The 64,161-nt window shown below is 42.0% G+C and overlaps 4 protein-coding genes and 2 long non-coding RNA genes across 9 annotated transcripts in view; 3 read left to right on the top strand and 3 right to left on the bottom strand.

The window, feature by feature from the left end:
• Positions 1-4,413: 4,413 nt before the first annotated feature.
• On the top strand, positions 4,414-7,393 carry LOC109416811 (nose resistant to fluoxetine protein 6). Its single transcript, XM_019690878.3, has 6 exons — positions 4,414-4,953; positions 5,018-5,210; positions 5,273-5,443; positions 5,505-5,793; positions 5,848-6,934; positions 6,996-7,393. The coding sequence occupies exons 1-6, from the start codon at positions 4,800-4,802 to the stop codon at positions 7,016-7,018; spliced, it is 1,917 nt and encodes a 638-aa protein (XP_019546423.3). The 5' UTR covers positions 4,414-4,799; the 3' UTR covers positions 7,019-7,393.
• Positions 7,394-15,576: 8,183 nt separating this feature from the next.
• LOC134284880 (uncharacterized) lies at positions 15,577-16,646 on the bottom strand. The gene is made up of 2 exons (XR_009995994.1): positions 16,368-16,646; positions 15,577-16,299 (listed from the first exon to the last, which is right to left on the bottom strand). It is a non-coding gene; the product is annotated as an uncharacterized LOC134284880 (long non-coding RNA).
• Positions 16,647-17,371: 725 nt separating this feature from the next.
• Positions 17,372-19,478, top strand: LOC109428569 (nuclear envelope integral membrane protein). Its single transcript, XM_019704343.3, has 3 exons — positions 17,372-17,559; positions 17,616-18,226; positions 18,328-19,478. Exons 1-3 carry the CDS (start codon positions 17,478-17,480, stop codon positions 19,135-19,137), a joined length of 1,503 nt encoding a protein of 500 aa, XP_019559888.3. The 5' UTR covers positions 17,372-17,477; the 3' UTR covers positions 19,138-19,478.
• Positions 19,479-26,802: 7,324 nt separating this feature from the next.
• LOC134284879 (uncharacterized) lies at positions 26,803-31,907 on the bottom strand. Of its 4 annotated transcripts, none has more exons than XR_009995993.1 (3): positions 30,455-31,907; positions 30,122-30,257; positions 26,803-27,197 (listed from the first exon to the last, which is right to left on the bottom strand). XR_009995993.1 is itself a non-coding variant. In XM_062844366.1 (3 exons), exons 2-3 carry the CDS (start codon positions 31,017-31,019, stop codon positions 27,121-27,123), a joined length of 975 nt encoding a protein of 324 aa, XP_062700350.1. In that variant the 5' UTR covers positions 31,020-31,023; positions 31,093-31,907; the 3' UTR covers positions 26,803-27,120. The 4 variants fall into 4 exon arrangements, 3 of the variants coding, with proteins under 3 accessions (XP_062700350.1, XP_062700351.1, XP_062700349.1); XM_062844366.1 differs by having other exon boundaries at positions 30,122-31,023; positions 31,093-31,907; XM_062844367.1 differs by having other exon boundaries at positions 30,122-31,330; positions 31,393-31,907.
• A 619-nt stretch (positions 31,908-32,526) lies between these two features.
• Positions 32,527-34,273, bottom strand: LOC134284717 (uncharacterized). The gene is made up of 4 exons (XR_009995903.1): positions 33,838-34,273; positions 33,691-33,776; positions 33,566-33,632; positions 32,527-33,488 (listed from the first exon to the last, which is right to left on the bottom strand). It is a non-coding gene; the product is annotated as an uncharacterized LOC134284717 (long non-coding RNA).
• A 1,303-nt stretch (positions 34,274-35,576) lies between these two features.
• LOC109416786 (death-associated protein kinase related) overlaps positions 35,577-64,161 on the top strand; it is a gene marked incomplete in the record, with an annotated part of 584,944 nt that continues 556,359 nt past the window's right edge. The window contains 1 exon segment of the mRNA XM_062844370.1: positions 35,577-37,541. Coding sequence (XP_062700354.1) covers positions 37,411-37,541 — 131 coding nt within the window.

The raw sequence follows: 64,161 nt of genomic DNA, 5'->3' as shown, positions 1-64,161 counted from the left end.
ACGGTGTAGAAAAAAGCAAAAAGTTTGCCGGCCACATAACGGTTAATAATGTACATTCCCGAATAAAAAACTACCATTAATTGCATGGTAAATATTATTAACAAATGATAGGTTTCATTGTTCACAATAAAACACACAGTATATATATTGTTATTGTGGATTTACCGGCTAACTGTATTCTACTGGTTACTTAAGTAGCCGTTACAAAGTAGCCGTTTTCATATAAAAATCAACTTGATTGTCAAAAATTGAATATCGCTGAGTAGCTAGAGGCAACGAGGAATAGCGCATGCAATAAAAATGTTAAAAATCATTGTTAAGTTACTATTTTTATAAAACGACTACTTTGGAGGCCATACTGAAGCGACGGGTAGAATACAAGTAGCCGGTAAATCCACAATACTTTTCACAATTGAAATTAAGTTCATATCATAGTTCGTACAATAAATGAACATTAGTTTTATTAGTGATTAATTTATTCGACTGTTTTTCAATAGTTCTTTAATAATTTTAAGTACTATTAGTAAAAATAATTTAGGTTGTTTTTATACAGTTGGAAAAGTGCCTGCTTTATTTCTCAATTACACGTATACACAATTCGTAACAAATAAATAACAATAAATGCTATTTTTGCTTGAATCATGTTGTTCTATTGTGTATAATCAAATACAAAGTCATTCCGCATATTTTTTCTAGCTTTCGTTTTAAATTTGAGTACAGTGCAACATGTTTATGTTTCGGTTATCGAATGTTATTCACTAACTGCAACGACTTCAAATCGTGTTGGCAGAGGCAACTCTCAGTTAAAAACTGTGGAAGTACTTATAGAACACCAGCTGAGAAGCAGGCTTCATTCAAGTGAGGACACTATGCCAAGAAAAAGATGAACAATGATTTTTTCTATTGTTTTCTAATAAATTAAAGGAATCTAGTAAATAGTAAACTACCATTGATAACAAAACAAATACAATTAGTTTAATGGAGTCTATTGAACCGATGTTAAAATAAAATACAGTCATATTTGTTGTTATGTGAAGTTTTCGCTTATGAAAAACCATAGAATTCATATTTCTCGGTAACATTTTTGTCCAGCATTTACAGTTGCTAATGGCCATCATAATTGGGTTGTTTAGTGAATAAAATATTGTTATTTTCTATAGCCCAATCGAAAGAGCTCATTCTTCTGAGTATACCGTGATTTTATTGCGTTGCAATATTTTTGTTTTGATGGTTAAAGAAACTGAACAAATTTGATTTCCGTGGTTAGAATGACATAAAATGACAGTTCGACCCGAACAAATAATTTTCCCCATTCAAACTTCAAATGCATTTTAAAAATAGTTACCGGACTTAAAAAATTATGAAATTTTGGATTTCAACTAATTTTTGGGCGGAAATTCCGATTATGAAAAAATCCGGATACCCCTAAACAACCCAATTGTGAACGATTTATGGTATGGTTCATATGACCTGAAGTCTGACCTGTGATTTCCGGCAGTTATTCGAAAAGATTGACGATAGATCTTATCTATACCTGTCAAGCAACACATATCAGACAGACATTAGAGCTCGCATTAGAGTGTTTGATTCTTATCATAAAATGTGCATATAATTTTGGTGGCCATTAGTGCTCGTAAATGCTAGATATAAATATGAATTCAATGGATTTTCAAAAGCAAAAACTGCTTACAAATAACAACAAATATTATTGCACAGACAAACAGACGTAACTCTTACAAGAAATTTATCAAAAACTTTTGCCCGGTGTCATTTTCATGAGCACACTGCCATCTGTTGGTAGAACCGCGCGCGACACTGTCGGCCATGATGGATTTCCATTGGACGTTTTTCTGACACGCACACTACTACACAAATTGCCTGTAATTTTCGTTTGCATCATTCAGCAACGTGAACACTGGTAAACGTCAAAGCGATCGAACACTAGCACCTCTGGTGGGACCTGAAACAGTGGGACGATCGCGCAAATCAAATGAATTTTGAATTGATCGTTAAATGCATGTGCCAAGCCGTTTTGAAGAGTGTTACGTCTGTTTGTCTGTGATTATTGTATTTTAAACGACGACGCCAGTGCAGCGGAGGACGGAAATGAACTAACTCCCACGCTGAGGGAAGTTAAGGATGCCACCAGCTCAAAACCAACACAGCGGCTGGTAAGGATGGTATCGGAGCTGAACTCATCAAGATTGGCCCAGAAAAGTTGGCCACCTGTCTGCATCGGCTGATAGTCAGGATGGAAACCGAACAGCTACCGGAGGAGTGGAAGGAAGGGGTAATCTGCCCCATTCACAAGAAAGGCGACCATTTGGAATGTGAGAACTTCAGGGCGATCACTATTTGGAATGCTGCCTACAAATTGCTATCCCAGATCATCTTCCGTCGTCTGTCACCTAAAACGAATGAGTTCGTGGGAAGTTATCAAGCCGGCTTCATCGACGGCCGGTCGACAACGGACCAGATCTTTACCGTACGGCAAATCCTCAAAAAATGCCGTGAATATCAGGTCCCAACGCATCACCTGTTGAAGAGAGTCAGGCCAAGTTTCAATGCGACCGTCGAGCCGTAAAGAAAAAGAAGAAGAAGAAAGAACCCAGTCAACCAGCGATCGTATAAGATGTTGAATAAGATGTTGAAGTGGAGGCGATATGGGTACGTATTTCATGCGCCTAAATGGAGGCATGCACGTACAGGGGATAGACAAAATGATCGGGACAGGCAAAATTTTTACTTTTCAAAAAAATTTCAACTAGCTGTAACTTTTCGAAAAGTGCATCAAATATTCTCAGTATTCGTATAAGATATTGCATAAGATGATAAAGTGGAGGCCATATACAGGGGATAGACAAAATGATCGGGATAGGCAAAATTTTCACTTTTCAAAAAATGTTCAACTAGCTGTAACTTTTCAAAAAAGGCATCAAATATTCTCAAATTGTTACTGTAAGTTCAACAACTAGTTGTGTATCAGTGGTCCAAATTTGGAAAAGATCGGGCCATTCTTCACGAAGTAATAAAGATTCTTGAAAAAGGTAAAATTATCTGATAATCAACTTTGAGCTGTTATATCTCCGGATTCAATGAACCGAATGCAATGAAATTTTGATCATTTATGACTTATATAATGAGCTATGGAAAACCATTGACTTAAGGCGAAACTGGGCATTTCCTCATTTTTTTTTGGTTTTTGATTTTTTATTAAATAACGAAGCAATATTTTCAAAATCGGTTTTCGTACACATGTAGAGTATGGATCAAGGTATCTTCTGATTTTTTTTTGTGCTGGAAAATGTTTTCCATTTTTGTAGAAACCATTTTTTTGTGAAATTTTGTTCAAAAATGGTTTCTGCAAAAACGAAAAACATTTTCCACCACCAAAAAATTCAGAAGATACTCCGATCCATATGTACTCTACATGTGTACGAAAACCGATTTTGAACATATTGCTTCGTTATTTAATAATAAATCAAAAACCAAAAAGTGAGGAAATGCTTCCAGTTTCGCCTTAACTTAAAATTCTTAACACGGAAGAAAATTATAACGATTAGATTGTTTTTCTATTGAATCATCAAATTATTCAAAATTGTTTCAAAATTGAAGATGCAAATTATAGTACATTTAATTTCCCTCTAATTGACTTGTATATTAATGTGTTTTAAAGGAAAGTAACAACATAGTCGCCAATATATTGAAAAAGTAATGGAATGCATATTAAAAATATACCAATTTACTAAAAAATCGTGAAAAAATTAAAACTGCTGTAACTTTTTCTCTTGTTAAACATTTCAAGTTAAGTGAAATGTTTATCAGAGCTCATATACGTCATGAATGGTCAAAATTTCATTGCAATCGGTTCATTGAATCCGGAAATATAACAGCTTAAAGTTGGCTATCGGATAATTTTACCTTTTTCAAGAATCTTTATAACTTTGTGGAGAATGGCCCGATCTTTTCCAAATTTGGACCACTGATACACAACTAGTTGATGAACTTACAGTAACAATTTGAGAATATTTGATGCCTTTTTTGAAAAGTTACAGCTAGTTAAACATTTTTTGAAAAGTGAAAATTTTGCCTGTCCCGATCATTTTGTCTATCCCCTGTATTTGGTTTCCACTTTATCATCTTATGCAATATCTTATACGCATATATCTTATGCAATATATCTTATATAAATATCTTACTGGTTGTCTGGGAACCCTAAGTTGCAGAGAAGCAGGCCAAGTTCCAGTGGAAACGTAGGTTTAGAAAGAAGCAAGAGAAAAAAAAATGGCCATCCTTCTTCACTGCCATACATAATTGAATACTGTGATCGTTCCAATATACTGTTTATGTCACATTTATTTCCATACCGGTGATTCAGCTATCATTATACTGCATGTCATTGCAGCACGTAAAACCTCTGTTCACTAAATATGTGCTCTGTCGAAGCCGCTAATCGCCTACTAGCTGCAGGCAGGCATCAGGTATTTAATCAGCTATTGACCAATTAACAAAATAGCTTATCAAAATTGTTTCAATAGACTCTTGTCAATTAGCAAATGCAGTAGCGCTGATAAGTCGGCGGTCCTTATCTTTACACCTAGAGGAATCAAACCGACTACGGTAACGATTCATGCATGGAGGAGTAAAATCGTTATCTGTGTTGTAGATAGCTATGTTGGTCTATTATATTGGTGGGTGGTTGCTAAAGTCGATGACCCACAAATCTGTGTCTATCAGACGATTTTGTCAGTTCGATTAGATTGGTCAGTAGGCCATCCGTCTTCGTGGAATCAGGTCCTATGCAATTGGTGAAGATGACTGAAATAGCGAAATTAATGTGCATTGTGCTAATGATCGGGCAATTGGCGGGCGCCGAAAATGACACGCTTTGCGATGACCAACTGCAAGCGTTACTGTTCGGAGTGAGCGTGAATGAAAGCTGGGCCTTGCAGTGTGAGATTAGGATAATGTTATCTATGAGACTTGTGGATGAGAGTTAATCATTTTATATTCACAGTATACGATTCTTGGGGCAAGTGGCCTTCGGGGCAGTTTTCCGGTAATCAGTACGACTTTGGCAATCACGATCAGTGTCGTGAGTTTGTTCATGAACATGCGAATGTGGGAACGATTTCAGGGAGGTACTGTATGGTGGTCGTGCCACAAACTGTGTCGGAATCTGTAAAACGTGTCTTCATTGACACAGGAGAGTAAGCGAAAAGAATTGCATGCGCTGTGAAAATTTTTATTAAACGTATGAATATCTTCGTAGGATCAACGGAGTGGTCGTGGGTATGTGTTTCCCAAGCTATTGCAGTGAACAAAGATTAAAGCAACCTGTGTCTGTTATTCTGGAAACCGTATACCATGTTGATTCTAATAGTCTACAGATTCAATGTGAAACAGAACCTGAGGTATCCAGTGCGGTAAATATACTAGCAGTGTAAGTCAATTGTAATGAATTATTCAAATTATTGCAAAGTTTGATTTGGCTCTGATTTTAGAACGATTTTCTCTATGATTCTGGCATTTGCCGTGGGAAGCACTGCATACGATGTATTCGCATCAATGAAGTCGTTCCAACCAAGTCCTGTTTTCACCGCATTCTCGATATATTCCAATTGGCCGAAATTGATGAAAACGACCACAACGCCTGTTCGTATCACCGAAAAATCAAATGTGATCGATTGCATTCATGGAATGCGAGTACTGGCCATCTTATGGATCATTTTTGGACATAGCTATCTACTACTGACGTCTTCGCCATTGATCAATCCGGTCGCCACCCTCGATGTGAGTATTTATTAGTCATACCTTCAGTTGTTCATCATCTAAATCGCTGCATAGTGGATCGAATCCTTCCACAGCACTCTCATCATTTCCGGTCCCCTTTCCGTGGATACTTTCTTTCTGCTGAGCGGACTGCTAACCTGCTGGACCCTACTGAAGGAACTTGACCGGAGTCGATTCTTCAACGTTCCGCTGATGTATCTTCATCGTTATCTTCGACTCACGCCGGTGTTTGCAGCACTAATTCTGTTCACAGTGGGGATTCTGCCTTATCTTGCTTCAGGTCCGCTGTGGAATACATCATTGCGATTATCTGTTGATCAATGCAACCGGTACTGGTGGTCGGCCCTGTTGTATGTGCAGAACTACGTAAATCCCGATCAGATATGCTTGGGTCATTCGTGGTACCTTTCCGTAGACATGCAACTATTTCTGCTGTCCCCTTTACTGATCTACCCTTTGTGGAAATGGGGCAGGAAAGCTCTAGTTTTAGTTATATTGCTAATCGCAGCATCAATCGTGTACATTGCTGCAATGTTCATGGTCTACGACTTTCCTGGCAGTGTACTAATAACCGACATAAAGCGTGATAACCTCACATATGTACCCACGCATACACGAATGGGTGCCTGGCTAGTTGGAGTGATAACCGGATACATTCTTTACCGAACGAAAAAACGTTTCGTTCACTTGCAAAAATCGCAAGTTGCCATCGGATGGATTTTTTCCCTGGCGGCTCTAGCCGTATGTATTGTTGGCGCCCATTACGTTAACCAGCCCTATCCCAACGCTCATGCCCAGATCTTCGACGCACTGTACGAATCCTTGAAGCATGTGCTCTGGGCCGCCGGCGTAGGATGGATTATTTTCGCCTGCACCAATGGATACGGGGGACCGGTGAACAGTGTCCTCTCGTTGCCGATATGGCAACCGCTGGGGAGACTATCGTACTGTCTGTACTTGCTGCACTTGCCTATGCAAACGGTACTGACGGCTTCGACGCGAACCGTTCGGTATTTCAGCGATCTCCGAGCCATTCATACCTTTTGGGGTGATTTTTCGCTGACGCTGCTGGCAGCAGTTGGGTGGACCTTGTGCTTCGAAATTCCGTTCGCCAATTTGGACATGCTGATGTTGGAAAAAGGTTGGTTTTCTTGTTTCTGAGACGTACAACCATTTTTGATTCTGTATTCTCCGCATTTCAGTTAAGAAGACGTCGTCGCGATAGGAAACCTTTATCGTATGGATGAAGCTGAATAAATGTTTGATGTTTAGCAGGAGTTAGTATTATTATTAAGCTACAGATAAATCAAGGCTAATCCCTAACTAGCTGCAGTTGCAGTTTAACTGAAGGTAATTTTATTAGTAAGCTACGGATAAATAACTGAACAATTCTCACAGTGTGGCACGTTTATAAGATTTTTTGAATAAAAAAATAATCGAAATGATGAAATTGACTTTAAAGCAATCAAGGAGTCTATCCACTTGCGTCTTTTCACCTTTATCCCCGCCTTTACCTGTTGAAAAGGTGACCCAGCAAACATTATTTGACAAAAGAAATTATCCTGAATCGGCAAATAATCGGCCGATTGTGCACCAACGCTTATGAGCATGAGCATGAGCATGAGCATAGATGACCGTACAATTCGTAGTTGCTACTCCGTGATTGACCAGAACAATCGAAGTTGCACAAGGAACCAACAGACGGAGCTTGGGAGTAGCTTACCGTCCTCAATGTGCATCTTCGAGAATTCCAAACTTTATTAGGTCAATAACGGCGCCGGCCACGTCCTTACGGTCATCGAGGAAGGAAAGGAATGTTATTATGACGTGCGTTGCTTACTAAAGACCGAGATCACCTCTGCGTCTCCACGTCTGTCATGGGAAGGACTTTTTGTTAGTGGGGAGGGGAAAGGGCGCATGATATGAGTTCACTTTGGTAAGTGGAGTGATTCATGCAACCCTATTAATATCAAACCACTTATTTTCATTTGGACTAAAACAAAACACATGCCGACATCGAAGATGACGAACCATTCAGATAGTTTTCGAAGTGCGAAAATTAACGAAAGAGAAAATAAAGTGATTTGAACCAACGTGGCTTTGGAACTTGGGCCGACACTTGACGTGACGAACATTTCAATGTCTGTTGACTAAAATCGCAAAAAATGTTGTTTGTTGCATTTATCGTATCATAAACCGCCCCGTACGAAGATGAGCAGTCAAATAGACGACGACGACCGAATGAAAACGCGGCCTGTACACTTTGCCTCCAAAAACTCACTCTCGCAAAAATCTAGCAAAGCGAGCGCGCGAAACTTTGCTGCTGCCGAACTACCGCACACTACTGACTGCTTGGCGTCCCGTCGTCGGAGCCCCGCAGAGAGAAGGGGAAAGAAAATCGCAAAAATCGAGCAAAGCGAGCGCGCGAAGCTTTGCTGCTGCCGAACTACCGCACACTACTGACTGCTTGGCGTCCCGTCGTCGGAGCCCCGCAGAGGGAAGAGGAAAAAAATCGAAAAATCTAGCAAAGCGAGCGCGCGAAACTTTGCTGCTGCCGAACTACCGCACACTACTGACTGCTTGGCGTCCCGTCGTCGGAGCCCCGCAGAGAGAAGGGGAAAGAAAATCGCAAAAGTCTAGCAAAGCGAGCGCGCGAAACTTTGCTGCTGCCGAACTACCGCACACTACTGACTGCTTGGCGTCCCGTCGTCGGAGCCCCGCAGAGAGAAGGGGAAAGAAAATCGCAAAAATCTAGCAAAGCGAGCGCGCGAAACTTTGCTGCTGCCGAACTACCGCACACTACTGACTGCTTGGCGTCCCGTCGTCGGAGCCCCGCAGAGAGAAGGGGAAAGAAAATCGCAAAAGTCTAGCAAAGCGAGCGCGCGAAACTTTGCTGCTGCCGAACTACCGCACACTACTGACTGCTTGGCGTCCCGTCGTCGGAGCCCCGCAGAGGGAAGAGGAAAAAAAATCGAAAAATCTAGCAAAGCGAGCGCACGAAACTTTGCTGCTGCCGAACTACCGCACACTACTGACTGCTTGGCGTCCCGTCGTCGGAGCCCCGCAGAGAGAAGGGGAAAGAAAATCGCAAAAATCTAGCAAAGCGAGCGCGCGAAGCTTTGCTGCTACCGAACTACCGCACACTACTGACTGCTTGGCGTCCCGTCGTCGGAGCCCCGCAGAGGGAAGAGGAAAAAAAAATCGAAAAATCTAGCAAAGCGAGCGCGCGAAACTTTGCTGCTGCCGAACTACCGCACACTACTGACTGCTTGGCGTCCCGTCGTCGGAGCCCCGCAGAGAGAAGGGGAAAGAAAATCGCAAAAGTCTAGCAAAGCGAGCGCGCGAAACTTTGCTGCTGCCGAACTACCGCACACTACTGACTGCTTGGCGTCCCGTCGTCGGAGCCCCGCAGAGAGAAGGGGAAAGAAAATCGCAAAAATCTAGCAAAGCGAGCGCGCGAAGCTTTGCTGCTGCCGAACTACCGCACACTACTGACTGCTTGGCGTCCCGTCGTCGGAGCCCCGCAGAGGGAAGAGGAAAAAAAATCGAAAAATCTAGCAAAGCGAGCGCGCGAAACTTTGCTGCTGCCGAACTACCGCACACTACTGACTGTTTGGCGTCCCGTCGTCGGAGCCCCGCAGAGAGAAGGGGAAAGAAAATCGCAAAAGTCTAGCAAAGCGAGCGCGCGAAACTTTGCTGCTGCCGAACTACCGCACACTACTGACTGCTTGGCGTCCCGTCGTCGGAGCCCCGCAGAGAGAAGGGGAAAGAATATCGCAAAAATCTAGCAAAGCGAGCGCGCGAAACTTTGCTGCTGCCGAACTACCGCACACTACTGACTGTTTGGCGTCCCGTCGTCGGAGCCCCGCAGAGAGAAGGGGAAAGAAAATCGCAAAAATCTAGCAAAGCGAGCGCGCGAAGCTTTGCTGCTGCCGAACTACCGCACACTACTGACTGCTTGGCGTCCCGTCGTCGGAGCCCCGCAGAGAGAAGGGGAAAGAAAATCGCAAAAATCTAGCAATGCGAGCGCGCGAAGCTTTGCTGCTGCCGAACTACCGCACACTACTGACTGCTTGGCGTCCCGTCGTCGGAGCCCCGCAGAGGGAAGAGGAAAAAAAATCGAAAAATCTAGCAAAGCGAGCGCGCGAAACTTTGCTGCTGCCGAACTACCGCACACTACTGACTGCTTGGCGTCCCGTCGTCGGAGCCCCGCAGAGGGAAGAGGAAAAAAAATCGAAAAATCTAGCAAAGCGAGCGCGCGAAACTTTGCTGCTGCCGAACTACCGCACACTACTGACTGCTTGGCGTCCCGTCGTCGGAGCCCCGCAGAGGGAAGAGGAAAAAAAATCGAAAAATCTAGCAAAGCGAGCGCGCGAAACTTTGCTGCTGCCGAACTACCGCACACTACTCCGGCCGATTGTGCACCAACGCTTATGAAGATTAAGTAGGTAGCCGAATAAACGTCGGATGAAATCGGCATACTTGACCTATCTACTTGTAGTCTATTTAATCTGGAGTAAAATCGGTCGATGCCTGTGTTGAAGTTCCATAACTGCCATCTTCACTAGAAATGTCTTGCTTTTTTCCGAACAGAAATGTACTCTCCCTGTTTGCTAAGAAATCAGCGGTGTTGAACTCTTCTGAAAAAGCTATAAGATCGTTTGAGGGGAAACATCAGATAATACAGATATGGCTGTCACAATGGCCGACTTGGACCCCTACTAATGTTTCAAAGGGCACCAATCTTAGAAATTCGTAAACAAATGCGCTTGATTTGGAAAAGCTGCTTTTTTTTGCAAGTGAGCAAAGCCAGGATAAACAAGTGCGGCTTGTTTCGATGCTTCGTTCGTCAGATTTGTGCCTTTAAAGTTTGTATGTAAATTGCAATGGGATTTCTTGATATTTCGCCTTAGGCTGCGGCCAGAGTGGACGCGTCACGCGACGCGACGCGGTGCGGCGCGTTTTTGACGCGGCTTCCAACGCGACTTGATAGCCACAGTGAACGCGGTGCAATGCGTCTGTCCGTAAAGCAAACTGAAAAGTTTCATAATTTCCGCCAACTTTACACATGAATACTGACCATAACTATTTTATTTATTAATTTTTTTATTAAACTCTCCATAATTATTTTGTCTTTCAAATTACAACAAACGGTGAGCAGTTTTGTTAAGATGTTTTGGATATTGGATCACTTCACACCATCAATGTATAATTTCCAACTCGGGTTGCAGAGACAGTTTGTGACAGGTTCGCCTTGACAACCAGTAGCACACAATCAAAGCGAGCTGTCTCCTCTCTATCGGTTTTAAGCCATAACATTTCAACAGTTTTTTAGAGTTATCTAATGAAAAATTTCCAGGAGATATGTGATTATTGTGCTCAGCCTTAAATTAAAAATGAACAATTTATCTAAATTTACCTTCAACTGCTATTTATTTCAGATAATTCAGAAGAGGTATACATTTGGGACAATGGTGATTCCCTAACCTCAAATCTACCCGTCCTACAGGTACAAATTTTGAAATTTTATGAACAAGTGAGCTTGTGGTCAGAGCTACCACAGGTTTGTATACGTATAAAATGGCACCCCTTCTTTTATTTTTAAACAGCAATACAATGGAACAAGTTTGTCAACTCAAAAATAGTATATTTTTATTTTGAAACAGTTTTTTAAGCTTACAGCCCTAGTAGAATACTTCGAGATAGTAAAATAAACGAGAGGATGCCAACCGTTTTTGTGCATGAAACATGGGTAGGGGTAATGTGAAAGCTCTGCTTGTAATGGATGTAGAATGACAGATATTTCGATTATTTCCGTTAAGTCTTTAGTCATAAATTTGAAGGAATTACTGATTTTGATTCGCAGAATAGGTGAAAAATGAGGTTACGAGACGCCACCGGATAATAAACATGTGGTATTATTCATGTTTATATTTTTACATTCACATTTGAATGCATTTCAAAAACAATTTCGTAAAATTAACGCCATTATTTGGTAAAAACGGACAAAATCCACACAAAAATACAAAATTCTTCGCGCGAACCGCGTGACTTCCGCATCAAAAACAGTGCATGCGCTGTTTTGTCGTGCGTCGCGCGGCTAAACGCTTTCCGCTTCGCATCGTTCCGCGCGCACTCTGGCATGTTATGATTGTTTTCCCTGTATTCTAATGAACGGAGTTCTGCCGCGCGTCGCCGCGCGACCTGTCAAATGCCGCATTGCACCGCGCCGCGCCGCGTGACGCGTCCACTCTGGCTGGCACCTTAAATCACTCTGCCTGACGACAACGAGACAAATGGCAAGGGTGGCGATTCCAGTCACTTGTTCTGTTACGATGAGAACAGAGATGCTCCGGATTTGGAATCTAATTTGATTTCCGTCCGTTGGGAGCCTCCTCAACAAGTGTACCAAAGTTACGTTTGAAACGGGGGGAGCGACACTGTTTTTGCCAAGCCAAATATCCTCAAAAAAAAAAGCCGAAAAAGACCAAAAAAGTAGCTAAAACCCGCAAAAGTTTTGCGGGTTTTACCGGGGTTTTCCGTGTCTTTTCGACCTTTTTTGGGGTTTTTTGGCTTGGCAAAACTAGTATCGCTCCCTCTGGTTTGAAAGAGTGAATATAGAAGATGAGCTGTGTGGTAGACTAGACGACTTGTAGTAGGCCTGGTCTTGGGGCAAGACACTGTGCTGGAGAGTGCATTTTCCTTCACAGAGTTGCTCAGAATTTCTCCGGATTGCTCCCGTTTTTGCTTGGGTGTTGCCAGATTCATCGCAAAATCAAAATAATATTTCCCGACATCTCGTTTTTCTTGCAGTTTTAGGGGTGTTTTCGACAAATTTCGTCGATCATTGGTGAAAAGAGTTACTCAGAATTTCTCAGAGTTACTCTCGTTTGCACAGTGTCTTGCCCCTAGGGCCTGGTGTAGTCGGAGGACATATAGAGAAGAACGGTCAATAAATATGGCTGTCACCTGCCACAAGCTGTAATTGGACCAATGACATCGTTCTGAAGTATATAGTAGGATACTTCTCGCAACAAAACGGAGTTGCGGAACGCAAAACTCGGTTGATGCCATTGCCGCTCTTTAAATTTTAAAATTTACTCCGCGCTCCCTTCCAGTCACTCTACGCTAAATAAACATTCATTCTGTTGCTGTTCTAATCGAAACTACACGTGTTTGCGTGTGCTCCGTGATTGAAAGAATTCAATATTTTTCTGGGATTCCTTCAGGAATTCCTTCCGTGGTTTCTCCTGAAATTTATTCCTGAAGTCCTCTAAGAGTTCCTTCTGTGATTCCTCAGCGGGCTCTATCCGAGATTCTTCTTGATGTTTCTTCAGAAGCTCTCTCTTTTGAGTTTCTTTTGAGATCATAAAAATGTTCAATCTGATGTTACTCTAGGAACTCCTTCCCATGGTTGCTTCTGCGGTTTCAAGGGATTCCTTCCGGAATTTCTCCGGAAGTTATAGGAATCCTGCAAGAATTCTTTCCAAGATTCTACTATAGTTTTTTTTTTTTGAGAATTCCTTGACAGAATTCCTAGACAAACGGAATTCCAGAAGGAATAATGAGAAGAAAATCGAATGAATCTCCGGAGGAAATTGTTTGGAAATAGTTGAAAGTATTCCTCAAGGAACTCCTGTAGGAACTTGATAAGAGACTCTTTGTGTATTTCCACAAACAATTCCACAGGAATTCTTTGAAAAACTGTTGAAGGAATTCCTTAAAATACTCCTTGAGGAATCCGCTAATAAACTCCTTGAGAATTCCTTCAAGGAACATAAGGAGTTCTCGGGGATATCCTGAAAGATGTTTCTGGAGCAATCCCGGAATAGTTTTTTTTTCTGGAACTCCCAGACAGAATTCCTAGACAAACGGAATTCCGGAAGGAATAATGAGAAGAAAATTAGATAGATCTCCGGAGGGGATTGTTTGGAAATAGTTGAAAGTATTCCTCAAAGAACTCCTGTAGGAACTTGATAAGAGACTCTTTGTGTATTTCCACAAGCAATTCCACAGGAATTCTTTGAAAAACTTTCGAAGGAATTTCTTAAAATACTCCTTGAGGAATCCCCTAATAAACTCCTTGAGAATTCCTTCAAGGAACATAGGGAGCTCTAGGGGGTATCCTGAAAGATGTTTCTGGAGCAATCCCGGAAGGAACCTGATAAAATCACGGAAAAAGATCCCGGATGAATGCCGAAAGAAGTTCCCGAAGGAATCCGAAAAGTAGTTCTTGGAGAAATCCCAGAAGAGATTCTTGAAAAATCCTGAAAGGATCTCCGGAAGAGTTTCCACAGGCATCGTAAAAGGAGTTCTCGATGAAATCCCGAAACAATTTCCGAAGGAATCCCGGTACGAGTTTCTGCGGGATTTCCAGAAAATAAAATCTTGGAGTACGCCTGGAAAGCTTTTCTGGATGAATCTCCAAAATTATCTATGAATAAAATCAAGAATGAACACTTGGAGGAACCTCGCATGGAATTCCTTGAGGAGTTTTGGTGAAACCCCGGAAGGAGTTCGTGAAGGAATCCCGGAAGGAATTCTTGAAGCAAGCTCGGAAAGAAACTCTGGAGGAACCCCGGAAAAAATCCCAGATCTGCTGGAATCATCCCAAATATCTCCAAAAGAAACTATGGAAGGAACTTGTGTTGTGAAAAAAATCCTCCATGGAGGAATCCTAGAAGAAACTTCTGGATGAAACTCAAAAGAAATTCCTTGAGAAATTTCTGAGGGAATCTTGGGAGGACTTTCTGGAAGAATCCCAGATGAAACCTGTTTGGGTTCTGTCCATAAACTACGTAGACTTAGGGGGTAAGAGCAACATTAACGGCGGCTACTATTCGAGCAACCCGCACAGCGCTACCATTTTGACTTAACCACCCTTTTCCACACCGGTAGCAATCAAATTAGTCACCCTGATTCGTATCGGGAGGGTTGTCATATTCTCATAGCATTTTTAGCAGCGCAACTGTCGCGCTGTTATATTATCGTCGCACCATCAAATCGAAGTCGTCGCTAGAAGCACATGCGAAGTTGCAGCTGCGAAGTAAATTTGAATCTATTTTTTCTGTAGCGCATCAATAAAATTAAGAGCAACAATATGCACTAATCCAAATTGAGTTGCGACATTTCTAAGTAGGTTAAAAATCAATTTTCGCACGTTCGGTCACTTTGTATTTCGACCAAAAGCATAATATTTGGTCACCCACCCATAGCGCTACTATTTTGCGAGCGCATCTAGCAGCGACCGGTAAAGTTTGCTGCAATGATGGAGGGCTGCCAAACGGGGTATAGAAGCGCACCGTTAAAGGTGCTCTAAGAAGGATGGTGTCTGACCGCAGTCTATGATACATACAAATTGCGAAAATTTTGTAAGGACGAAAGTCTACGAAAGGAAATACGTCTTTAAAATACGTGACGTAGACGTATTGGACGAATACGAAAGCTGACGTGCATATGCAGTGTCCTACACTGAAAAAACCGACATGGTAATTTTGACCGTATCGAGGGTGAACTTAAAACACTTTTACTACTTGATTTTGGTAGACCATGATTCCTGCTTGAACGTACAATGAGAGGGGTTGAATTTACCATGCTGCATAATGTTGACATTTCATGGTATTTTTGAATGGGATTCCATAGTTTAATTTACCATGCGCATGGTAAAAAGCAAGCAATAACATAGTACGTTTAACCATCGTGTAATAGTTTCAGTTACTATGCATTTGGTTCCGTTAATGGTACTTTCATCTCTTTTGTTTAGATTTAAAAAAATCCTTATGATACATTCAATAACTTTATTGGCTTTCACTCGGGCTTTCAACAAATAAATAATATGTATAAACACAATAAACATAATGATTATCTTTCGAAAACGCCATTGGCGTACGGCGACGCTTTTTGGAAACGTGCGGCTAAGTGGATTTTGAGGCATGCATCGGCGGAACTGAAGACTGGGGTTTCCTGGAAACTCAGGCCCTGGCGCTGCGATGCTGTTGAGCTGTTACGATTGAGATTGTCCTGACGGAGACTTTTCCACAAAGTTCACTCCCTTCATTCAGTCCCGGGCATCGAAGGAATAGTCCTGAAACTGTTACAGCTGTTCCGTGTGCTGCCTGGTAGCCTTGCTGGTAGCCGATTTGTTGAATGTGGAGGTTTCTGCGTCGTTCGTTTTCGGAGGTACTTCCTTGATTCTTCTATGGTTTGAGAAACGGAGCGACCGCCGAAGTGGGAGTCCTGCATCTTCGGTTCAATTGCAAACGATGGTTTGGCATTCTGAATACACCGCGGTGGAGGCGGTTTTAGAGGAGGCTCCACCGTAACCAAAAACATCATGCAATAAGTGTCGGAACTTCTGGCTGCCCTTTGGGTGATGAGAGTTGCGTGTTTTTAGATTCGTTGTCTACCGGTAAACAATCGTTAACCTTCCACGGTGACGGTGGAACCTTAGGTGGAACAGGCTTCCGGAAATACTGGATTCTGTTAGTGGCAGCAGGCACCGAGGTTCTGTGATTTTTAATGAATAGTGTATATAATCAATATTATTTGATTTAATCAACTATGAGCCAACTCACTATGAACGCTTTCCACTAAGTTTTCTGTTCTCAATGCACAATTCCACAATTTTGCTTTAATTATCTATCACAAATTGTTTTTTTTTTTTATTAAACCGACGTGGCAAACATTTTATTCTGTGGAAATGGCCGATAACGAGAAAAACTTACGGAAAAGTTGTGACTAAGCATGAGAATTGTATTGGAAAACATAAACATGGTTCTCACAATCACGAATAGCGTAATCAAGATAACCACGTTTGATGGTATTGATTACTATGCGCTTGATCGTCAAATTATGGTAATAGGGTCCTAAAATTAAAGACGAAATCTCGCTTATATTGAATAATACGATCAAGCATGGTATTCTTATCGGAATTGTACTTTACTCGAACTTGAAAAACAAAGGAATAATGAGAAAATTCGAAATAAGTTAAATGGTAAATAGTTCTACTTTGACGTTTGAGGTCAACCTTGTGTGACTGAGCTCGACATTTTTCGCACTGGGATTTCAAAAATGTTCCTATCTGACATACACGGTGAAAAAAAATCACTCAAAGTATGTGTTATAAGCTAGGGACGAGACAAAAGGCTAAAAAAATAAAAATTATATATTTTCAACTACGGTTAATAAAAACGTCAAAAATTGAGTAAATATGTACTCTTGAACCATAATTTGTGATTTAAAACAAGAATCCCGATAGGACTTTAGGAGCCTATTGTAAGGAAAACATAGTAGTAATTAATGATATCATGTTCATTACGACTATTTTTTGGCATGGTAAAATTAAACATGGTTGAATTATTAATTTTACTATGTTTTTTTTCTCAGTGTATTGTAGTGTGAATTTCACGGATTTCGATGTATTTTTGAAACGAAGTTCAAATTGTCACGCTCGCTATCAAAAGGTGGGAATTACATAACCATTTTTCGGTTCCATTTTTTCTGCACCATTATCGGCAGCACTGCCACGCATCAGCTGCTGTCACAATCTGTCACCTAACCTCAAACAGTGCAGAAAATTTTAAAAACCGTTTGTTTACGTTTATGCTCGCACCGGTTCGGTTGCACTCAGAAGTTTGTCGTCATTTTCCAGATGCACAAAATTCCATAACAAAAATCGCCGTAAAATGACGCGGAATACATTGAATTTGATATTGAAAGTTGTGGTGCTTACGTGCGTTGGAGTGGAACTCGTTTCGGCCGCTGCGGGTGAGTAAAATCTTGCAGTGTTTTGAACACTTTGACGATCGGTCTTTGTTTTGCAGTCAACTACCTGGAACCGGATGGCGTCATCGCGTACAAACCGGATCCCTCGCGGATCTATCGGCCGGGTCTGCGAACGTACTGCTACCGCGGCCGGGAGAAGCAACTGGTGCACATGTTCGAGACGGTGATTCTGAACTTCGAGTGCGATCACGATGATTTCAGCCAGTATGAGGGGGGTACGCCGGAGGAAGTCCGGGCCCATCACGAAACGGAGCAGAGCTTGTTCTCGTTCAATTTGCTGTCCAACAGCCGGAAGCGGGTGATCAAGATGGACCCGTTCAACCAGAGCTGCATCGGAGTGGTCAGCGGGGAGCAGTACACGGTTCGGCTGAATCTGATCCGAATCGATTTTTGGCGGGTGATCATGCTGACCGCGGGGGTGTTTGTGTTCCTGTCGGCGGCCAAGCTGAGTAACAATGCGCTGTTCTACTACATTTGTGGGGTTTTCCTGGGGGTGTTTGCCAGCTTCCTGGTGGTAGTCTATATGGCCAGCAAGTTGTTCCCCCGGAAGCCGATGATGTACGGAGTGATGCTGGGCGGATGGACGCTGGGGATCTACTTTGCCCAGATGCTGATGGACAACCTGAGGTTGATCTTTGTGACGTACCAGGTAATTCAAAATAATGTCAAGTTTAAAATAGGACCTCCTGACCAAATGGTCCCACATCCTGCCTTATTTTCTAAAACGTTTCATGGCCCGCGCCAATTTAGGTATACGTGTTCTGGTACATCTTGACGACGGGTTTCATCAGCTTCATAATCTGCTACCGGATGGGACCACCGAAGAACCAGCGCAGCAAGGACCTCATCAAGTGGAGCCTGCAGTTGGCCGCCCTGGGGGCGATCTTCTTTTCCTCTGCATATCGAGACGCGACTACCGGAATTTGCATCGCCATGCTGCTATCTTACTACTTCCCCAAAAGTATCCTGTTGCGGATCCGATCATTCTACCGACGACGGTTTCCTCCGAAGCGCCGCCTGCTGACCAACGAGGAATACTACGAGCAGGGCGTCCGGGAAACTACCAAAGCTCTGGAGGAACTGCGAGCCTACTGCAGCAGTCCCAATTGCAAACAGTGGAACACGGTGCTTAAGCTCCGGGATCCGTCTCGGTTCGCTTCCTTCATGGAAGGTTCCTCCCATCTAATGGACGATGAAATTCTCGAGTACGAAACGTCCAACGCCCACATGGACATCAGTGATGACGAGGACGAGAGTGGCGAGAACGGACAAGGTGATTCTCCGCTGATCCTGGCGGACAACTCCGACGAAGAGCAACAGGATCAGGAGGAACCTCCGCGGGGACGTGTAACACCAACGCGGGGTCCCACCAACTATCGGAAGTTTGCCCAGCAGCGGTCCTCGTTCCAGAATGGTGGTAGAAGTCTGGCCAGTACCAGCACTCCGACGAATCCTGCTGCCTCGGCGAAAACCCGGAGCAGTCGCAGTCGAAGCAGGCAACCGGTGCCGTCCGCTCCGCCACCACAGGACGAATTCGAGTTTAGTGAAGAGGACGAGTGATTTTTCTTCGACTAGGAACGGTTATTTATTGAATGATACTTACATTTCTCCGCTTCTCGACGCTTTCGTTTTTGTAAATAGTTACGTTCGAATTCGTGTTGTCCTTTCTTCTAACCCCTCTTCGATTATCACCTTTCACTATAGACTCGTGTCAATAAGACACGCTTAGATTAAACTCATTTTGCTTTGACTCGAAATGCTTTTGTGTATTCTCTCTAACAATAATTTCTCTAGTGTGTAGGATGCCTTTTTGGAAAAGCAACTATGTGAAAAACCTAATGATACTCTTTCGTGGAATAGAGCTAACTAACTAGGATAACTAAGATTTTGTAAAATTGAAATGTGGCGACTTTTTTTCTGCTAGATACGTATCCGAAGGCATAAACGTACATTAAATGTACGTTTGTATTTTTTGTGCAACTTAAGTGCTATGCACTCAGAAACATTATATTAGGGACAATAATTCCACTGTCTTATGATTTTATCCGGATCGACCCAGTCCTCCACGAACAAACAGTAGTAAGCAATTCCCTTCGTCAATGGATTCGTTATCGGATTCCTAAGGTTTGCGGATTATTTCATTCAAGCTCAACCACTTCGTCAGTTGAACCTTCCTTTGTGTCGTAGGTCCAAGCATAGGTCCCACTGCACACTGGGCCACGAGCGGGATCTAGCAAGTAAAAACCTCTAGCGTTTTGGGAGTGTATTTTTTTGAGTTGCTGTCTTCGGAGACTTGTATTTATTTTACCTGTACTTTTATGTGGTGATGAAAGTTAGTTGGTTATTTTGCCGCATAGGTGGCGCTGCGATACTAACTTTTTTGTTTTACGTCCTAGAGGTTTCCCGTCTTCTGCAAAGTTGTAAAGCGTGCAAAAATAAGTAAAGTCGCCGAAGACACCAAAGTTGTGTGACTACAAATAACAAAGTTATACTAAAAATAGTCAAATTTACGTGAAAATCACATATTTTGAATGTTAATTGCAAATTTATCAATTTTAACACTTCACACGTGTTAATCAAAGTAGCCTGCGTCTGATGATATCAACTTTAGAATTTTTCGGGACATTCAAAACGGTTTTTTGGGCAAAATAGTAAAAATTACTATGATTTTTACTAGCAGTTGTTTCAAAAAGTTGCAAATTTCGGCACAATTTGTTGCTTGCTTGAAAATATACCACTCAAGATCTATTGAATCTGAAAGTTTGCCGGTGGTGTAATTTAGTGTTTTTGAGATACCTTGTTTTTAAATATTGATGTTTTATACCTAAATTATTTTGAAAGAGATGCAATTCTTTATTCTGAAGCTGTCCTGCGAAGATCCTCACGGATCACTTTTAAATTAAGAGTTTTATGTTTACCCAACGCCTTAATTACTTAAAATTGACGTTATTTATTGGTCTATTGAAAGAATAAAAATATAATGCTTCTTGATCCTGTGTGAGCGACTAACGTTAGTGCAAAGTTCCGGTATACCAACCCGTGGAATCAATTATGATTTTCAGTTAACTCAATGTTTATATGTTTAGATGGATATTCATGAAATTATGAAAAAAAAACTTAGCTCATCAATGCCGTGTCATTATTTGACACAGTGACTTAGTTAGTAAAGTACTTGCCTATTATATAAGAGTCGTGAATTCAAATCTCATTTTGAGTCGAGGATTTTTTTTTATAATTCAGTCAATAATTTATTCATTTTGACGTATGTACGTTGAGTTTACTGAAAATCATAATTGACCATACGGATTGGTATAACGAAACTTTCTACTTGCGTGAGTCGCTCACACAGGGTTTCTACCATTATAATTTCTTTCTTTCAATAGATCAATAAATATATGAGCACTGTTGATTCAATAAATTGATGCACAAAACCATTGAACACAAAACGTCATTTTTAAGTAATCAGGCAGGGCGTTGGGTAAACATAAAACTCTTAATTTAAAAGTGATCCGTGAGTATCTACTGGCAGGATAACTCCGGAATAAAGAATTGCTTCTCCATCAAAATAATTTAGGTATAAAAACATCAATATTTAGAATCAAGATATCTCAAAAACACCAAATTATACCTCCGGCAAATATTCAGATTTAATAGATATTGAGTGATATATTTTCACGCAAGCATCAAATTTTGCCAAAATTTGCAAATTTTTGAAAAAAACTGCTAGTAAAAATCATAGTAATTTTTACTATTTTGCCCAAAAAACCACTTTGAATGTCCCGAAAAATTGTAAAGTTGGTATCATCAGACGCAGGCTACTTTGATTAACACGTATGAAGTTTTAAAATTGATAAATTTGCAATTAACATTCAAATAGTCATGAAAACGTGATTTTCACGTAAATTTGACTATTTTTAGTATAGCTTTGTTATTTGAACTCACACATGTATTCGGCGACTTTACTTATTTTTGCACGTTCTACAACTTTGCAGAACCTCTAGGACGTAAAACAAAAAAGTTAGTATCGCAGCGCCACCTATGCGGCAAAATAACCAACTAATTTTCTTCACCACATAAAAGTACAGGTAAAATAAATACAAGTCTCCGAAGACACCAACTCAAAAAAATGCACTCTCAATACGCTAGAGGTTTTTACTTGCTAGATCCCGCTCGTGGTGCACTGGATTCAAATTTTTGAAGAACCATTCTCGATACACCTTGCCCTCGTGATTCATTCTTGCTTCATCATGTTAGCATAGTAAGCCTTGCATTTTATGTTTAGAAATAAATCATTCTTAGTTCGCTCCTCTAACCGATCAGTCGAGTTTAGCCTGCTATCAGGTTATGGGTCGTAGTACGAGTAACCATAGAAACGGCCGATCAACAAGCCGAAGAAAAATGTTTTCACTTCAAGATTTTTTCGCGCTCGAGATATAGAAGATGTTTCAAGACGGAAGAAACAAAACCAGCTCCAGGCGTTCCGGAGGCGGTGGTAACAAGAAAGGGAAATGGGAATCAAGCCAGAACACGATGGTAACGGAAAAATTAGTGAAGAAGCTAGCGGTAGCGGCGGAAAGCAACCCGGAGGAGGACAAACGGATATTGCTCCAAGACTTCCAGGCGGTGGTATGTCTCTCATACCGGCGGAAAAATTGGAAGGACGCGAAAACTACGTTTCGTGGGTATATGCCAAAAAAATTGCGAAGGAACGTGGCAAACGATACCCTCCAGTGGGTGCCGAGGTAAAAGCGGATCTGTAGAGGCGAGCTCTCGCGACTATTCTGTCTATAATCGCATAAATGTCCCATATGACTAGGAAACCCAGCAAATATGGGACTGATATGCGATCATAGGCAGTATTTGCCTCAACATCGAACCGTATAATTGCGGCAGGACACGGAAGATCAACCTGCTACGCAAACTGATGTGTTCAGAAATGGATAACTCGTCGGTAGAAAAGTATGTGGACGAGATAATGTCCACAAGCCACAAGCTCGAAGAAATAGGGTTCAAGTTGGACGACGAGTGGCTTTCGCTAATCCTACTGATGGGTTTACCGAAGATCCATGTTCATGGGGCTCGACGCGTCTGGAGTCTAATTAACGGCGGATGTAGTCAAGTCGAAAATCCTTCAATATATGATTTGTAAAAGAGATGAGAGATCTGGACATTCTTCCGGAGCGCTGCTGGTATGCAACAGGAGAATCAAAAAGAAGGAGAAGCTAAACATAGAAGTCGTAGGAAGTTATGGTCGTCACAAGCAGGCGGCGTTACTGGCGCTGCATAAGCCGGTGCAGCAGACGGAGAGCTGGATCCTGGATTCTGGAGCAGGACGCAACATGTGCCGATTACAGTTGGCCCTACAAGAGACCAAGAAGTCATCTAAATTCATCTACGTGGTCAATGCAGCGAAGATCCCAGTGGCGGCAATTGGAAGTGTGAAGCTAACCGCCAGTGTAGAATGTACGTACATCGATCTCGATACCACCGCCAACGTTTTCTGTGTTCTAGATCTCGCAATGAACATCTTGCCTGTGAGCGAGATTTGCAAGAAAGAGTATCGAGTCACGTTTACCTCGAAAGCGTGTGAAGTTGAGCACACGACCTGTGTACAATATGCCGAAGGGAAGCATCGAAAGCTGCCGTTCAAAACAAGTGCAGCTCGGGCGAAGGAAGTCCTGGAGTTAATCCACTTAGACCTGTGTGGACCTATGGAGAAGACGTCGCACGGCGGCAGCAAGTACTGGATCACCATCATCGGCGATGCTACCTGAAATCCAAGGCCGATGCGTTCAGTGCATTTCAAGAATTCAAAACCCACGTCGAAAATCAATCTGGAAAGAAAATCTAATGCTTGAGAACTGATAATAGATTGGAATATCTAGGCCAGCAGTTCCAAGATTTCCTGAAGAAGTGTGGAATACGGTACGAGCGGACGGTACCGTATAACCTGCAGCAAAATGGGTCATCAGAGCGGATAAATCGTACGATTGAGGAGAAGGCACGATGTTTGTTGGCAGACTCCGACCAAGGGCAGCGCAACAACACCATTGGAATGTTTTCCGGTAAGCGACCGAATCTGTCCCATGTACGCTACCGAATCATGGCTACGCGGAATATACAGCATGGATTCGATGGCTGGGTCACAGTTACGACTGCGCCCCGATTAGCGAATCGTGTTCGTTCGCTACGTCACGAAACTCTCGCAGACTTGCACAAACGTCCTGTTCCTGTATATAAGAGGTGCGATGCGACGGAGGTCAGACGTCAATCTCATTTTAACATCGATTTTGACATTGGCAGTGCTTTTTAATTGGGTTTTGCCCCAACCAGTAAACATCCAACCATCGAGACAGCCCATCTAATGAGCAGCCAACGAATGGATCGGCACTGTACCAAGAGGTACAAAGTATTCAATCCGGTGACAAAGCAAGTTTTCGTTAGGGGCCGTTCATAAACCACGTAGACTTTTTGAGGGGGGAGGGGGGTCTGGCCAAAGTCTACGCTCCACACAAATTTCAAATTTTTTGTATGGTCAAAAGTCTACGAGGGGGGAGGGGGGGTCTGAGATGGCCAAATTTTGGTCTACGTGGTTTATGAACAGTCCCTTAGCCGGGACATCGTAATACTATCGGAGGACATTCAAGCCGGCCATGCTGAAGCGGGAGTGGCATCATACTGCGAAGATACCGGTGCGATCGTCCAGAATGATAAAGCGAGCGACTCAGTTCAAACTGAACCAACAGATGTCGTTAAAGTCACGGATACGAACGGGTGCCGGATGCAGTTGATTATTTGGAAGGAAATTGTTTGGGGGGAAAAGCAGTTCAACCGGTTGCGCTCCTTCCGCATCCAACTCGAGACAGTGTTCATCCTACTCCGATGCGCAGCGAGAGGGAGTACCATCGACCAAGCAAGTATTCTGATTATACAGGGTGTTAGGTTCCTGAGTGCAAACTTTTTAAAGGGTGATAGAGGACCATAAATGGAGAAAAAAATTGTTCTACGCATATGGTCAAATCTCAACCGTTACGTAGTTATTGAACTTCCCATGTTATTGATTCTTATTGCCTTAACTGGAAATAACTTGAAAATGGTCAAACTTATTGAAGTTTTTTTTACCCTTATTCGAAAGATTATTGAATTTTCTATCAAATGGCATCTTTGAATCGATTGGTTTAGTTAAATAACTAAGTTTTCTAGAGCAAAATAGCTAAAAACAGTGAATTTTTATTGGGTTTTGTCAATTATCTTTGAAACATGCGTAATAAATTAAAATTCTTTCTTTTGCAAAGTTGTGGCCCCTGTTACACTCTACAATTCGTTCTTTGACACCAAACTTCTAGCTCTTATCGTTTTCTTGCAATTTTGATTTAAATGTGCGGCACAATGCGCAAATAAGTGCTTTCCATGACAGTTGCAAATTTATGATCTGAAATGCGATGTTAAAATCAAAATTGCAACAAAACAATAAGAGATAGAAGTTTTGTGTCAAAGAACGATTTGTAGAGTGTAACAAGGGCCACAACTTTGCCAAAGAAAGAATTTTAATTTATTACGCATGTTTCAAAGATAATTGACAAAACCCAATAAAAATACACTATTTTTAGCTATTTTGCTCTAGAAAACTTAGTTATTTAACTAAACCAATCGATTCAAAGTAGCCATTTGTTAGAAAATTCAATAATCTTTCAAATAAGCGTAAAAAAACTTCGATAAGTTTGACCATTTTCAAGTTATTGCCAGTTAAGGCAATAAGAGTCATAAACATGGGAAGTTCAATAACTACGTAACGGTTGAGATTTGACCATATGCGTAGAACAATTTTTTTCTCCATTTATGGTCCTCTATCACCCTTTAAAAAGTTTGCACTCAGGAACCTAACACCCTGTATACATACACATACAATATCCTGCCTCAGCAACTTATTTCTTCACAGTTTTGTGGCAGTCAAGCAGGACGATGCCAACGGCTTTCAAGAAGCATCGCGTTCCCGTCCCATTCCAAAGAAAAAGATGTTGGTCTGCAACAAATTTCTGAGCACAGTGACTGGTAGCGCTCAGCCACAGGTAAGTATCCTTTCGTAACAAACAGCAAACTTTCCGAGGCATGTTGTCCATTTAAATGAGATGAGCCAGAAGCCGTTGAAGAAGCGTTAGATCGATCTGACGGAGATCGATAGGTTAACGCGATAGAGAGCGTGCGTTGAGCGACAACGACTCATGGCGTCTGGTCAATCTACCTTCAGGACGAAAAACGTTGAAGAGTAAGTGGGTCTCCGAAATCAGCACGAACGCAGATGTCTCCATCGAACGATATAAGGCGCGACTGGGTTCGGACTCCCGTCGTTCGTTATGTAACAGTGCGTTACCTGGACCTCAAAGTGCATTCTTCCAGGGTGACTTGGATGACGAGGAGATATTCATGGAGCAACCAAAAGGGTTCCGTGATGACAGGGCTTCAACGAAAGTCTGCAAGCTGCAGAATGCTCTGTGCGGTCTGAAGCAGGTCAGGAGTATGGAACCGGAAGTTGAACATGAAGCTGACGCAGATTGTTACAAGCGGTCGAAATTCGATAGGTGCTTGTGATTACCATTGGATCGTTGAAGGTAAGCTCGTCATTATTATAGCATTATATTTTCTCGTTCTTTTTTCGACGATCGGCGATTGGTGGCCAGTATCAAGCAGCAGCTAAGCGCCGAGTTTGAGATGAAGGATTTAAGACCAGTTAGGGCTACGGGTGATCAGATCGGACGGCGCCGTGGCAATCGACCATGAACACTATATCGACCAGCTGTTGAAGAAGTTCAACATGATCGACTGTAATAATGCTCCCACTCCCCTGGATGAGAACCAGGAGCTCACGAAGGAAATGTGCCCTGCAAATGAAGAAGAACAGGGTGATATGTCCGTGAGTAGAGAAGTAATAACACTGAATTTAGCTGTTCACTCACTGGATCAAACTGATCCCCAGCTGTCTTTATTGCTGAACTATTTATAGCCGTCAAAACAATAACAATCAATACAGCCTTTGTTTATCTATATACTTTTCTCTTCGTATACAACTACTACTATTATTAATACATGCTTATCATGTTTACAAAAGTACGGCGGCTCAGCCGCCGGCTGGTTTCGCTTACTGTATTAGACATGACAATATCTTCCCCCTTTAGCTAGCCTTTTCCCCAATTCATGCTATCAATATAATCCACAAACATTGAAATCTTATTTACATACTGTTAATCTTATAATTCAATTAAGTTATTGTTTCATTTTGAATACAGAAATTCATTATCAATTTTCTTCTTTTTCACTCTAGTAGATCGCCTTAGTACCGGTTGGCACTGTACCTCTGCGTCAGGAACCGACTTCTGGCTGCACTGGAGTAATCTGGGATGTGGTTCACGAGCCGCGGGCAAAGGTGGCTCGGGGCTAAACCCTCTGAATTCTTCATCGCTTTCATCTAGTTCCCGAGACGTCCTTTTCATCCCTCGTTCACTCCCTGACTGCACGTTTTCGATATTTGGTAGCTGGAGCGTTACATTACGCCTTCGTCCCGTCTGACTGCGAATCTTCACCTGCCCCTTGTGGGCCGAGATGAGTGTCGATCCGATGGAGATCTGTAATATGTTTGGAGAAATACTTTTAATAAAACTTGCATCAATCCATCTTTCTATATCTTTAGTATTGTGATTTTTATAATAAACCTTATCTCCCAACTTCAAACTAGCATAAGGGTCAGCATCATTGTTTTCAGTAAATTTTCTTTTCATTTCCAATGGCTCGGCTAACTGTTTTTTGTAATTGTTCTTCGGATTGACTAAGTCCAGAACTGTTTTAGGTTTAAAACTCAGTACTTTCTCCGAGGGATACATTCCCTCTTCAGGTAAGCAAGTGTTTCGATAATTGAAAAGGAAATAGTTTATCTTATCTTGAAAATCCATACATTTCAAAGTTGGATCCAACAGAAATTTCTTCAAAACCTCTTTAGAGACTCTTACCAATCGTTCTGCTTGTCCATTACTCTGAGGATGATATGGTGGACTTTTATATACTTGAATGCCTTGTCTTTCCAAAAACCCGACAAAGTAGGCCGAATTGAAAGGTGGGCCGTTATCTGTTACTACAACATCTGGAAGGCCAAATCTTGAGAATAGCACTGTGAATTGCTTGACCACTTTTTCTGCCTCTGTACCATACTTCATCCAAAAAACTTCCAACCATTTGGAAAAACTGTCTACTATCAAAAGCAAAGTGCGCCTCTCAAAATAGAAAAAATCAGCATGAATTCTACTAAAAGGTTTGGATGTAGAAATCCATTCAGAAGTTCCTTTGTGTGTGGGAACCACTGATGTTTTGATGCACACTTCACAGTTTTTTACAAATGCTTCGATGTCATTGTTTATGCCAAACCAGTATATGCTTCTTCTAGCTTGCTGCTTCATTTTTACTATACCTGCGTGGTTGGCGTGAAGCAAGTGTAAAATTTTCGTTTGAAGCGAAACCGGAATAATCACTCTATCTTGAAAGAGTAGACACCCGTCGATTTCCTCGATGTCTTGATGCTGCGAGTATATATTTTTGAAGCATGGATCAACTCGCTCTGGCCAACCATTTTTCAAAAAGGACACAATTTGTTGCAAATAGAAATCCTTTTTAGACTCTGAAGCTACTGTCATATAATCTAAAGGCAGTTCAAATGAAAGGTTCAGGTTCTTGATATACTGCTTTTCCAAACTTTTGGGTACTTCTATCGCCAAGGGAAACCGAGAACAAAAGTCAGCGTTGGCCATTTTGTTTGCAGGTCTGTATTCAATGTCGTAATCGTAAATGGCCAATTCCATAACGTAGCGCTGAACCCTAGTCACTGAAATTGAATTTCGTCCTTCTTTTCCCAAAATACCCAAAAGAGGCTTGTGATCGGTAAAAATCTTAAAACTCTGACCAAATAAAAATTTATGAAATTTTTTGACTGTTGATACAACCGCTAATGCTTCCAAGTGAAGTATAGGGTAACCCTTTTGAGCATGATTGAGTGAAAATGATGTGAACCATATGGGCTTTTCTACACCGTCGATGACATGTGAAATAACTCCACCCAATCCATACGAAGAAGCATCAGTACTAACTACAATTGGCTTTTTGGGATCATAAAATGTCAAAACATTAGCCTTTAATAATTTTTGCTTACAATCCTCAAAAGCCTCGTCACATTTGAAGTCCCACAAAAACTTCATATCTTTTTTCAGCAAATGGTACAAAGGACTCAATGTTGTCGATAAATTAGGCAAAAACTTTCCGTAATAGTTCACAAGTCCCAGAAATGCTTTCAATTCCGTTGTGTTTTTTGGTTTTTGAGCTGCTATGATTGTTGAAACCTTTTCTGGATTAGGCAGAAGTCCATTGTCCGTTATAATATGCCCTAAATATGGCAGCTCGGTTACAAAAAACTTACATTTCTTAAAGTTAACTTTGACATTTGCTTTTGTTAATCTATCTAACACCAATGTCAATCTCTTGTAACAATCATCAAAGTCCTTCCCTGCAATGAGAACATCGTCTAGGTAAACATATACATATTCTATTCCATGCAAAATCGTTTCCATTACTTGTTGGAATATGGCCGCGCTAGAAGATGCACCTTGGGGAAGTCGATTGTATGTGTAAAGACCTTTTAGTGTATTGATCACCATCATTTTCCTTGAATTTTCTGATAACTGCAACTGAGTGTAAGCAGTAGCCAAATCCAAGGAACAGAACATTTTACAGCCAGCCAGAGATGCAAACAAATCTTGGGCTGTCGGCAAAGGGTAGGTATTGGCTATTAAAACCTTGTTAATAGATGCTTTGCAATCTATAACAAGTCTAATGTCACCATCTTTTTTGATGATAACGACCACTGGAGATGCCCATAAACTAGTTTTAATAGGTGAAATAATCTTATCTCTCTCTAATAAGCTTAAATGATCTAACACTTTATCCCTAAGACGATAAGGCACATCGTAGGGTTTACGAAAAATGGGGCGATCTTCCCTTAACACCAGATCCGCTTCAAAGCCAACAATAGGAGAGGAGAAATCTCTGTTGAAAATTTCGCCATATCTGGTTTTCACCATAGTTAAAGCGTTCTCTCGATTATCCTGTACGCTATGCACTGCACCAAAACTGCCAGATCTTTGCAGAAAATTGTCCCGCCAATCGCAGTAAAATACATCCAACCAACTCCTTCCAATAAGACCCGTAAATTTGTGATCTCCGTCCAAAACGACCAACTCCAATTTCGAAGAAATCCCGTTTAGCAAAATAGAAACTGTTGCCTTCCCATAAATTTCTAAATTTGATCCGTTGATCACAATTAACTTTTTGCAACTTTTTCTCAGAATAATGTGTTTAAACTTTTCCAGAAATTCAGTTTTGCTAATTACAGACACAGCCGAACCACTGTCCACCTCCATTAAACATGCTTCTCCCTCTATTTTGACTTCGAGTAGACAAGGTTTGCTAATCTTTCTTATTGATGAAATCATTAGGCAAGGATAATCACCTTCTTCTTCGCTTTCAGAGCTATAATCTACTCGAAGTCTTTTAAAGTAGTCGTGGACCTGGACCTCCTTAGGATTTGGTTCTTCCTTAACATAGTTGACCGATTCACCTTGACTGTCTTTGTACCGGTAGCAATTCTTCTGGATGTGACCGCGCTTCCTACAAAAATGGCAGACAAAATTGGCGTATCTGCCTCGACTCGAAATTCGCTGGCCCGACCTTGATCGTCCTTCAAACTTTCTATAATTCGTTCGTGAATCTCTATTCCTGCTAAAATTCCTTTCTCTCGACCGGCTACGGCTACGATCTTTTCTGTCCATCCTAGATGACCTACCACCAAGGCGATGTTTTACAGAATTAACGCCTACTCCTGCTCCTGTTTCAGCAAAGTACAGAGTATTATTATTCGCCATTTCGAAACCCTTGATAATCCTCTCCGCCGACCTGAGATTCAATTCTTCCTCATTCAATAACCGCTTTTGCAACTCTCTGTTGTATACACCGAATACTAATTGGTCGCGAATGGCAGAATCTCGAAAAGTGCCAAAATCGCAGGATTCTGCCAAATGTTTGACTGCCAATATATAGTTTTCTCCACTTTCACCGGGACTCTGTCTTCTACAACGGAACTTGTACCTCAACATTATTTCCGAGTCAATTTTATCCAACCTTTCCTTTAGTTTTTTAGTAATCTCTGCATAGGACAATGTTTTAAGGTCCGTAGCCGGATACAGAAGCTTCAACTCCTCAAAAACTGCTAAACCTGCACAACTCATAAAAATATCCTTCTTTCGTTCCTCCGCAATATTATTAGACGAAAAGAAATACTCTATCAACTCTACATAGTTTGAGAAACTGGTGCCGGGCACATACGCATCGATCGTGCCGATTAACGCCATTTTGCTGCACCGTATCAATTGATCAAAATTGTGCGCACTCCAAACTAAACACAAAGCAAAAAAAAACACGTACCTTTTAGATACCGCTAGCGATACTTCCTGGATTCCTGCGATGCTGCTGTCCTGGCTTCGATAAGCTCCCAACGTCCGAACGAGATCCGTCGAATCACTGCACCAACCGGTTTTTACAATTTCACTTTCTATGTCACCAGGTCGCCGTCCAATTCTTCACCGTCATAAATCACAATTTGCTGCTGCTGCTGCTGCGTCGCTTTCCGACCGGCTGAAAAACACAGATGAGTACCAAATGGCTATCACAAACAAATAACACTCGATTTTCCTTTGTACAAAAGCATTCGCCAGACAAGCTCACCTTGTGCGAATCACCACAATCACCAGCCCCCGGGTGCGTGAATTTACACAACCAGACAATAAGCCAGCCGGGTGGTCTATTCTCACTGCCCACTTCAACCGACGCTCAAGCTTCACGCACCAAATGCCAACTTCTTCTCCAATTGGACTGCCGCACACGCTACCGAATTTCACTCCGACCGCGATCACAACACTGCCGACCCGAAACTGCCAACTATGCACGCAATTTCACTTTCTCAACTTATTCGTTTTCCCTCGTCGACAACTGATATGTCCGTGAGTAGAGAAAGTAATAACACTGAATTTAGCTGTTCACTCACTGGATCAAACTGATCCCCAGCTGTCTTTATTGCTGAACTATTTATAGCCGTCAAAACAATAACAATCAATACAGCCTTTGTTTATCTATATACTTTTCTCTTCGTATACCACTACTACTATTATTAATACATGCTTATCATGTTTACAAAAGTACGGCGGCTCAGCCGCCGGCTGGTTTCGCTTACTGTATTAGACATGACACAGGGGAAGATAAAAGATGTTCCATTCCGAGAGTTAGTCGGTGGATTTCAATTTGTTGCGCAGTGTTCAAAACCGGACATTAGCCAAGCGGTAAGTTTGATCAGCAGTTATTGCAGTAATGCTGGTCCCGCGAATTCGACGGCGGCTAAGCGGATACTGCGGTACTCCCATGCCTAGGCAAGTTCACCCTAGGAATGGGAGGCTACTGGCGTCCTGGCGGACTCAAGCTATTGCGAGCCAGCGGCGCACTTGCATACGGACTAGGTGACGGATACAGCGAGCATGTACTGATGAGGAACGAAAAGAACGACGAGTGGCGTTTGAGGCTGCCAATGTCGCATTCAAGACCGAGAGAGCAAAAAGGTCTGCTGTGAGGGTCTCTGGCAAAGTGCCAATATGATTCGGTAGGGTGATGCCTACAAGATCGTGATGGTCAAGACAAGAGGTGTACTGATTCCTACAAAGCAGTCCTTGGCCTCCTTACTTAGGAAGACTGTGGCTGGCGATGAGGGTCACCGATGAACTTACGGGGATTGCAAAATCCTTTAGCGTAGGTAAGGCCCTAGACCCAGACGGAGTTCCGAACCTGGCCTTTAGTAGCTGTTGCATAGGATCCTGGAATGTGTAGCCCCTCGGCTGCTCAGTGGGAAAATAGTGGGTGGGAAGTATTCGAGCACGGGGTCGCTTATTTCTAATAGCACCGTTACATAAGCACGACTGGTCACTCACCTTTAGCAGGAGCAGGATTTTAGTGGTCAGCTGTCAAATCCGTACGAGGGGGAGGAAACCAACAACGTTATGCGATCAAAGTTAACCAAAACAAGGTAAAATCGTATTTCAACCAGCGGACTACCCAGATCGAGGTATGAAAGCCCCCTTTTTGGGCACGGGAAACGATCAATATTCAAAAAGGGCGTATATATGTTAAATGCGGGGTTTTCTAGTAGAAATCAACCACCAATTTTACAATCTTACATCTACATTTATTCGGCCCATATTGGGACCCTAATGAGAGAAAGGTGACATTAGTAATAAGGTGTACTTGCGCTTTTACATCGGAACGGTGGACGGCGGTGGTGCAGACGGTGGTGGCGTGGACAGCGGTGGTGCGGATCGGTGGCTAGCTTGGTGGTTCACGGTGGCATGCATGCATCGGAGGGCCCTCGGCCGGTATTGTGGGGGGCTTCTAACGGTCCTTCAACCGTATGACCTTTACTCGGTCGATAGCGGTCAACTTTCTTCGGGGTTGGCAGGGCAATCGGCAATTCGAGGTGGCCGCCGGGGTGCGATGGGACACTACGACGAGCTTCTTGACTCCAGTAGGGTAAATGGGCAACCAATCCCCAAAATGGCGTAGTCGGGGACGGTCTATTGTTCCACCCGGCGTCACAGTGAATAGGCTATTGTTGGATTCCTTTTGTCCGTGGCTTTCAAGATGGCGACGGCTTAGCGTGGGTCGTGACCGACGAACCAACGTAAAGCGACCTGATGTACGTGGACGGTCCTGCGAGAACACGAAATAGAGCCCTCCGGGTTTTACACCGAAGGTAGAAAAGAAAAGGCCCAGAAGTGGACCTATTTCCGGGATTAGTACACCTAAATGTCACCGTCTCTCTTCCTGCACCACTTCACAAATTCTTTCACAGTCCTACCTTTTCTTGAGAATTCCTTTTGTTAAGGGCGAATTAACCTCTAGTTGAATGGTTCTATTGAAGTAACCTGTTAACAAAAGCGCATTATTCACCTTTCTTCTTTTAAACCACATTTTCTTACTAACCGTACTACAAATCGTACTAATTCACAAAACCGTACTATTAGCCTTCTAAGTTTTAACTAGTTTTAAGTTTTAACTAGCTTTAAGATCTATAAAGAAAAACCACATATTAACTATATACACCTTATACTTTTAAAACAAACACTTTACTTTTAACTACCCGACGCGCACTTCAACTATCGGGGATAGTCACGGACGGAATGAAATTGATAATTCCTTGATGATTAACGTTTAAGGCTAAATCGCAGAGAATATCCGAAGTTTGATAACTTTTACGAAGTTTGACAACTCGGTTTGTAATAGTTGGCAACCCTTCCTCGCAGGGATCTAATTAGGCCGACAATTTCTATAGAGACTATTTTTTATAGACTGGTAGCTCAAACCGCTGCAAATAAACGACACGGCCCAGTAACGTGTGTTATTATAATAACAACTTGGCTCAGTTTTGACAGCTAGGATTACGCCACCAGTGAGGCTGTCAGTTTTGGGATTTTATTTTGTTTTTATATTTGGACAAGGCATTAGGTGCCCACTGGCAGGTGGGGTTTAAAGGCGAAGGATATTTGAGGAGGAGCCGAAAGTCTAAAACTTGGAACCTACGGTTACAAATGTTCGGGTCTGCTATGCAGAACCATATAGACCGACATATAGACATGGCATATAGACCGGCATATAGACCGACATGCTTGTTCGACACGGCGAGGAAGGTGCTCGGGAGGCTCATCCGAGGGCGTCCGTTGATAATCGAGGAAGTGTGTAGCTTGCGATTGTTAGTTGGAATTTCACCTTTTCCCTTCATAATCCCATCTTATATCCCATTCTCCCTCAGGTAGATGACGAAATAGGCTTTATGGCGATGGCACCAATACCTTAAATGGAGGAAAACGTACCTCTGGAGCCGGTCTTCTGTTACCCTGTCTGTCTACGAGCAGAGCAGATAGCAGTTGCCTGAAATAGGTTGATGACTTCAACGGGGTCTGTATCACCCAGCCTTTACCGTGCCACTTCTTTTAGTTACAGAAACCAATACACGTACTACTTTGATTAGGATGAAGTGTGTTCCTTTACAACTCTCATGAGTACTTAGGATGGCCTGGTTGAAATCAGTGTTTCATGACAAATAGCTGTAGATGAGCTGTCATTAAAATATTTGCTTGCGTGTAACTTCTGTGGGCTACATAAGTTTGTATGCCAATGAGAAAAACGTGTCTTACAGCTATTCTTGAGAATATTTGATAACCTAACTGAAGTCATGCCTCGGCTTCAGAGAACTGTACATAGACGACAATCAAAATTACTTGAATGCAACAACTTCAGGTTGCTCCTCTTTATCTTCTTTTCTTAGCGTAACGTCCTCACTTGACAAAGCCCGCTTCTCAACCAACGATAAGCGATATGGTCATCATAATAATGGATGTTTGTATAAGACTGACCATCCAATGATTATGCAATGATTTGAATAGATTTTTTTTTGTTTACCGTCCAAGTTACCGTTTATGGTAACACAATATTTCATCGAAACGGTTTGCGATATAATGGTCACAATAAGAGATATTGTTATGACCCATAATGTAAATTATCCATCAATGTTTTACAACCTGGTGGAAGAATATACCGTATGGATCATGGTTTTCCAGAACCGCTGAACAGTTGCATGAATGTTTTTTGAAAAGTTAGGCCCCTTTATCATGTAGAAGTGTCATAGATGTCACATTTGGCATTGTGTGCCCTCTTTCCGACAGGCCATTCGCTGTCAGTGTTTGACCGTTTATTGTTTCTCTCTCTTTCTTAACGTTCAAGTCTTCTCTCTCGTAACATTTTTTGCTCTCCTCTCTTCAACATTCTCTCTTCCAGTGAGCCCAGAATTGAGCAGAGCAGCTGACCTGGCACACGGACGGGACGGGACGGAATCTGATCTGCTGTTGAACACTGACTGAAACTGAACATCAGTGAAGTGTACGAGTGGAAAGACCAACCGAGAGTGCGGTGAGTCAGTCAGAATCGAACGTTGTTCGCAGTTGGACGCGCACGCAGCACCAATAGGAATATTATTACACCATACACACTAATTTCGTTTTACAAGTTCTTAGTTAGCATTACTAGAAGTGTTGTAGTTCGTACGATATAGTTAGAAGCAATCGAATTCTAATAAGAAGTACAGAATATTATCTTTTGGCCAAAAACAGGAATAATATTCTCCGCGGGCGGGCGTGGTGTTAAAACTGTTTCATAAATCGGAAAAAAAGTTTATCCTGGTGAATTGAAGCAATCAGTTTTATTTATGGGAGAGTGAGAGTTGTCCCTGCTTACCGTACTGTGTTAGGTCCTCGGTGAAAAAGGATCTGCCTCTCCCTGGTCAGGAATCCTGACTGCCATCATAGCATATCGCGTGCGTGTGAGTTGAGTGGTGAGGTGGTGCGCCAGACAGTAGTGACGGGAAAAATCAACAGACAGTCGAATCTGGAAGAGTTTTTTTCCTGCCTTCTTTCGTCGTCACTCACTCGATACCCACTTGCTGGTGTGTGAGTGTTGCGGGCACGTTTGTCTGTGAAAGGGTTTTGTGAATGTGAAAGGCCCTCTGGCGGTGCTGCTGCAATAAACAGAAATTCAGCAAAGAGCACCGCACATACCGAAGAAAACGGAAAAGTTGTGGAAGAAGTGGCGTTGGGCAGTGGGCTAGAAGAAGCGAGGAAGAGCGAGTCACGATCAAGTCTTAAACATCCGGTCTACTGCGATCGTACAGAGGGAATTGCCATTATCAGTGTGGATTGCAACTTTTTTTGTGTGTCGCGAGATTTATCAACACTGATTTTAATCGGTGTCCGAAGCAAACAAGATAAGCCGTTTCGGGACGGTGTGGTTCACGGGAGATAAAAGGTGTTGAATTTGCAGTCACAAAACAGCAACAGTCTGCTGTACGTTCCCTGGAATATAGTAGGCAGCGATTCGGCCGTATGTGTTCGTGTTTGCACAAATACCCATAGAAGGGGCTTAGAAAAGGCAAACTACACGCGACTGTAACGTAGCAGGCAGCAGCAGCAGCTGAGGCAAAAGAAACTCGAAAGCGAAATTGTGTGAGTGTTGCAAGGGGCGAAAGATAGCAACAGCATCAGCAATAGTGCAGCCAATAACACAGAAACATAAGGCAGGATTGTTTTCGATTTTGAGACGAAAAATTCCGTGGAAAAAATCGGGCAGGTGGCAAACATTACACTTTTATAAAATCCGACGCGAAATTTGCTTCAGTGTCGAAGGAGGAATTTGTCAAGTGTTTGTCGCGTCAAATGTTTCTCCTCCGTGGTGCAAGTTCAAGCAAAGTAGCCTGCTGCGACCCGTGTGTTTACATTGAAGCTTGCCTTGGAAATTAACATAAGAGTCTCCGCCGTGTCGAGCTTCTGTGAGCTGTGTGTAGAATTACTATCGAAATAGAAACCAATCCCCGTGTCGATCTGCGTCGACCTACCACCCCCTTGTGTAAAGCTCGTTTGGAGGTCACCACAATCGTTTGAGTGAGAGTGCGTCGGGAGTGTGAAACCAAGTGCCAATTCTTTCATTAAGAAGAGAAAAATATTAGATTTATAGTATAAGGAAAATATTCTAGAACCTGCCAAGTGATTTGCATCAGTGTCAGTCGGTTAAGTTTTTCCTGTTGCAATATTTTGCACCAAAACGAATAGCTAGCTATACGAGATAAGATTAGAAGGCGTGAATAGAGAAGGCAGCATGTTACTACCGGAAGGTTTTCGACACGTCGGCGATGGCCGGCTGGACGTGGACGAGTCCCGGCTGCAGCAGTTGCGGGTCCAGCAGGACTTGGCCGAGATCTACGACATCGAGGAGAGCTGGTTTGCAAAGTGAGTATTGTGTGTTTTATGTCATGGTCATTATTCTTATATATTTAACTGAGTTTATGTTACTAGAGGTTACTAGATGGTTTTAAAATGATATGTTTCACAAAAAAAATCCAAAAATATTCTCATTCAATGAATTGTTCAGTAATTTCCTGAAATATCTATTTGAATTCTAAAGTTAGTTTCTTGATGGTAATATTAAACCAATAATTCCGTTCTGTCGTATCAATTTTTCTCTTTTAGTGTAATTTTTGTAATGCAGCACACTTGGCATGGCCGCTTTGATGCTTATATTTCATTTACGAAGTAATGCAAGCATCAACAATGTCAAGAAAAGGAGAAATCTGCTAATGTTTTTCGGCAGAGTTTCTGTTTCTAACGCTTTTGGGAATTTCTGGAAAATGTTTTTGGTGATTTGAGTTTATTCGTGCCTAACATGTTATTAAGCTCCACCTTGTGAAAAAATTGTTGAAGTTTTTCTTGAAATTCGTAAAATAATTCCTCGGTTATTCTTTTATATAATTTACCTCCAAGAAAAAATTGCCTTGAAAATAAATTAAAAAATAGTCTGTGCATGCATTCGTTTGCTCCTTAGTAGTTTGTATAAAGAGAGTTCGATGACTTACTTCTTTTGAGAATCCTCGAATCTCAAAATAGTAGAAATAATCCATAACCCTAATTTAATCAAGAAAACTAACGTTGAAATTTTAATTACTTTTCCAGTCTAAAGGGTATAGCTACGATGCAAAATCTCTGCTGCATTTCTGAATGACTCCAATAACAACCTCTGAGGAAAATATTAGAGAAAATCCAGGTGAAATCTCTAAACGAAAGCTCCCTCCGGCAACACTATTGTCAGAGTTTTTGTATACATCCCTGTAGATATTCCTTATTGAATCCAAAGGCCAAATTCCTGATTGAATTCCAGGAAAATGTTCTGTTGGAAGCCATGGAGGAATTCATTAGAAACATTCTAGATAATTTATTTGAACAATACTTGCATAAATATCTTTTTCCAGCTCTGGAGAGTTAACTTAAAAAATCTCTCAAAAAATTCGTAAGGTTAAATTAATATAAATCATTGGCATTGTTTTTAGTCCAAGAAGCCTTGCTTTCGCAAGGAGAACTTCCATCTTGATAGATTTGTGAACGCGATGTTTGCTGCCTGTCATGCCTCGAGCATGTGTGCTTGTCACCCACGAAAGCGTTGCTACACTCAACTCAGAATTAACAACCATCGGTTGGAAGCCCCAACAAGCAAATGTTTAGTGTTTGGCAATTTCCCTTTGTTAATGTTAATAGTTACTCATTGATATGCTTAGATCAATCAATAAAGTGTTCTAAGGTCTAAGATTGAGCTTCCCTGATTCAAAAAGTTTCCCACGTCAATATAACTAGACTCTAAGCAACCATCACCCATTTTAGACCAATCTACTACTGATACTTTCAACAACCTCAACGATCGATGTTCCAAGGTGCAATGCATTGAGGCCTTCATATATATTTTTTGAATATCGTAAAATTTGGGCAATTGATCGTCTTTGCAAATCTTTTCCTCCTTAGTCTGGCGTGGGGTAGGATAACTGTGATCAGCAACAACAACAATCAATCCGCAGACTTTGCAAATGATGGCTTTGATTCAAGAATCTTACTTTTGTAAGGAGAACTTCTGTCTTGGAAACCTTGTAAACGTAGTGTTTGCTACGTGTCATACCTCGAGTATGTCTGCTTGTCAGCCACAAAGGCGTTGCTACACTATCTCTGAATTAACTATCGTGAATAGCACATTATTCTATGTAGAGTGTTTCCGTTGAGATCTTTTGATCAATCTAATTAATATTAGAGAAAGTACAGAAATCGAAGCTCGTCTGGGTATCTTGTGATCAATTTACTTCGTGTTCTTAGATGCTCAAATATCTTTTTGTTTGAATCACTGCCTTGATCAATTATTTGTTAATTTTTCATAACCTCGACGTTCAAAATTCTCTGGGGTAACTTATTAAGATCTTTTGATGAACTTCCTGAGCTTTCTTAGACGTTGTTCGATCGATGAGTGCACATAGAAAATCAATGATCGAGGTTCTGTTTAATCCTCACGATCAGACAATCGAGCTAGTTTGGAATATAGCATAACACGAACACTTGCACAAATAATCAGTGGAATAGGACACAACCAGACCTGGGGCGCAGTTACACAATGGACTTACCCACCGATGAACAAAATTCACCCGGTCCGAGAATTTTGACACTAGAGCCGGGCCAATTGCAATCTAGTGTTAAAATCGGACCGATTCTGAATTCCAATCAAAATCGTCCAATTCTGATTGGAAACGGCCCCGCTCTAGTGTTAACATTCTCGGACCGAGTGAATTTTGTTCATAGGTGGGTAAATCCACTATGAATCACAATCTAAAGACGAGTGCACCGATGAACTGAATTCATCGCGATCCGAGAATTTTGACACTAGAGCGGGGCCATTCCCAATCAGAATTGTTCAATTCGGATTGGAAATCGTTCTCTTCTGATTGGGAATGGCCCCGCTCTAGTGTCAAAATTCTCGGACCGCGATAAATTCGGTTCATCGGTGGATAAGTCCATCGACTTATCCACCGGTGAACACAATTCACTCGGTCCGAGAGTTTTGACACTAGAGCGGAGTAAATTCCAATCAGAATCGTCCAATTCTGATTGGAAACGCATCCGCTTCACTTTCAAAATTCTTGGACCGAGTGAATTTGGTTCATCGTTGGATTACTCCATCACAACAATGCACTTGACAATAGACGAGTGCACCGATGAACTGAATTCATCGCGTTCCGAGAATTTTGACACTACAGCGGGGTCGTTCCCAATCAGAATTGTTCAATTCTGATTGGAAATCTTTCACTTCTGATTGGAAGCGACCCCGCTCTAGTGTCAAAATTCTCGGACCGCGATGAATTCAGTTCATCGGTGCACTCGTCTATCCGGCAATCCACTAACCAAAGCGAGCCTGTACCACTGTGTAACGCTTCCGGCTGCAACCACGTCCTGTCGCATGTTTACTTCATCAAAGTGAATAAGTTTTATTAGCTACCTGGCGCACGAGTATTCAGCCAGACCATGCTGAGAGTGACGGGTTCGAATCTTCGGTCTGTGCAGAGACTTTTCGCAATGAAAATTGCTCACTTTTACGCATGCAGAATGATCTGTTTTTATTTCATTGAGATCATTGCTTTCAAAAACGATCCAATTTGGAAACACCTGACAAGAGCACAAAATGTTCTTGTTGTAGAATGTAAAAAAAAAACATCGTCTATCTAAAGCTTCAAATCATAAATATTTGCAGATTATATGTTTCAATCCGTACGATGCCAAAGGCATCGAACCCCAGACAGTCGTTTTTTATTGTTCTTAGATATCCGTAGATTTCTTTTTAACATCTGCTTCGAATGAGAATTTATAAAAAAAAAGCACAAAAAATAGCCGTCTGGTGATCGTACCAAACCACGGCCTGCTACCATTTCGCAGGATCGATTATCGTAAAATCGAAAGCAAAGGAGGAAGAGAAATAAACACACACTCGCTATCGCCATGGAGATGGCAGGTGCAAATGGAAACCGAAATAAGGCTTCTTCCATAGCCTACTTGCTTGATTTTAGAATTTTCGCATCTGCGGAGGAGCCCAATCTGTTTCGAAGGACGTGTAGATATTTCACAACGTTCGAAATCGCATTGGATTCACTTGTCCCTGATACGGATTAGCCCGTTCACCTGAACGCGTTTTGCATCGCAGTATGCGACGTGACGTTTGTCGTCAAGGTCGCCGGTCAAACGGAGGTGGATTTACGCGGTTTACGTAGTTTTCTCATGGTGCAACTGTCACGAGACGGTTGCATTGTTTCCATTTCATAATCTGATCGGATCATGGTGCTGACTCTTTGGACTGAGCCTACTTTTTCGATCGACACATGATTTGACAACGATCGATGAATTACTCGTTGGGATATTGTGCGTTTAGCACTAAATTGATTTCCGAAAAAACTTCATTGACTTCCGCTGCCTTTCCTATGCGTTAAACATTACGTCGGAAGTAGTACGCTGTATAGAAAACCAGATTTACTGTACAGCGCACTACTTCCGACGTTACGTTTAATGCATAGGAAAGGCAGCGGAAGTCAATGAAGTTTTTTTGGAAATCAATTTAGTGCTAAACGCACAATATCCAACCGATGAACTCTTTAAAATATCATTTTTGGATCCACATTTAACTTACGCATGTCTGTATGGAAATTACATTAAACATAAAGATAAAATACATAATAACAAAATGACATCAACTTATGTATTAATAGATTCTGGATTTGCTTGTGTAATCCAAGGGGTTTCCAACTAAATTGATTACCTGAAAAACGGATTGATTACGGAAAAACTTGTTCATTGATTATTGCGCTTAAGACGGACCGGTTCCCGTAACGTGGGTAGATCACCTTAGAACGGTGCGTTACGGTGTAAGATCTACCACTTTGCATCAAATTTTAATCTTGCTATTTTACTGCCTAAAGTGGTAGCACACCAGATTAAAATTTGATTTATTTTTGTAATGGTTATGTTTTAATTTATGTTTTGTGTTTAACTTCTAATAAACCTTTTTATTTCAGGAGGATTCAGGTAATTTTATTGTATAATAATACCATGTTTTGAAAAATAGTAACTGTAACGAACGTATCACTTATGCCTTATTCAGTACATATTACTTAATCCTTTATTCTCTTTTCAGTGAAGAATCTTACCACCATTCCTGGCGCACTAATCAATATTTTTTAGCAAATCACCGTATACATCACCATAATAATACATGCGAACATGTTTAAATATCTATATCGTTATCTGGAAGCGTTTGGTACGGGAGGTCCACGCTTCCATCTATCCCCTCGACTTCAAGGTGTAGGTTGTTTTCAAATATTGACTATGTTGAAACCTTTCTATCCCTTGAAATCTTCTCTGCGGTACATGCTGCGCAGTTGGCCTGGCCGTTAGACAAGAAAAATGATAGACTTGAAAAGTCTTCATTTTCCAGGATGCATTCAAGTAATGGCTGCGTTAGTGTGAGATTAGATTAGATTAGATTAGATTATTGCGCTTAAGACGGACCGGGTGGGTAAGACGGACCACTGACTAGTTCTGTCACTTAAGAGCTGAAATTTGACTTTCTTTTACGATTAACTCTATCTTCTTATCAGTTGACCACTCCATGAGAGAAAACTTATGTCAAAAGTGCAAAAAATAATCAATCATTTACCAGGCTACACGCTTTTGTGCTGGGATCTAATTTTGAGGCGGCAATAAATAAGTTTTTTAACATTAAATTGCTAAGTTTTTGCATTTTATTTTGAGTTTCCCAGTAGTTTTAAACTGTTCCGTCCTATACACAACGAAATTCAGTTAAATTACATGGATTATGAATAACGGTGGTGGAATGATTATTTTGCGTTGTGTGGGGGTAAGACGGTCCGCCTTGAGGGTGGGTAAGACGGACAGTGTTGGGGTTACTTTGATAGTGCCATGAGAAACACATTAAAACCCACACATTGTTCACAGATTGAAATCTATGGAGTACAAAAATGATTGTGGAAGCCGTATAAAGCATTTCATATTGATTTTTTGTTGAAAAATTCATTATATAAGAGTTTTTGTTGTTGGAACAGTTTGAACTTTGTAAAATTTACCAGAGCATTGCATACTGTTAGGCGTTTATCAGTCTATGAAGGTTTCCAATTTACAAAATAGATTTTAATTTGCATAAACACGTTTCGTTAAGAGATTTTAGGCCAAATTTAGATTCTACTATGATTGATCTACCGAATACAAACGGCCACAATCATCATTCAACACAATTAGAGGCGTATTAGCTAAATTTCCAAACGTGTCCATCTTACCCACTCTACCGGTCCGTCTTACCCACACTGTTGAAAAACATACATTTGGAGATCACCTTTTAATTATCTCAAAAGTCATGGAAAATAAAATTTTATTGCAAAATCGGCTTGCAGAATGTGAAGTACCTTAGTTGAAGTATATATTATGGAAATAAAATTTTGATTATCGCATTGTTTACACTGTCAAAATAGAGTGTTTCCTAAACATGTCCGTCTTACCCCCACCCCCCTACATCTGATTACCATTGATTACATCTGATTACCAGTGATTACATCTGATTACCATTGATTACTACGGATTACTAATGATTACTTACCATGATTACTTGTGATTACCATGATTAAAAAACTTGTTGGAAACCCCTTGGTGTAATCGGTTGTTGAGATTGTTTGATTTTCTCGCCCCTCGGCTGTCAAGCAGTTTCCATTTCACCGCCAAACTAAGTTCAACATTTTTCAAGTAAAAATAATCAATTTTCAAGCAAATTGCATGCATTCTCAGTCAGTGAACAGTCAACATTCAAATGGCTGCGTCAGTTCCCGATTTTATGTCACACCGAAGAAATGCTCGTGCACGTAGAGTTTTTAAGCATGAGGACTAGAGTGCATCTCACTGAACAGTTGCAGTGTTTGAAACGCATCCGACCGATTGAGTTGAGGCTATTGATTAAAAATTAAACGCTTCTGTCGGGTGGAATTTTTCATTAATGATTAATCGCATAGGGGCTCCTCTATCTGCATCTGTATATGCCTATTGATGAGCAGGAGAGAAGCAACAACAACAACATCTGTAATCACATCCGCAGAGTCAAGGGGCTGGTACGAGTTCATCGTCTAATTCCAGCCCTTCGAATGTGTATACGTGTGTGTGGTTGTGTGGAGCAGTGCACTTGTTTGATTAGACTCGGTCTCATGATGCTCGACATTTTTGCCGTCATGTTTTGTCTGGTAGTCGTCTCTGGGCTCTATGCTCGATCCGGTTCCATGCTGGTATTAGAGGATTACGCATTAGGTTTTCGTATTCATGTTTTATGGTAACGATTATCAACGAAGGATTTTCACTTGATTTTCCTGTGGAAATTTCTCAACAGTAAACTTGGAAAAGCTTCCGGAAATTTCATCAACACTGTCCTTTAGAAATACTAGAGCTGGAGAAACTTCCAGAGAAATTAGCGTGGAATCTCTGAATGAACTATGAGTGGTAAAACGTCTGGCATAGTACCTATCTATTATTGTTACTCGTAATACTACGCATTGGAATGGTTATCGAAAAATTTCTGCAGCATCGTTCACTGCAATCGCCGAAGAAGTTTCTCATAATTCTTGTGACGGTATTTCTAAAGCCGAAGAATTCTTCGGTAATGCAGCAAGAATTTCAAATATAAGTAAATTGCTGATTAAATTAAGTTTTTCTAATATAATCACTAATATCTTCAAACAGAGTTTTTAGTAATATTGAAATGCGTCTATCCAACGTTTTTTTCTGGCCTTTGATGGGATTATTCAAGTCAATTGTCAGCATATAAGAACAGCGACAATCGATCTCTGTAGATTCTTTCAAAGAAACTTACATTTGTAAGAGGAAGTTTAATCACAAGTAACATTGTTTAGTAAAATTGACTATAAGTGGTTCTTAAAACGGAACGTATTAGGTTTTGTGGCGGTTCTCAAAACCCTTACAAGACTATTTGTTCATCAAAATATTACTTGGGTTCTAAACATAGTGTTTTCTACTCTCGCTAAAGAAATGGCACAGGTGCGTGTCATGTCTCGAGCATATGTGCTTGTCAACTACAACTACGCTAGCGGAGTCACTACATCCGTCTTTGAACAAGCTACCATATATGTTTTGTGCTGTTAGAATGGACGCATCTGTTGGAAGTCTCAACAAGAAAATGCGTCTATTGTGGGGTTTATTTTCTCAGACTCATTTCCTATCATTTCCAATGGAATACTTTAGTCGTCATCCATCTAAGTGACGTTCTAAGTGATTTGAATAATGCTTTAACCGCTTGAAAACCGATCTTTACAAACGTGTACTAAACCGAGGTTGCACCCAGAACGGCGAAAATACCGTCTTCAAAAACTACAATAGTCTTCATCATGGATAAGGTCTTTGAGTACCACAAGTAGAAACCTTTGGTGAAATTGTGATACATTAGAACCTCCATTTAGGTAAATTCTATTTGAGTATTACCATTGTGGTGACATATCTTAAATGAAATTTATGTGTTTAGATATCAGTTGGGGGACTGTTTTATGGGCTGAGTTTTCAAACGATGAGTGTTAAGTATAATCTAAAGTGAAGAGTTATAAGTGTTCAAAGAGAGTATTTTAAAGTGTTTAACCTTCCTCGTGCATCATGTTGGGATCTCCTACATCCTCAGCAAACCCCGGAAACACCCTTGAAGCCTTCCTGAAATCCTAGAACACCGGGAGACACCCTGGATGGTTTAGGGACAAAATGTCGAAAGATAAAACGTCAAATGCCAAGACGTAGAATACCAGAAGGTTGAATGCCAACACTTCGAAAAATACAAATCGTCGAAAATACAAAATGTCGAGAACTAATGATCTAAGATAATAGTGAGTTCTTTATTCTTTTAACGGAAACCTATTTTTTCACTTTTCGACGTTTAGTCCTTTCGACGTTTTGGCATTGGACAATTTGTCTTTCGTCGTTTTGTCACCCATCCCCCTGAAGTCCTCATGAAACTAACTGAAACGCCCTAAAATCTGCCTGAAGCCCTTCCGAAGCCCCCCCCCCCCTCCTGCCTAAACCATCTGAAACTGCTGAGATCGCCCCGGATCCTTCTGAAATCTTTTAACGCCATTGAACCCCTCTAACACACTTCTGGAATTCTCCTGGGATCCGCGTAAATTCCTCTTAAACTCACTTGAAGCCAATGAAAACGCATTGTTATCCCTAAACTGCCTTGAAACCTCTCTAAAACCCGCCGTAGACCCCTGGGAGCTTTTCTCAAACCCTAAGCAAACCCCCTGAAATAGCTGGAAACTCCTCTGAAGCCTTTAAGTAACCTTCTAGAATCTATAACACCGAGGACTTCAGAGAGCCCCTCTGAAATCTCCCAAGAGCCCTTCTGGAACCCCTTAGGACCCGCGTAAGTTTCTCTTAAACTCACTTGAAGCAAATGAAGACCTCATGAAACTAACTGAAACGCCCTAAAATCTGCCTGAAGCCCTTCCGAAGCCCCCTCCTCCCTGAAGCTCTTCCTAAGCCATCTGAATCTGCTGAGATCACCCCGGATCCTTCTGAAATTTTGTAACGCCATTAAACCCCTCTGTCGCACTTCTGGAATTCTCCTGTGATTCGCGCACTTTCCTCTTAAGCTCACTTGAAGCCAATGAAAACTCATTGTTATCCCCTAAACTGCCTTGATGAAGCCTCTCTAAAACCCCCCGTAGACCCCTGGGAGCTTTTCTCAAACCCTAAGCAAACCCCCTGAAATAACTGGAAACTCTCCTGAAGCCTTTGAGTAACCTTTTAGAATCTATAACACCGAGGACTTCAGGGAGTTCATCTGAAATCTCCCAGGAGCCCTTCTGGAACTCCCTTAGGACCCGTGTAAGTTTCTCTTAAACTCACTTGAAGCCCATGAAAAGTCATTGAAACCCTCTGAACTGCCTTGTAATCTCTCTAAAACCCCAGTAGGCCCCTGGGAGCTTCTCTTAAACCCTTTCCTTCCAGAAACCCTCTAGAACACCGAGAACATCAGGAAGGCATCAAAAACTTCTGTAAAATCCCCAGGAGTCCCCCAGAAGCCCTCCAACAACTCACAGTAACGGCATGAAACCCTCCTGAAGCCCTTCCGAAACCCCCTCTGAAGCTCTTCCGAAGCCCTCTGAAACCCCTGGTAAGGGCCCGGAACTCCTCTGAAACCTTTCAACGACGTTCGACCCCTCTGGCACGCTTCTGGAACCCCCCTAAGACCCGTGCAAAATTCTTCTAAACTCACGTGCAGGCAATGAAAACTCATTGAAACCTCCTGAACTGCTTTGAAGTCTCTCTATTAACCTTCGTAGAGCCCTGGGAGCTGCTCTTAAACCCTCAGGAATGCCCCTGAAATCCCATGAAACCTCCCTGAAACCCTCCTGAAATCCTTCCGAAACCCCCATGGAGCTCTTCCGAAGCCCTCTGACACCCCCGGAAACGTCCCGGAAACCCTTTGAAAGCCTTTGACACTAATTCAAACCCCTCTCAAACCCCCTGACTCTCAGAATCAATCCTAACTGTCCTAATGAATATGAAACCTAGCAATGAAATCTTGGTGATTCCCCTGAAGTCTCGCGAAAACCCCCTGAAATGCCTTGAAACGCTTTGAAATCCATGTACATAAAAACCCCTGAGATTCAAGGACCCCCTGAAACTCTCGGGAACCCACTTGAAACCCAATGAAACGCCATTGAAACACCTTAAAACACCTTTGAAACAACCCTTAAGCTCTCTGGAAAGTGTCGATTTACTGACATCCACTGAGACGCTATAAAACGCCTTAAAACCCCCACGAAACTTCTCTGGGACCCCTCTGAAGCTCTCCTGAAACCCCCTTGAAACCAGCGGGAACTCTTCTGGAGTCCCTTGAAACCCACTAATACCACCTGAAACGTCTCTGAAATATCCTTCGAACTCCTTTAAAACTAGGTTGAAGAGGTAGGGCAAGAAATAGACTAGAAATCTATACGGGTCACAGTTCCGGAATTGTCTGGAAACTCGTTCAAAGCTTGAGTTTAACACTTTCTGTCGAAGCGATTTTTTTGTTTCTAGCAACGTCGACCTCGTTGCTATCAAATTCGTAAGAAATTGGAACTTGTTTGTCGAAGTTTTAAGGAAGATACACCGATCAGAAACGGGTCACGTACGTACGTAAGAACGTAACTTTAGGTCACACCACCAAATTTCCTCGCGTTCGCAAGCTCCGAGTATTGTGCTAGAGTCGTTGTTTCCCCTATCAAGCTGCATGGAACGTGACTCCTGTGGTGAGTGTAATCCTATACGGCCGACAAGTTGCTAGGGAAGAGCTACTATATCCGAATTGAGACCGTCGATTGTTTGTGGTTCAGGCGTGTTGGACAAGGTGTAGTTCTCCTTTGTTCGGGATAAGGTGGTGTCTTGCTTGCTATCACCTAAGTCCTTGAAATACTTTTCGGAATTATAGCTTCTGAAAGTAGTTTCTGTTCCATTGAATAGTTGTTTCTTGGGGTATAAGCTCTGGTGGCCTCTCTCTTGACTTTGTGGTCGAAATCTACAAAGTTTGTTATGTGGAGCAATCTATTTTAACCTAGATCTGTAACATCATTCACAGACACAAGAGCTCATAAAATCTGTGGAACTTATTCTTAAAATCTATTAATTCAGTAGTAACCGAAGATCTGAAATCAAGCACAGTTTGGACGATATTGTGGTAATACGTGTACAAGGTAGCAGTTGACTGAACGCTGGTAGATTGAACGATCTGAACTCAAGGACAATTTGGAGTACCCAAGCTATATCGGAATGCTTTCCCAAAATAAAGTTAAATACTAGAAGAGAAACACAATAATTCGTATTCTAAATGTGTACAGAACAAAACGCGGCCTTGAAGAGTAAAGGCACACGTTTTGTTTGACCAGCCCACCTTAGTCTCCCTAACAAATTTAAGATGGATCACTGTTGGATTAACGATTGCAACTCTTTTGAAGTGTAACAAGTCGCAAATTTAGCATCGCACATCAACCGCAATCAGACACAAAGAAAACGATTCCGTTGCAATAAACGAAATCGATATCGAGCTCCAGCGTCGTCATCGCCCTTGTTCTGCTCCGTTCGTCGTCGTGTGATAGCTATTAGGAGCGCGCACTTTGATGATGCCCATCCACCCGCCCGTTTTGCTACTACACAGCAGAGATACCGTTGAAGAGCAGATAAGCCTGGCGGTCGCTACACAACACAATGCAACGACCACCACAGACAAACAAAAAAAACTCGTTCCCATCTTATCAGTAGTGCTCTAGCAATGACAACAACATGCGAAATAGCACGCCCTATCGAAAGCTTACAGAGCACGTCCTCTCTAAGCACACCACGCTCACGAACAACGACGACGTCCAGGGCGTAGCAGCGCAGCAGGTGTATTAGGAGCGATACGACCAACAACGAAATCCGACAAAAAAAATCGCTAAATTTGCATAGGCATCCATCCACACATGGTGTACGGTGGTGTGGTACCTCATCGCACCACCACCGTCATGCTGAACACGTTTCTTTCTTCGAACGCAGCGGTTGGAACGATCGTCGTCGTCGTCGTCATCGGACAAAGATTCGTCAGTTTAGGGGTGTCGTTTGGTGAACTGTGAATTGGGGGGAAGTTGATTACTCTGAAACATCGTTGATCTGGAATGAATGACTGATTGATAGCCAATTGCAGCACAAGCTAAAGTCTGATATCATACTCTAATACTGGGTTTGAAGTATACCAGGTACTTTGTTACGACTGTAGATCAAAAGGCCTTGACACTCCAGAATGTTTGGGAAGGTTTTGGAGTCCTAGTTATCGGAAAAGATTTGAACTTTCTCTCGCATATCTAAACTTAGTTATGCGATGCGCTCTTCTCTACGAAGATAAATATTAACATGAAACGAGCTCACCAATTTATAATTGTTCACATTAAACTCCCTCCTTCAACCGCTACTAAAAAGCCTCTGCAGGTAATTGCTATTGTTCAAAGGTAATCAATTTGGCCTTAGTTTACGGTACTTTACGATGATGAGTAAGTACCCGCTTGCTTCTGTCCACAGGCGCTGACTTCGGTGTGCTCGAACGCGTCGAAACTAGTCAATTCTAGTCGTATTTTGTCGATTTTTCCCCGTTTACCTATATGTACGTACATAGAGATCGACGTAGATGTGAACCAATTTGAACGTGCGTTCAAGAGGCAAGGTCGGCCTCCAACCATCCATAATAAATGCTAATAAGCACCTGCGCGCCTGCGTTATTGTAGACGATCTTTTTCTCTTCCACGGACGAACTCTAATGGCCAACTAAAAAGGGCTTATTTCGCGTCGGAGTGCAGTTTTTGATCCGAGTAAAAGAACAGTTATCCACCTTCTCCATGGATAGGGGTCCATGATGGTCGTCGTCGTCAGTGCTGCTCGAGGTCTGCAGTACCGGGCTAACCTGTTTGCAACTTGATAATCTTCAATCACGATCGCCAAGGTCGTTCGCCTTTTGGACTTTTCTCCTCGTGTGTACGCGCGCGCTCTCTTTCTCCAGATCTTCCGTCCGGCGATGGATGATGGTTGGCTGGCTGATACAGCAGCAGCACCACCACCACCAGCAAGACCAAGGTCGATCAACTGCGCTGCAGTCAGCAGTGTTACGGCGTTGTGTACATTCTCCTCCCGAGGGAGAGCTACTCCACTCGATGAAAGATGAGGTGAAAGATGAAGAAGAAGCAGCGAAACAGCAATGCCAAGAGGGATTAGTTCTGCCATTTCTCCGTGTGCTCCACACGATGCGATGGATGGTTGGATGGCTCCCACCCAACTGCATGGTCAGTTGGTTCTTACAGTACACCTCTCTCCCTCTCGGGGTGCTCAACAAGTCGAATACCTAGGTACTTCTGGCGGCGGTGGGGCAGACCGCAAAGTGGGATTCCCGTGCTGAAGTCAGTCGAGTCTGGCCGAGCAAAACTCCGATCAACTAGCATAGCAGCCAGTCACTGACTGGGGTGGTGATTCAAGGTTGTGTGGTTCGAGGGGTTCGAGTCGATTGGTGAATCTAACACCTTCAAGATAGTTCCTATGCTATAACTGAATTCTAGGTTTTATCGGAATCTAAGATCGTTTTGTCAAAATTTATGGTTAAAACTTGAGAGTTGCCAGAATTCTCCAAGTTCGGTCAAACCTTAGACAGTTTAGGTTTTTTTGCGATTATTTGGGATTTTTGTAACAGATGATTGTTGTAAAACTTGTAAAGTGTTGTATAGAAGTTAAAATAGCAAAATCTTGTTCAATTCCAAATGCTGACAATAGAATAGGGTGTATATCTAAATTTTACATTTCTGGCGTTCGATTTGAATAGGTCGTATGTTTGCTGTGATTCCTACGCAGATTCGACCTTTTCAAATCGAACGCCAGATTTCCATTACATTAACATTACATTACATTCCCGGTGGAGCTCCTGGAAGAATTCCCGGTGGAGCTCTTGGAGGAATTCCCGGTGGAACTCCTGGAGGAATTCCCGGTGTAACTCCTGGAGGAATTCCCGGTCGAACTCCTGGAGGAATTCCCGGTGGAACTCCTGGAGGAATTCCCGGTGGAACTCCTGGAGGAAATCCCGGTGGAACTCCTGGAGGAAATCCCGGTGGAACTCCTGCAGGAAATCCCGGTGGAACTCCTGGAGGAATTCCCGGTGGAACTCGTGGAGGATTTCCTGGTGGAACTCGTGGAGGAATTCCCGGTGGAACTCGTGGAGGAATTCTCGGTGGAACTCCTGGAGGAATTCCCGGAGGAACTCCTGGAGGAATTCCCGGAGGAATTCCTGGAGGAATTGCCGGAGGAACTCCTGGAGGAATTCCCGGAGGAACTCCTGGAGGAATTCCCGGAGGAACTCCTGGAGGAATTCCCGGAGGAACTCCTGGAGGAATTCCCGGAGGAACTCCTGGAGGAATTCCCGGAGGAACTCCTGGAGGAATTCCCGGAGGAACTCCTGGAGGAATTCCCGGAGGAACTCCTGGAGGAATTCCCGGAGGAACTCCTGGAGGAATTCCCGGAGGAACTCCTGGAGGAATTCCCGGAGGAACTCCTGGAGGAATTCCCGGAGGAACTCCTGGAGGAATTCCCGGAGGAACTCCTGGAGGAATTCCCGGAGGAACTCCTGGAGGAATTCCCGGAGGAACTCCTGGAGGAATTCCCGGAGGAACTCCTGGAGGAATTCCCGGAGGAACTCCTGGAGGAATTCCCGGAGGAACTCCTGGAGGAATTCCCGGAGGAACTCCTGGAGGAATTCCCGGAGGAACTCCTGGAGGAATTCCCGGAGGAACTCCTGGAGGAATTCCCGGAGGAACTCCTGGAGGAATTCCCGGAGGAACTCCTGGAGGAATTCCCGGAGGAACTCCTGGAGGAATTCCCGGAGGAACTCCTGGAGGAATTCCCGGAAGAACTCCTGGAGGAATTCCCGGAGGAACTCCTGGAGGAATTCCCGGTGGAACTCCTGGAGGAATTCCCGGTGACACTCCTGGAGGAATGCCCGGTGGCACTCCTGGAGGAATGCCCGGTGGAACTCCTAGAGAAATTCGCGATGGAACTCCTACAGCAATTCTTGGTGGTGCACCTCTAGCAATTCTACGTGCGGTTGAACTTCTGGAGGAATTCCGACGGAACACCTCGAGGAATTCCCGACGGAACACTCCGAGGGATTCTCGACGGAACACCTCGAGTAATTTTTCGTGCATCTCCAAAAGTCCAAAAGGGGTTTCTAGTGGAACTCCTAGTGTGATTCCTGGTGGAACTTCTAGCAGAATGCATGATGGAACTTTTACAGGAGTTTCCGGTGTAACATCTCGAGGAATTCCCCGTACAGCTTCTTGGGGAATTCCCGGTGGAACTCCTACAGGAATTCCCGGTGAAACACCTCTAAAAATTCTCCGTGTACCTCCTAGAGGAATTCCTGGATGAACTCTTAGAGAAAATGTCGATGGAACTCCCAGAGGAATTCCCGGCGGAACTCAGATGAATCACGGTGGAATTTCTGGAGTATTTCCAGGTAGAACAGCTAGAGAAATTCGCGATGGAACTCCTACAGGAATTCCCAGTGGAACGGTTCTAGCAGTTCTCTGTGCAGTTCTTAGAGAAATTCCCGGTTGAACTCCTAGAGAAAATCTCGATAGAACTCCTAGAGGAATTCCCGGCGAAACTCTTAGAAGTGGAACACTCTGTGTAGATCCTTGAGGAATTTCCTGCTGAACCTCTAGAAAAAATCTCGATGGAATTTCTAGAGGAATTCCCGGCGGAACTCAAAAAAGAATTCTCTGTGGAACTTCTAGAGTTTTTCCAGACAAAACCCCTAGAGAAATTTGCAGTGGAACTCCTACAGGGATTCCTCGTAGAACACCTCTAGGAATTCTCCGTACAGCCTCTAGAGGAATTCCCTAGAGAATTCTCAATGGAACTCCTAGAGTTGATCAAAAGAAATTCCCGGTGGAAGTCTTAGTGAAAATCTCCAGGAGTTCGGAGAAATTCCTGGTGGAATTCTTAAAGGAATTTTCTTTGACGGCACTTCTAGAGAAACGCACGATGGAACTTATAAAGGAAGTACCGGCGGAATATCCCAGAGGAACTATTCCCCTCTGGGAATAGTGGAATTCCCAGAGGAACTCATTAATAAATTTCCGGTGGCACTCCTAGAGTAATTCCCGGTGGAACACCTCAAGAAGTTCCTCATGCAGCTCCTATAGAGGAAGTCTCGATGGAACTTCTAGAGGAATTCCTGGCGGAACTCTTAGAGGAATTTTCGGTGGAACCCTTGGAAGTTCCGATTGATCAATAGAAATTACCGGTTGAAGTCCTAGTGAAAATCTCCGGTGGCAATCCTAGAGTAATTCGCGGCGCAACTCTTAGAGGAGTTCGCGATGGAATTCCCAGTGGATTTCGCGATAGAACTCCCCATGCAGCTTATGGAGGAATGCCTCTTTGAACTCCTACAGAAAATCTCGATGGAACCTCTAGAGGAATTCCCGGTTGAACTTCTAGAGTATTTCCAGGTAGAATTCCTAGAGGAATTCGTGATAGAACTCCTACGGGAATTCGTGATAGAACTCCTACGGGAATTCCTGGTGGAACACCTCCAGAAATTCTCCGTGCAGCTCCTAGTGAAATTCCCGGGGGAACCCCTAGAGAAAATCTCGATGGAACTTCTAGATTTCTTCCAGGTATAACTCCTACAGAAATTCGCGATGGAACTCCTACGAGAATTTCCGGTGGAACACTTCCAGGATTTTTCCGTGCAGCTCCATGTGGAATTTCCGGTTGAAATCCTAGAGAAAATCTCTATAAAACTCCGAGAGGAATCCTTGGTGGAACTTTTAGAGTATTTCCAGCTACTACTCCAGGTGGAACTTCTAGAAGAATTCCTGACGGAAATCATAGAAAAAATTTCAGTTGAACCTCTGGAAGTCCCTGTTAATCGAAAAGAATTTTCGGCGAATGCTCTAGCGAAAATCTCGATGGTACTCCCAGATGGTTTCCTGGTGGAATTCTTACAGGAATTTCCGATGGAACATCTACTGGACGTCTAGGAATTTTTCTTGCAGCTCCTAGAGGAATTCCCGGTTGAACTTCTAGAGTAAATTCTAGAGTAAGATGTCCTGGTTGATCATCTGCATAAATTCCCGGTGGAACTCATGCAGGAATTCTCGGAAAACCCCTGGAGGTCCCGGTTGGTCATCTAGAGGAATTCCCGGCGAAACTCCTAGACTAATTTTCGATGGTACTCCTAGAGGAATTTCCAGTGGAACTCTTAGAGGAATTTTGCACTCTTCGGAAAAATTCTCGTGGAACTCCTACAGAAATTCCCGGCGGAACCTCTAGAGGTTCCGATTGATCTTCTAGATGAATTTCTAGTGCCACATCTGGAGGAACTTCCGATACCTCCTAAAGGAATTCCAGGTGGAGCTTCTAGAAGAACTCTCTGTAGAGAAAATCTCGATAAAACTCCTAGAAGAATTTTCGGCGGAACCAAGTCCCGGTTGAACATCAAAAGCAATTCCCGATGGAAGTCGTCATGCAGGAATTCTCGATAGAACCCCTGGAGGTCCCGGTTGGTCATCTAGAGGAAATCCCGGCGGAACTCCTGGGAGAATCTCGATGATACTCTACGAAGAATTCCTAGAAGAATTTCGCATTCTTCTATAAATTCTCGCGGAATTTTCCAGTGGAACATCTGGAGGAAGTTCTGGACACTCCCGATTGGGATTCCCGGTTGGAACTTCTAGAAGAACCCTCTGAAATATCTGGCGGAATCACCCATCCGGTTTACGCTGGTAGAAAAGAAATTCTCCTTTCGAAAACGTCGTTGACGAGACACGTAATTTGAACCTTAAAAGAAACGCCGGTGGAACTGAGCGAAATTTGCCTCTACTAATGCCTTTTTTAATGCTTTTCTTGTAAATGCATGAGGAATAAGCTGTCGCACGATATGTTTTGGTGATGGTGGTGGTGGTGCCCCTACTACAGGTTCCTTTGAAGCACCTGGGTGGTTTTCGAAGTGGCCATTGGAGTCAATTTCAAACAACAAAAAACTGTTCATGCAAAAACATGAAAAATGAGTTGTTTTGGTGAAGAGTTGCAAATGTCTTCTACTAAAGGTTCCCCTTGGCACCTGGGTAGTTCCGGAAACGGCCAATCGGTTCGATTTCTCACAAGCCTTTTTATTCATGTAAAACACTTAAGAGAGAGAGTTGTAACACGATATGCTTTAAGTGAAGAATGTGTTCCATAAACCTCATAATGGAACCGATTCCAGGGAAATGATCTCAACTTTGTTGATTTTCATTCATTTTGGACCATTGTCCCAAGAAAAGATTATGTTTTCTTCGTATTGACTAAACATAATTTCTTAAAACTTATCATTTCCAAAATTGGATGACAAATTTGACTTCTTGGACATGTCCTAACTATATCCTGATTATTTCCTGTGGTCTTTGACCGTGATAACTTCTACGGCTATGAAACTACATTAAATTACTTGTCTAATGGTTTAAGAAGATTAAAACTCTGAAAATATTTCAGAATATTACTTTAATTAAAAGTTGACCAAAAATTGCCTATTCCAGTTATTTTAATTATCCTCTGTTTCTGCGCACTGCTTTATTGTTTACATTTTGTGCCGAACAATGAACTCCTGGCAAAACATTTTCAGAATCTATCCGCACACACGCTCAATGATTACTTTTAGCGCCGAACAACACACTTCCAGCAAGGAATGTCCCGAATCTAGCCACGCACTCAAACATTGTACACTTGTATCGATTAATTAACTCCTGTCAAGCAATCTTCCAAATCTAGCCACGTACACAGTTACTTACTGTTTACTTTTTGCGTCGACCTACCAAATCCTGGTATGGAATTTTCTGAACATATCCGCGAACACACTTACTGTATTAGTTTCGCCGGAAAATCATGTTCCGATATTATCTGCCAAAGCTCATTTCTTTACACTGAATCGTACGCTGCTTCAAAATCGAAGAATCCTTTTCAGCTCTTTGGTAGTTTGAAGGTGGTGAATATGGCTTTCATTTTCTACGACATTAAGGCGTTTGTCAAAGTGCTGCTTCCACCTTTCGGTCACTTCAGATCCACCCGTCGTAGAACTTCTGTGTTTCTTGAACACGGCACAGTAAGCACTACGTTCCTTGCTTCCCACTTCTTCCATGCAGCGGTTATTTCCAGGAAGAATCTTGACCTGATGCTTCCACTTCCGTTAGAAAATAGTGAACACCATTAGGTGTAGTCGTGGCACAGTGGCTGGAAGCTAGACGACATCGCAAACCTCGACTTCAATTTATCAGTTATTAAATACATAAACATTTTTAAATCTTGTGACTGTTTTAAGGTCTTATACACTTAGTATTACCCTTTTTGTTATATGACAGATTTTGGATTCTGTATTCTGTGTATTTCAAAGAATAAATCAATGAAAATACTACTCTGTAGAAATTCAGTTTTTTTATAGAACAGCTTCAAATTACTTCGTATGTGACATCTGTCACAGAATTTCATGTACTTTTTGTGCAAAACCCAAATTGATTACGCCAGGTCAACTGAACCAACCCAATCTCTCCAGCGAGCTCGAGCCAACACCACATCCAAATGTCCCCAAACAGCCAGCAGAGGTGGCACAAAATTTGAAAGTCGTGCACAACTCACAACTCAAAGGCGGCTGCCCCCCCTTCCCCGCCAACTCTCCAATCAAAAATCATAACTTTATACCCCGAGCCCGAGCTGAGAGTTCATCGACTGCTGGCTCGCCAGCGAGGTTGAACTGCTGAGCCGAGCTCACCACGCGGCCGCACGTGTAGGTACGGATGCACTTTTCTCCCCGCGAAATGTCAAAGGGCCTCTGCCTGGTGTCGTTTGTTTCCGTACGAATCCCGTTTTGCTGTGCTGTGATGTTGGTGTACTGGTGATGGTGATATGCTGCGCCGCTGAACACCACGACTACGCTAATAAGATAGATTCATGGTCCATCGGCTGATGCTGCTGTGGAGTCGATCGAGCGTCATAAAGTATGCTTTCACCTCTTTCTCCAACGACGACGAAGACGACGACGATGACGACGAAGACGACGAAACTTTGGCAGATCTTCTCGTCGCCGCCGAGATGGATGCTGCGTGCGGTGACGACGGCGACGACGAAGTCTGCATCGGCTATCATCCGGTTTTGGAGGCTGTGGCGCTTCTCGCACCCTCAGCTTCCATGACTTCATCAGTCATCTCCCGCCGCGAGTCGCTTGGTTTGGCGTGTTTTGCATTTCTCCTGTCTCGTCACCACCAACAGCAGAGAGGTGGAATTACTTTAAGCAGATTGCAATGCGCGCGGAGCGGACGGATCTTAGTGGTAGTCAGTATGTGTGGTAGCAACGAGAAGATATCATTTCAAACACGGCTCGCAGTGATTGCCCCTTTTGGAAGGCAGTGGTTTTCTAACAGGAGTTGTACGTAGTTTGTTTTGGCTTAGATTTACCAAAATCAAATTGGTTTTAGTTTTTTTGTGTTGGTGCAACTTCATTGGTGTTATTTCTGTGGATTACTCCAGGAAATTCAGATTATGTGATTTCTTTCAAAAAAAATCGCCTAAGAATTCTTTCTGGAGATTCCTACAAAAGTTTATCTGAAGATTCGTTCATGAATTCCTTCTGAGGAACTGCCGTTAAATGCGCGAGCAATCGGGCAGCGCTAGCAGTCGTTAATCCCATAGGCAACAGAAGGGGGGCAGTTTGCTCGCGCGCGCTAGCAGTGCGCGAGCAGATGGAAGTTAAAACTTTATCTTGCATGCAAGTTGCTCGCGCAAAATTCAACATACACCATTTTCTGCTATTTTCAAAGCAAATTTTTATTAAAGAATAATATTAATAATAAAAAATAAATACAATAATAGGGGGATTCGCTTAACCTTCTTCGGGCATTAAAAAAATTTACAAGTAATGCATTGGGGTCATTAAATATGACTCAGAAATTCAAACTCTTATAGAATGATGATTTTTTCACCAATTCACATGACCAATGTCTTAAATACTTCAAAGATATTTTCGTTAAGAATGTGTTGATATGTTGAAACAGTGGTTCCGGGAACATTGGCCAGCGGGAATCTGCTACACAGGGCACCATGTCGGACACGTGGGATAGCACTACATTTTGCCAGCAGTTGTGGAATATCTCGCGTTCAAGACCACTTAACAGGGATACTGTCTTCGGCAAAGTTGCTCAGACGACTAAGAGCTTTCGCTTAGAAATCAATTTAGTTCGAAAATCACTCACTGCGTGGCGCTAGTGTTCTTGGGAGCCACCAGTTCAGGCTAAACGTCGTATATCTCGCGCTCTGGACCACTTAGAAGGATACTGTTTTCGGCACAGTTGATCAGAAGACTATAAGAGCTTTCGCATAGAAATCAATTTAGTTCGAGCATCACTCACTACGTGGCGCTAGTGTTCTTAGGCTTCCAGTTCAGTCTAAACGTCGTATATCTCGTGTTCTGGGCCACGCAAAAAGATACTGTCTTCGGCAAAGGTGCTCAAACGACTAAGAGCTTTCGCATAGAAAACAATTTAGTTCGAGAATCACTCACTGCGTGGTGCTAGTGTTCTTAGGAGCTTCTAGTTCAGTCAGAAGGTCATATATCTCGTGTTCTGGACCACTTAGAAGCATACTGTCTTCTGCAAAGTTGCTCAGAAGACTGAGAGCTTTCACATAGCAAACAATTTAGTTCGAAAAGCATTCCTTGCGTGGCGCTAGTGTTATTAGCTTCCAGTTCAGTCAGTAGGTCGTATATCTCGCGCTCTGTACCACTTAGAAGGATACTGTCTTCTGCAAACTTGCTCAGAAGCAGCCCTGCAAAATATCTGTCTCAGTGCCTGTTTTTCAGCCGAAAATGAATGACTGCGGCGGTCGTTTTCAGTTCCTCGATGTGAGAACTGACAGAGTTCGAGAGCTCCATTCGTGAGCGACCCAACACGATCAATTCCCAATCATCCACACACTACTCATGCTGAAAGGCCATTCGTCTCAAGCGGTGGCTTGTGAGAGTGAGTGCCCTATACGTTAGCACGGGTGAAAGCACTCAACTACAGAAAATTGAATGGAAATTTAGCCCTGTCAGCTCTCGCTTTCAGCACGCTGCGTGCGAGTGTGAGTACCTATTTCATTTCGCTCCCGTGTTGCTGATCGGAAAGCAACTTTGACAGGAAAACCAAAACGGAGAAAATGAAAAAAGCAAAATATCGCTATCATAAAGGCCTGTCGAAAAGTTGCAGCACTGCTCAGAAGAGCTTTCGCATAAAAAACAATAAAACACCTTGGTTTTTCGAAATTCCTTAGGTAATTCCTTTGAGATTTTCTCCGGCATTTAGTTTGTATTTTTTTTTTCAATTTGTGAGACAGTATCCCATTGAATTTCCAAAGTTATAACTAACGGAATTCTATAAGGATTTACCAAAGGAGTTTCCAAAGGAATACATACTAAAGAAATCTTAAAAATTTAAACTTTGCGAAGAGCTATCGATGGAATTACAAAAGTAATTGTCAGATAAATTACCAAAGAAATTGCAGGTGAAACTTAAAAAAAAGATGAATGAAATCCCATAGGAGTTGCCTAATAAATTTGACACTGTTTTCAGCTAGACGGAATATAACTTTACACTAGACAACGGATAACATTAAAAAATGTAAGACATTGGTCCAATGAAGAATTTTCCGTTTGACGAAATTTTTCTTTCGACTGGAATGGGAATTTAGTCCACAATCCGTGGCTTACAATGCGCCTAACAGGCTAGCGCCTCTAACAGTACGGTCACGAACCCCACATATATGCTGTAGGTATTTTCAAATATAATACCCTAAATCAATTTCCTATATTACTGAATGAGAAATTTCCAAAAATATATCGAACAAAATTCCAAAGGAATAAATTAATTACATCGGCTGTTTTCCTACTCTCCGCATCGACCAATATGGCGCTAGCTTCTATGCGCGAAAAATCGCTAAAAGTAAATCGCAAAAATATTGTATGGCGAATAGCATCTAAAGGCAAATTTGTCGAAGTGGAATACATTATTCGAAAAAATATTTGGTAGTAGTTGTACACAATGGTGACAACTATTAAGCCTACCAAATATTTTTTTCAGTAAAAGCTTTCTATTTCAAGTAATTTAAGTTTAGATGCTTTTCACCATACAAAATAAAAGGGATTTACTCCTGCTGATCAACTGTGGGTGTGCGCCAAGCGGGTAGTCCATTGCCGAGATAATTTCCAAAACAATTGCCCAAAAAAAAAAACAAAAAAAAACTTATGAAGCACTGGATCAAATCCAATAAAAATTGCTGATAGGATTTCCAAACGATTTGCCGAAGAAATTCCGCCAAAAGGATATTTGAAATGTTTTACAGGGAAGCTTTAAGAAGAAACTTTAAAGAACACAAACATAGCCGTCGCAATGGCCGACTTGGCCCCCTACTCACGATTTCAAGAGCACCACCCAAGTAACCAGTAAGCATTTAAACTAGCATTTTAAAACGGGGTTACTTTGACGGTGCAACAGGCGTTGTATAGTTTATCTTACAACTATGATTCCTTCAATCAGTTAAGAAAAAGGCAAATTTTGACCAAAACTATACATACGAAAGTCTATCTAAGATGTATTTTTATTAAAACCAAGTTTGTACTGAACTTTTTGGGCAAAAAATAAATTGTTGAAAATTTGGTCATTTGTAAACCCTTTCAAACAATCTGCTATACGACTTCGTTTCAAATATTTTTTTCAATAAATGGCCTCTTATTCTCTTATTCTTTATTCACCCTCTTAACGGAAGGGTGTTTTTACGAACTGGAATCATTTTTGTAAAATGGGACATAAATCTCCATACACCGATAAACGCTTAAAAGTATGCAATGTCGTAGTAATTTCAAGTAGTTAAGGTGTCATGATGCATCATTGATCTTAAAAACAATTCATTGTTTTTTTTGCTTTTCGATAATTGTTTGCCTCGCGTTTTTGAAGTGATAAGAAACTGATAAGCAGTAACGCAGCTGAAAAAGTATCATAGCAATCACTGCGAGTGAGCATATGGGATGATACTTTTTCATACGAATATTCGCTTTCGTGGCCGAGAATTATCACTTTGAAATTTCGAGTCACATACAACATGGCTAAGGGCCCATACAGCCGAGGCGGTAAACGCACGGGTATTCAGCATGACCATGCTGAAGGTGACGGGTTCGATTCCCGGTCGGTCCAGGATCTTTTCGAAAAGAAAATTTCCTTGACTTCCTTGGGCATAGAGTATCTTCGTGCCTGCCACACGATATACACATGCAAAAATGGTCATTGGCAGAGGAAGCTCTCAGTTAAAAACTGTGGAAGTGCTCATAGAACACTAAGCTGAGAAGCAGGCTTTGTCCCAATGAGGACGTTACGCCTAGAAGAGAGAGAGAGATCCAACATGGCTGCCGATGCTGATGATGCCGTAAAAAGCCTTAAATCAGTTGTGTCCTTTTTTCTCATTATTGTGAAATTAGGGTGGCCCCTCTAGATAGGCTGATCCAAACATCTGCTTTTTAATAGTTAACAAAATAATGGCTTTAAATAGTTTAAAGCTTACAAAATATTCTACAAAGTTGTAAAATAATTTATTTGAAGCAAGCATCGGTAGTAGGAAGAAAATGTTACGTATTTTTCAATGACCCCTAACGAGACCAACTCAGAACCATCAAATACACATCTAAGTAGAGTCCAGTGCCTTCACTTTATTCAGTTGTGCCTGTCTAGATGAGAAATAGCCAAATATTGCCTATATATGGCCATATCCCATACCCATCGGTAGTAGGAAAAAATGTTACGTAGTTTTCAATGACCCCTAACGAGACCAACTCAGAATCATCAAACGCACTTCTGAGAAGAGTCCAATGCATCTACTTTATTAGATTGTGCCTGCCGAGATGAGAAATAGCCAAATATTGCCTATATATGGCCATGTCCCATGCCCATCATTAGCAGGAAAAAATGTTACGTATTTCGCAATGACCCCTAACGAGACCAACTCAGAATCATCAAATACGCGTCTGAGAAGAGTCCAATGCATTTACTTTATAAAGTTGTGCCTGTCGAGATGAGAAATAGACAAATATTGCCTATATATGGTCATGTCCCATACCCATCATTAGCAGCAAAAAAATGTTACGTATTTTGCAATGACTCCTAATGAGACCAACTCAGAATCATCAAATACACTTCTGAGAAGAGTCCAATGCATTTACTTTATTAATTTGTGCCTGCCGAGATGAGAAATAGCCAAATATTGCCTATATATGGCCATATCCCATATCCATCATTAGTAGGAAAAAATGTTACGTATTTTGCAATGACCCCCAACGAGACCAACTCAGAATCGTCAAATACACTTCTGAGAAAAGTCCAATGCATTTACTTTATCAATTTGTGCCTGCCGAGATGAGAAATAGCCAAATATTGTCTATATATGGCCATGGCCCATACCCATCATTATCAAGAAAAAAAAGTTACGTATTTTGCAATGACCCCTAACAATACCAACTCAGAATCATTAAATACACTTCTGAGAAGAGTCCAATGCTTTAACTTTATTAAGTTGTGCCTGCCGAGATGAGAAATAGCCAAATATTTTCTATATATGGCCATATCCCATATCCATCATTATCAGGAAAAAAAGTTACGTATTTTGCAATGACCCCTAACAATACCAACTCAGAATCATTAAATACACTTCTGAGAAGAGTCCAATGCTTTTACTTTAAAAATTTGTGCCTGCCAAGATGAGAAATAGCCAAATATTGTCTATATATGGCCATGTCTTATACCCATCATTATCAGGAAAAAAAGTTACGTATTTTGCAATGACCCCTAACGATACCAACTCAGAATTATTAAATACACTTCTGAGAAGAGTCCAATGCATTTACTTTATTAATTTGTGCCTGCCAAGATGAGAAATAGCCAAATATTGCCTATATATGGCCATATCCCATACTCATCAATAGTAGGAAAAAAAGTCACGTATTTTGCAATGACCCCTAACGAGACCAACTCAGAATCATCAAATACACTTCTGAGAAGAGTCCAATGCATTTACTTTATTAAGTTGTGCCTGCCGAGATGAGAAATAGCCAAATATTGCCTATATATGGCCATATCCCATACTCATCAATAGTAGGAAAAAAAAGTTACGTATTTTGCAATGACCCCTAACGAGACCAACTCAGAATCATCAAATACACTTCTGAGAAGAGTCCAATGCATTTACTTTATTAAGTTGTGCCTGCCGAGATGAGAAATAGCCAAATATTGCCTATATATGGCCCTGTCACATACCTATCATTATCAGGAAAAAAAAAGTTACGTATTTTGCAATGACCCCTAACGAGACCAACTCAGAATCATCAAATACACTTTTGAGAAGA

The sequence above is a fragment of the Aedes albopictus genome, chromosome 1 (genome assembly GCF_035046485.1).
Source record: "Aedes albopictus strain Foshan chromosome 1, AalbF5, whole genome shotgun sequence".
In the NCBI taxonomy this organism is placed as follows: Eukaryota; Metazoa; Arthropoda; class Insecta; order Diptera; family Culicidae; genus Aedes; species Aedes albopictus.
This window is presented reverse-complemented; position numbering and strand designations above follow the sequence as displayed.

Coding starts and splice junctions, on each gene's coding strand:
- LOC109416811 (XM_019690878.3), top strand. CDS start 4,800: ATGCAATTGGTGAAGATGACTGAAATAGCGAAATTAATGTGCATTGTG. Junction 5,211..5,272: donor GTCTTCATTGACACAGGAGA/GTAAGCGAAAAG, acceptor ATATCTTCGTAG/GATCAACGGAGTGGTCGTGG. Junction 5,794..5,847: donor ATCCGGTCGCCACCCTCGAT/GTGAGTATTTAT, acceptor ATCGCTGCATAG/TGGATCGAATCCTTCCACAG.
- LOC109428569 (XM_019704343.3), top strand. CDS start 17,478: ATGACGCGGAATACATTGAATTTGATATTGAAAGTTGTGGTGCTTACG. Junction 17,560..17,615: donor ACTCGTTTCGGCCGCTGCGG/GTGAGTAAAATC, acceptor TTTGTTTTGCAG/TCAACTACCTGGAACCGGAT. Junction 18,227..18,327: donor TGATCTTTGTGACGTACCAG/GTAATTCAAAAT, acceptor GCGCCAATTTAG/GTATACGTGTTCTGGTACAT.
- LOC134284879 (XM_062844366.1), bottom strand. CDS start 31,019: ATGGCGTTAATCGGCACGATCGATGCGTATGTGCCCGGCACCAGTTTC. Junction 27,198..30,121: donor CTCTGAAAGCGAAGAAGAAG/GTGATTATCCTT, acceptor AACATATTACAG/ATCTCCATCGGATCGACACT.